At 36.3% G+C, this 60,948-nt stretch overlaps 4 protein-coding genes and 1 non-coding gene across 9 annotated transcripts in view; 4 read left to right on the forward strand and 1 right to left on the reverse strand.

The window, feature by feature from the left end:
• Nucleotides 1-4,118, forward strand: part of LOC113759485 (serine carboxypeptidase-like 2) — a 5,655-nt gene extending 1,537 nt beyond the window's left edge. The window contains exons 4-15 of one of the 2 annotated variants that reach the window (XM_027302069.1): nucleotides 80-156; nucleotides 426-548; nucleotides 1,321-1,423; nucleotides 1,907-1,944; nucleotides 2,066-2,167; nucleotides 2,289-2,375; nucleotides 2,822-2,983; nucleotides 3,086-3,157; nucleotides 3,242-3,360; nucleotides 3,446-3,559; nucleotides 3,673-3,784; nucleotides 3,882-4,118. In XM_027302069.1, coding sequence (XP_027157870.1) covers nucleotides 80-156; nucleotides 426-548; nucleotides 1,321-1,423; nucleotides 1,907-1,944; nucleotides 2,066-2,167; nucleotides 2,289-2,375; nucleotides 2,822-2,983; nucleotides 3,086-3,157; nucleotides 3,242-3,360; nucleotides 3,446-3,559; nucleotides 3,673-3,784; nucleotides 3,882-3,893 — 1,121 coding nt within the window. In that variant the 3' untranslated portion in view covers nucleotides 3,894-4,118. Of the gene's footprint in view, nucleotides 1-79; nucleotides 157-425; nucleotides 549-1,320; nucleotides 1,424-1,906; nucleotides 1,945-2,065; nucleotides 2,168-2,288; nucleotides 2,376-2,821; nucleotides 2,984-3,085; nucleotides 3,158-3,241; nucleotides 3,361-3,445; nucleotides 3,560-3,672; nucleotides 3,785-3,837 lie in introns of both variants that reach the window. The other variant, XM_027302063.1, reaches the window with a different exon arrangement.
• A 1,049-nt stretch (nucleotides 4,119-5,167) lies between these two features.
• On the reverse strand, nucleotides 5,168-9,726 carry LOC113759477 (cytochrome b-c1 complex subunit 9-like). Its single transcript, XM_027302057.1, has 3 exons — nucleotides 9,492-9,726; nucleotides 9,229-9,276; nucleotides 5,168-5,528 (listed from the first exon to the last, which is right to left on the reverse strand). The coding sequence occupies exons 1-3, from the start codon at nucleotides 9,615-9,617 to the stop codon at nucleotides 5,481-5,483; spliced, it is 222 nt and encodes a 73-aa protein (XP_027157858.1). The 5' UTR covers nucleotides 9,618-9,726; the 3' UTR covers nucleotides 5,168-5,480.
• A 12,259-nt stretch (nucleotides 9,727-21,985) lies between these two features.
• LOC113752853 lies at nucleotides 21,986-22,092 on the forward strand. Its single transcript, XR_003464918.1, has one exon. It is a non-coding gene; the product is annotated as a small nucleolar RNA R71 (small nucleolar RNA).
• A 14,228-nt stretch (nucleotides 22,093-36,320) lies between these two features.
• On the forward strand, nucleotides 36,321-41,675 carry LOC113759422 (serine carboxypeptidase-like 13). 2 transcript variants are annotated; one of them, XM_027301999.1, is made up of 14 exons: nucleotides 36,322-36,578; nucleotides 36,709-36,854; nucleotides 37,366-37,442; nucleotides 37,712-37,834; nucleotides 38,842-38,944; nucleotides 39,396-39,433; nucleotides 39,555-39,656; nucleotides 39,778-39,864; nucleotides 40,308-40,469; nucleotides 40,572-40,643; nucleotides 40,725-40,843; nucleotides 40,929-41,042; nucleotides 41,155-41,200; nucleotides 41,328-41,675. In XM_027301999.1, the coding sequence occupies exons 1-14, from the start codon at nucleotides 36,421-36,423 to the stop codon at nucleotides 41,409-41,411; spliced, it is 1,431 nt and encodes a 476-aa protein (XP_027157800.1). In that variant the 5' UTR covers nucleotides 36,322-36,420; the 3' UTR covers nucleotides 41,412-41,675. The 2 variants fall into 2 exon arrangements, with proteins under 2 accessions (XP_027157807.1, XP_027157800.1); XM_027302006.1 differs by lacking the exon at nucleotides 39,778-39,864 and having other exon boundaries at nucleotides 36,321-36,578.
• Nucleotides 41,676-55,550: 13,875 nt separating this feature from the next.
• On the forward strand, nucleotides 55,551-60,576 carry LOC113759385 (serine carboxypeptidase-like 2). Of its 3 annotated transcripts, none has more exons than XM_027301964.1 (14): nucleotides 55,551-55,744; nucleotides 55,841-55,986; nucleotides 56,421-56,497; nucleotides 56,787-56,909; nucleotides 57,757-57,859; nucleotides 58,334-58,380; nucleotides 58,503-58,604; nucleotides 58,726-58,812; nucleotides 59,257-59,418; nucleotides 59,521-59,592; nucleotides 59,674-59,792; nucleotides 59,878-59,991; nucleotides 60,105-60,216; nucleotides 60,322-60,576. In XM_027301964.1, exons 1-14 carry the CDS (start codon nucleotides 55,587-55,589, stop codon nucleotides 60,331-60,333), a joined length of 1,434 nt encoding a protein of 477 aa, XP_027157765.1. In that variant the 5' UTR covers nucleotides 55,551-55,586; the 3' UTR covers nucleotides 60,334-60,576. The 3 variants fall into 3 exon arrangements, with proteins under 3 accessions (XP_027157765.1, XP_027157761.1, XP_027157773.1); XM_027301960.1 differs by having other exon boundaries at nucleotides 60,105-60,150; nucleotides 60,278-60,576; XM_027301972.1 differs by having other exon boundaries at nucleotides 55,552-55,744; nucleotides 58,343-58,380; nucleotides 60,105-60,150; nucleotides 60,278-60,576.
• Nucleotides 60,577-60,948: the final 372 nt, after the last annotated feature.

Here is a 60,948-nt window from a genome sequence, read left to right on the forward strand (position 1 = left end):
TTAATGTTCAAGTGATGATGACTGATAGACTGGAGTGCCAGCATTTGATCAAGTCACTGGCCGTGATTTTCTGTTGCAGGACCAGTAATTTTGGAGCCATTGTCGTTCGACGGCACTCTGCCCAAATTGGTATTAAATCCCTCTACTTGGACCAAGGTAAACTCAAGAATTGAGTTTCTCTTTTCTTTTCTTTTATTTTCTTGCGAGAGAAAAAGAGATTTAAGTTGATGAGTATATCTTAGACTCATAGAAGTGTTACATGAAAAGGTTATTGAGATACATATGTAAATAAGGTTCCAAATTTTTTCTTTTTTCTTTTTTTTTGAAATAACGTTCAAATAATCTTTATCCAAACAAACCTAATTTTCAAGATTAAGAATTCGAGTAGACTGCAAGATTGAGAATCATTTCTTGTTACTTGTTAGGTTGTAAGCATCATCTTTCTGGATTCGCCAGTTGGAACGGGTTTTTCTTATGCTAAGACTGCAAAAGCTTCTCAATCTTCAGATTTTCAAGCCTCTGATCAAGCTTATGAATTTATCAGGAAGGTACACGCCCATCACTCAGCTAATTAATGAATCGTAAGGCTTCATGGAACGTTGGACAATTACTAATTGGGAAAATGCCATATTTGTCTCTAGACCCTTTATTATGCAAAAAGACCAGTGTACTATCATTTAATTGTTTTCCTTCAGAATAGTGGAATCTTGCATGGCTCTGCCCAAAATTGCCTCCATTGGATTCAAGTTCTCTATGAACACAGTTTTGATTGTATAGAACAGTTGACAGTGGAAGATGAATAAAAGTTACATCAATAATAATTGGGTATAGTAGTTTCGACAGTTAGCGTCATGGAAGCTATAGTAGAGGAGGAGGTCTGTTGCATGGGGAAAGATCCCAAAGTCTCATGAAATGTGGCAATCTCTAGAATGGAATATACTGAGATATTCCATCTCTTGTACAAACTTGTCCAATATCAATGAACTTACAGTTTTACCTTGAAAAGATAGTGGAAGATGACTAATTTTGAATTTGATGCTTACAATTCAATTTTGGGTACAAATTTCAATAAGCGAGGCAATTTATTGTCTTTTTGCATGTTGTTGTATTTTAATGTCTACAATTGGTTTGCGAGTGCCTATAGTACACAGTGCAATTGCGACTGCCAATTATAGAGGCTTGGGTGGACGATATTTGTTGCGTTTTTACCCATTTGAACCTCGAGTTAAAAGCTTAATTTCCCTTGAAATGGGAAAGAAATTATAGTTAAAAAGATGTTTACCTTTTACAAGATTGGTTTTGATGTTGATTATATTGCAGTGGCTACATGATCACCCAGAGTACAAGTCGAATCCATTCTATGTTAGTGGAATCTCATATGGGGGCATTCCTGTTCCAATATTAACTCAACTTATATCAAATGGTAAGATTTTTTCAATGTGGCTCTTTACCCTAGGGAAGTTTTTCGGTTGTGTTACAATCTGATTGTTGAAATTGTTATGCAGAGATACATAGGCATTGTAAGAGATCTGAATATACTATAAATGCTTTCTGTAAGCTTGTAGTATATGCGAAGTCTCTTTAGGTAGGAATATAGTTGCCACCTTGAGCTAAATGGGTTTTATTAACATAATGCAGAGCTTTAAGGGGGGGAGGGGGGGAAAGGGTTAAAAGTTCCCTCAGAAATTTGCAGGCTTTTTATTCTTTTCTGTCCATATGTTAAGTTATAAAACGCTCCAGAACAAAGCAAGAAAACGTTTCTTTGACCAGTTCAGATTTCTACATTATCTCCTGCTACAAGATGATCAGTTGAAGTTTGTTAGATACAGAGAGTATAGGATCAATACTTTGTTGCTCTATGACTATTAAGGCCCTAAAACTTACATGTATTTTGGTGTTATTCCAGGAAATGAGGACGGCATTGAACCACGTATTGATCTTAAGGTCTATACCTTTGATGATCTTCTCGTTTCTAGTCTACCTAATCTTGATTGACTACATACTATTTGGAGAAAAATTTACCTTCCTAAGTTTAAAACTGAGACGGCTCCATTTATGGCTTCAGGGATACATACTTGGAAATCCAATAACGAAGGTTTCAGGAATTCTGAACTATAGGGTTCCGTTTGCTTATGGGATGGGGCTGATTTCTGATGAACTCTATGAGGTAACTTATTTCTTTTGTTTGTTACCTATTGATATCTCAGAACACTGTCATTTGTCACATGCATTCTTACGATGTAAAATTATCCGTGATTTTCTAATTGACCTGTATATTTACAATGCAGTCCTTGAAGGTTAGCTGTAAAGGGGAATATGAAATCATAGATCCCAGTAATGCAGCGTGTTCGAAAAATATGCAGGCATACAATGAGGCAAGCAACCATATCTATGCAATTTTTATGTGACTCTATTTTCAAAAATTAGGCAAGGCCTAATGGATTTACTTAAAGCGTCCCCTAAACTCAAGTAAGAGGGACAGAGTTAAGGATTGTCAGTGTAACCGTTTCTGACTAGTGTAATATCATTTGAACAAGCAGTAATTCATTGTAACTTACTCGTACAATTTCGTAACAGAGTTGCAGTTATTGTTAGGGGCTTACACAAGCACTGATCGAACATCATACTTCTGTTGCGAAATTGTAGAAGTTAACAATGAATTACTCTAATTTATTCAAACAATAACACACTTTCCAGAAACGGTTGTATTGACAATTGGTTCCTACCCCTTCCCTTTAATTTGCGGGCTACAAAAGGTGGGAAGAATCAGAATAATGGAACGGGCAACCAGAGTGATGGTGTTAATAATTTGCTTCTGCAGTTGGTTCGTAATATTGACGATCAACAGATCTTGATTCCCGTATGCCCTCCCCTTTCACGAGAGCCAAATAAATTATTTACTGGTGGGAGATCCATTATACAAATGTTGTATAAGAAGTTTGAAGAGCTAGACGTTCGGGAATCTACTCCAGTCAAATGTCGAGTAAGATACTACTAGTATCGTTCTATGTAAACTCGTGGATAAGAGGATCAGTTCTTGGTAGCACAACTGATCGCCGTTTATTCTGTTCACTGGCAATCGTAGATGGAATGGATTACGCTCGTTGATCACTGGGCTAACAACAAGAGCGTCCAAGAGGCCCTCCATGTGCGAAGGGTATGTCTAAATCGAGCACTATGGTATGTAGCATTTGAAGAATGCCGAAGCAAGCCTGAACTGATTTCTGTAATCACATTGCAGGAAACTATCGGACAGTGGGTAAGCTGCAGCGATACCTTGCCATACACAGAAAATGCAGGGAGTGTTGTACCATATCATGCAAACCTTAGCACTAAAGGATATAGATCCCTTATATACAGGTTTGGTACCTAGCTCTGAATCTTAATGCATGTAGGGTAACAGCAGTGATTTTAAGTACTGAAAGTGGAGTACTTTGTGATTCAGTGGTGACCATGACCTGTTGACACCGCACATTGAAACTCAAGCGTGGATAAGATCTCTACATTACCCAATTATTGACGATTGGAGACAGTGGATTCATGAAGGCCAAGTTGCCGGGTTTGGTTCAAAATTGAACAATGTTTCTTTTCTTGATTACACCACCATTAGCACGAGATAAAAAGATGACTTTACCCAACTCATCTAAATTTGTTCTGTTTTCCTGCTTCCAGTTACACAAGGACCTACGCAAATAAGATGACATTTGCAACAGTGAAGGCAAGAAATTCCTGTTTCTATTGCTTCAGTGCAAGATTTGTTTACATGGTAACGACTAACAACAAGGTTAGAACATTCTTGGGACTAACCTTTTTTCTTTTTCTTTTTTTCGGGTGAAGGGAGGAGCCCATGTTGCATATGAGTTCAAGTCTGCCGAATGCAGAACTATGCTTGAGAGATGGATATCGCATCAGCCTCTCTAATCAGTTGGCATATGGATATGAACATTTTTTATGACTTCTGAGCATCAAATGTTCCACTCTTAAATATAAATTATTGTAATTTTGGGTCATGAGACGCTTCTACTCCAAGTCTCCAATGGATTGCCTTCTTATGGAGATATGATTAGTGGAGAAGTGAATAAACTGTAGTAGTTAAAATGGGAACCACGTTGAATTCACAGGAAGGTACAGGTTTGGCAAGGAATTCAAATATTCAAAAAAAAAATTGTTACTCCATTAAACATGAATGGAGGGAATGTACCAAAGCTTTTAAAAGATGATGAGGAGTAGGAAAGGGAATTTCTTATTCATAATTGAAAAGCAGTTTTCTTGAGAACACTTTTAAAACCTAAAGAATATCAAAAGTAGAAATCCCTTGTATCTAGGACTGATCTAATCACTTTTTAAGCAAAACTGTGACTCAAAAGTACCTTAAAAGCTTTTTTGTTAAGATAGCCCTAAATTACATATTTGTGATCACGGATGATCTGATCATCGAAGTTTCACACTTGAGTAGATCCGATCTTTAGATATTCAATAGGTCAAATTGTGCTATCCATCTCACTAAATGATGCGACTTAATCTGGATTACTGAATTTTTTATAGCCGGATCTTCCAAGTTTTGGCTGAATGTGTCAAGTGTATCAAGATCTCTCTATTTATGATGAGCCCAACAACATCGTTCAAATCTTGCTGGTGCTAAGGGGAATGGGCACATATGGGTGCATGGGCTAAAGTTTTTGCCTACTCATATGGGAAGGAGGAATGCAAGGCTCATATGGGAAGATGAGAAACGCCCAATCAACAAAAACCTCGAGGAGAGAAAGAAGGTGACGGAGAGAAACAGAGAATAGAGTTTGAACAGGCTCATATGGGTGGACTCTTTCTGTGTATGAAAGAAAGAAGGCAAGGTATGATGCAGAAAAGCACAGAACGGATGGCGACTGTAAAATGGTTAGACCTCAAGGTCCTCGACTCTTGATCTGTACTTTGATCAAACTTCAAAGGAGGTAGTGCAAATAACCCTTCAATGTTTTAAACAAGTCATTTTCTTTTCCTTTTTTTTGGTTATTTGAAGGAAAACATTTACAACAGAGAGGAAAAAAAACAAAAAACAGTTATGTTAGTGAACTTTACATGCATTACAGTTTGTGAAATTCGTCAATTCTCTGCAGAATTCTGTTCAGTGGACTGAACATAAGCGCAATATTCCACAACATCATCTTTGTAAGAACCATATTCGTTTTACCATTGACTTAGCCTCCAAAGAGTAGCTTCAGTAACACCTAATCAAATAAACTTCTACTTCTCGTGAAAATCAATGTTCAAAAGCATCCATCGGGTTATCAGATGAACTTCCACACAAGGGAAAATATATCTTGACAGATAAAAGGTATTCTAACAGTTCAAAGAAACCTCAAGTCTCCAATCTGCATGCATAGTCCAATTAAGGAACTAATTATTAATGGATCATTGCAAGAAGTCTGATTTTGACCTGAAATGATGATGGACAACCAAAACTATCAAGTACAAAAGCTGATTCATTCACTCTGCCTCTGACCCAAAACTGGAATATCTTCGTAACGCTTCTGTAATGCAATATTTATGAATTTCAGTTAGACATCCATGAAGACCACGACGAAGGTAAAGCAGAAATATCTATTATTACAAAAAGAAGGAAAGTAAAAGACTAGAAGCATCCATTTCTAGAAGCAGAGAAGAATATTGACTATAAAAGGCACAATTTGCAGAACACGAGCCAAATAACACGCAGGTTTAATTTCAAATGCTCACTCAATTATGATACTTACCAACCCCACTCGAATAGGGTACCAAATACAGTTCTAGACACAATTTTCAAAGCTTACTTTAATCTGGCAAGTACCTATGATCACTCAATAGAAACTTCGACGGCAGATTTTGAAAATAATAATTAGCATGATTTCATAAGCATTTAGACCTTTTGTGGATCAGATATAACATCAAAATAAGGAGCTAAGACAAAGTTAAAACAAATCCTCAGACAGTGGAGTTCTTAAAAGTTTTGGGCTGAGAGAATAAACGGTGATTTTTCTTTAGGACCCAAGTGGAAGGAGATTTTGGACATTTCAAGATCAGAAATGTAGGCCACTTGGTGTGCGGAATACTTCAAAAATGGGGAGAAGAAAGCAGCGAGGGGAGCCAAGGTTGGTGGAGGAAGAACAAACCTTACTCCATTTCAAAGGAGGAGGCAACTTACAGAAAAAAAAAAAGAAAAGGAAAAAGGAAGCATGAGAAGAAAGGAACGAGCTAGGGGAGAGAAGGGAAGCATGCAGATACGGAAGAGGGGGAAAATGTTATGGCACGAGGTTCAGAAATGATTGGTCAGTCCAGATAGTGCAACTACCTAATATACATTGCTTTTAAACAAAAATTATTTGACTTTGCTTGCACACAAAAGCTTCTCTAAATGACTCAATGAAACTAATTACTTGATACTCCTTGGTCCAGACAACATTTCAGCTATAGCATCACACATAAAAATCTTAATGCTGTTTTGCATGATCTAATAAATAACTTATCTGAACAATTCTTACTAAGAAGCAACCATAGAAAATTAGAGTTCAATCTAATTCAGCTGATTCACTGCATGTTCTTTAGTAATCAACAGTTTGACTTGGTCTTTTAAGTGTTCATGAATGTTCAATTAATCAAATAGCTAACTAAAATCGGAAAATAAATCTTTGAAAAGATGGATCTAAATTCAAAGGTTCCTATATATCAATCAAGCATGGTACAAGTCTAAGGACAAGGAACACATGGTAAATCATCATTTGGTGCCACACTGGATAACATTGTAGTCATGAGAAGAGTGACAAGCATCTTAAATCATCAAAAGGGTGAATTTAAGCAGATAACTACTAAACAATACGCCAAAACTGTAGACAATACGAGGCACAAGAAAGACTAAATAATAGCATTCCTTTGTTTGTATATGATACATGTTTGAGCCTGTAAGAGCTATGCTGTATAGTATCTCAAATGAATTTCAGCTGCATCGAGTAATAATCCTACACTATCCAACATCTACCATGAGAAGCATGCACAAAACACACTTCAAGGATCAGTTCAGAATTACCACAATGACTATTTTCTTCTCTCTCTGTTTCAACAACAGGAAGTTGAGCCTAGGCATTTCAGCTAGTACTATCTAACTTGTATCAGTTGGCTGGGTTTATTGTCCAGCGTCTTGTTTATATAGCATGCGACAATCTTGCACAAAGAAATTGCAGAAACCTCTAAAATGATAAAAAATTAAGTGACTATTCACATCATATTTAACTCGTCCTTCTCAATTTCCAACAGCCCCTAAAAACTTTCCTTTTCCCCAGGAGAAAATACAAGTTTAATCTCCACTGTATTTCCACCTCATATTCAACTCTCACTTTCCTTTTCTCAAAGAGAAAATGCAATGAACAATTAAAGGAAAACATCCCTTCCCCAATTGACAATGTTTCGATTAGCATTATTTGAAGTAAATAAAGCAAAGGAACATTAGACAGTCAACTAGAAGGGGAAAAAAATACAACTGATCAAAATACTTCCAAGAAACAATCTTTCCTAATTCCTTATGACAATCAAAATCCACTTACATGGCTAAGTACCATACATCACTTAACTATAGGACATCTTCATTTAATGTCTATCTCTGCCAAAGAAATATACCTCTCCCAGCATGCTTCATCCCTTATTTATATACCTTGTACCTCTAGTATCAAAGCCATTCTGCAACCATGATTTTATTTTATTTTTTCCCGAATTTATGAATCTTATAACTGGTCCCAGGAAGATTCTAAAAACTGGTGTGGCCAACATGTTAGATCAAGGGAAGAAGGGCCAAGACCACCAACAGTACTATCTTTAAATTTAGCTGGAAAACAAGTACAGAAAAATGAACTATATACATCCTGTAAGAACCCAAAAATTATATGTACCAAAGATTCAGGGATCCATCCCAATGGCTGCATCACAACAAAAATGCTAAAGACAATCATTCCCTACCAATAGCTCATGACCCCTCAGAAACCAAATATAACTAACAATACATTCTTTATTGCCCTATAAAGGATATCATCAAGCTACAAAGGAGTCAACATAGAAGAATAGAAACAAAAAAGAACTCAAGGTCATTGGAGATTTAAAAAAAAAAAAACTGCCAGGAAAGCATAGCTAGCAACTACCCGTTCAGATTATTCTTATGGTTTCCTAAATCCTTTACCCCAAATCTCCTCTCTTCTGTCTGAAAATGTTACCATCAGTGCCCAGACCGTACAGATGTCATATTCAGTCTATGTATCTAGGCGATTTTGAATTTTTCAAAACTAGGGTATCGGTACACGGCCAAAGATCTAGAATCGGCTAGAGGGGGTCTGTCTTGTATCCTATCTGTAAGTAGCGTATTAAGAAAATATAATGACTTAAATACAACTTAAATTATGAAATGGCTATGCTTAAAAGAAAATTTCTGCATGTATGTGTCTGAAAATTATCTCCACTGTTGCCCAAAAAACAACAAAACTTATAAGAGTAGGAGAAAATAAACATTATACGTGGAATTCTAATCTAACTCTTGCACACACAACCAATGTACAATCTTTGCACCTTGATTTTCTTTTCTATTTTTGTTCTTGTGTTCATTAACTTTATGGTGTCTGAAGTGTTGGACAAATATCGCACACCTTAACCAGGGTCATCTGATTTGCAACACGTATATGGATGGGGACAAGAATAGTCCATGTAAAACAGCAGAAGGTACATTATTGGGGTGAGCTTTTAACTCTCAATGCACAAAAATAAGGTGAACAACACATTCAAAAGAACCAAGACTAAAAAAATTAAACCCCATGTATATGCACCAAAAAATGTATCTCTTACATGAAGGAAATGAAGTTCAGAAACCTGTGCAAAATGCAGCTCTCAAGAGTAATCAGCATCATTCGATCCAAGCATTTTCAGTGCTAAGTCATCTCGTATCATTCGCATATCAAATGGTGAAATAACCATATACATAGAATTTTTCACATTTGTGTTCAACTATAAAGTGAACAACAATGTAGAGCAGCACATTTCAAGGTTCCGCAATGTCTTTTACTAACATCAAATCTTTCAAATCAAATAAACCAATCAAAGTACTTTTAACGCCCAAAAAGAAAATTCAGCAACCCAAGAACCGATTGTGCACCTTAAGAATATGGAAACAACATAAAACTTGCAAACAATACAAGAAATAAAAGAGTAAAATTGTCGTACCCCAATGTTATTATGCTCCCAGAGCTTATGAACCCCATAGTCCACCACCTGCAGCCAATTAAAAAATTTTAAAAAAATTCCCTCAATCCATTAGGTCAAATTGAATCGAACCCATTACTTAAATAGACAAATTTTAACTAATTATCACATAAAGGCGCAAACTTTTTCCTTTCTGTGATTCTATGCAAAAACCCAGAAATTATATTTCTTTCTTTCTTTTTTTCAGATCTAAGGTGAATGATGAAGCAAAAAAAGGCAGAGACCCGTTCACCGACGAAAGCTCCGACGATGACGAAGGTGACGTAAACAGGAGTGCGGCGCATAACAACTTTGTAGAGGCCTTCAAGAACGCCCCCTCCATTTCTTCGAGCTGCAGCTGGGGAAGCCATTCTGGAAATTTTCGACCAAATTCTCCCCTTTTTTACCTTCTGATTTCTGATGGGTTTAGCTTTTCCTTTCTTGGATCCTCAGCAGCCGGCGTCAATAAAGAAAAACAAATGCTGGGGAGTTGAGATTTTATAGTTTTGGGAATTTTTCCAACGGAGCGGGTTAGATGGGTAGCTGAACCGGCTGGAGCTATTTCACTCCGGTTTAAAAGGCAACTCGAATTGGACCGCCAAATAGTGGATTTTTTAGTACAAGGAAAGTCGGGCATATTTCACTTGTATTATAAATATATTTTTCAACTTATTTTTTTATATTTTTAATTACTTTTTTTATTTCATATATATCATATAACAAAATATGTTATAGTAATTATTTTAAATAATATCTCAAATAAGACTATATTCAAACACACTCATTATTTTTTATTGGTGAATTATTCAGGTGGTGAATGTTGATTAAATTTTGGTATTGCAAAGTTTGATATCATAGAATGACACATAAACACAAAGAAAAGAAGACAAGAGAGATGATTAATGTAATATAGAAGCTTAAGAAGGCAAAGGACAAGACATGGACTCTTGGGGTGTAATCATGTGGTCATTTAAAACTTCTACAGGCCAAAATTGAATGACTGGTTTAGGCCCAACCAAACTAGCTTGTTCAATCTGGAACTTGCTGGTTTTCAGAAATGTAATAGTAGATCCATAGATGTTGGAAGTTTAAAATCCAAAAGCTTTGGACATAATAGCATCTTAATTTGGAATTTCAGCTTGGCTTCTTGGCATTTCACAAAGTCTGCAAGGAGGAGTGTGACTGTGTGAGGCCTATTTTGGATGGAGGGATTTGACAAGAAGAGAAGAGAAAGGAAGGAATGACCTCATCTCCCTTTTGTTTCGAAGTTTTTGAGTGGTAGAAAAGTAGATGGTTAAAAGATGAATCAAATTATTCGACACTTAAATCGAGCTCGGTTTTGTAAGAGGTTGCTTGATTCACTAACTAGTCGAACCAAGCTCGAACAGTTTTTTGTGTTTGATAACTTTCAAATTCAATAAAAAAAAAACTCAGTCAAATTCGGTTTAGCAACTAAACAAACCAAACTTGAACAAAATTTCAAACTCATTAAAATAATTAAATAAAATTAAACACTAGGGTGTTCGATTTAATTAGACTCATTTACACCTCTAAGGAAAAGAGAAGAAAGGGGGGAAAATAAAGGATGAATAATTAAAACAACTTTCTCAATAAACAGAAATAGAAGGAAAGTGGACGCAGAGTTTCCAAGCTTATTTAAAATGCCAAATGTGTCCTTGAAATACCATTAAAAAATTATTAATATCCAACATATTGAAAAATCATTCCATTTCTTTCCTAAATTCCCAAACAACGCAGAGTTTTCTTTTCTCTGGTAATTTAAACTTTCTCCTCTATAATTCTCTGCAAAACTCCCAAAGTAGGCCTGTGTTTTGCTGGTTTCATCAAAGGAAGTTAGCCCTTGTAGTTTGCAGAAGCACTTTTGCACACAGCCCATCAAGGAAGAGCAGCGTAAAAACACATTGGTTTGGGCCTCGAGCCCCCGTCCAACGCAAAATTTAATTTTGTTTGTTAAACAATACCAACAATTATACGTAATCAATATTTAGGTAGATTAAGATTTAAGATGACATATTTTTAAGTAGATTAAAGGAAATCCAAACATATATTTTTTTGTCCTATAAATTCAGAAACAAAGGGATTTTGTACAACTTTACAGTAAATTTTTCAAGCAAAAGTACTGAATTTCTGTATGCAGCATTTTTTTTTCTTTCGTTTATGTTGCTTCAAAAAAATGAACAAAGAACTTGTTGAGCTTGTGCACAACTTAAATCACCAAGGCAACGTTAATTCTGATTGAGCTTGATGATAATTAGCTATGGCAAGCTTGATCAACATCGAACCTCCATAGCTTTTGGTCCAAATTTAATGAATCTCGTAACTTTACCATACTCAAACATTTTTTTTTGTGCTTAAATGCATCATAACATTCTTTGTTTGACAAATTTAAGGAGTCCTAAAATTATTTGTTTCTTCTCTCCCTCGTGCAAATTCGGAAGCAAATACGGAATAATAAAACCTTAAATTCATCCAAAATACCAAAAAAGACTGAATTTGATTGATTCATCTGGATAAAGTTGTAAAAGAAAAATTTGTAATGAACATAAGAGAATCTTATAAATATAAGAAATACGTAAATTATATGTTTAATGTATGCCAAATATCAGAAAGGCAAAAGGCTAGATTTGATTTTACAAGTATTTTCATTCCTGACTTTTAGACACTTTTACAACTATTTTAAATATCGAACGATGCAAATAAAAATAAAAATTAAGTGAGTTTTGTATACGTCTGTAACTTCACAAAATTTCTCATGCTACTTGATATCCTTGTGGACCAGGTCGATGGAGCCTTCTTGAAGTCTCCCACTTATGGAGCAAGTCCCTCCTTTTTTGTAGTTTCTTGCTCCAATCCCTGAAATTAAGTCCAAATACCAAATATAAGTAAATGTTACTAATTAAAACAATATTTGGAAAGGACCAAGGGGAAATTAACAATAAAATAACCAACAATTAACACCCTATCAGTGCCCTTATCATTTTAATGCATCAAATTCAAGAATGTGATCTTCATATGCATAACAAAGTAAGTTCTAGAACAATCAAGTCATGTGCGATATCACTCAATGAAAGAACATAGAGCAGTTATCAATACAACGCTCATTGGCTCAACAGCTCACAAAATGGTTACTAATTGCCTAGTCTTGAAAAATTCATCATTTAATTTCATTATCAAGAAGACAAGACATTTAACCCACATAATATAACTGCTCATGTTTATAGAGTAATTGCAATCATCATAGCATCAAGTTCCAACAATTTTCAACTGTAACCAAACGAATTCATCAAATATCTATTTTTTTTTCAATGTAAAGAAGTAGAATTACTCCCCTCCCCCACACCAGAAACCTACATTGTCCTCAATGTAACAAAGAAAAAATAGAAATAAAAAAGAAAGGAATTAGAACTTCCCTGAGGCCGAAAGAATGCGACGAAAGTACCATGGGGGAAGAGGATAAGGCAGTTTAAAGCCATCATGGGCCAAGAAGACTGCCAGATTTTGTGTCTGAATGGAAACATGGACTTGCAAAGCTCTCTTTTTTCTTTCTCACAATGGTTGGAAGGCGTGGGCACGCTTAAGAAGTGTAAGTCATCTGCCCATTCTTTGTAACGGTACCTATAACATTCTCTGTGAAGCGTGGGCACGCCTTGGAACCCGTAATCTTCTGGTTATCAAACTCTAATCCCAGTAAAACGTCACAGAATACACCCAGGACCAAAAATAAAAATTTTCTGTCAATAAAAATCCAAAACAACCTGATCTTAAACACAAAAAATATGAAATAAAAACATAAAAATGACTAAAAATTGAAACTCTTGGGTTGCCTTCCAAGTAGCACGTTTCTTTAACGTCTTTGGCTAGACAATACCACGCGCTCAATCTGGATGTAACTCAAATTTCTTGGCAACTCTTGACATCTCTTGCAATCGATTACAACCTTCAATGCATCTCTACCATTTAATTCAAACTTTGCTGCATAAAAGGGTCAATTACATCTATAACAAAAACAAAATGTGTGTGACGCCCCGAAAGAATGAGTGTGAGAACTCGAAAATTGTATATATTTTCTAGACATTATTTTGTTTCCTTGTCTATAATTTTATGCCTTTCTCCAATATATTAATTTCCTATACACTTTTATAAAGGAATATAGTTTTCAAATCATTTCTTTGATACAAGTTAGTCCACGTTGAATTTGAAGTGTATTATGGACGTGGGACCCGCTAGTGCGGTAAATGCAATATATTTTTGACCACTTGGTGGAGGTTTGTATTAAGTGATATTATTTTACAAGGTGCTAAGAGATAATTAGAAGTTACCTATATGGATTAGTATTAGAGAGACAAATAGATAAGCTTTAAGCTAAAAGGTGACAAGTGTCACCATTCAATTCATCTTTGGACTTTTGACCAAGATATTTTTTACCTTCTTAAAGCTAATTTTGGCCAATTTATGTCTTCATTTTTAGCTCCTTTGGCCGGCCCTCTCAACAAGAAAAGAAAAGAAAGCTCTCAACTTGTTTATTCCATTTCTTGCCTTGATCTCACAAACCAACCGTTAAAACTTTGATTTGTTCCATAAAAACCTTTCTCTTGGTAGGATTAAGGTAAGTGGTGAAGTGGTTTGAGAAGCAAAGGTGCTAAGTTGCTTGTTGCCTTGAGGTTACAAGGTGAGTTGTTAAGAATCTTTCCCTTTAGCTTTGATAATGTTCAATTGGTGGCTTTAGTGGTTTAATAAAATGGTGTTAACTAGCTGCCTGCAAAATTTCAACTCGATCCGAGCACTGTAGCATGTGAAATGACCGAAATACCCTTGACTGCCCATGAACCCTGTTCCGCGCCCAGATTTCTGTTTTTGTGGAGTTTCCCATTTTTGACCATGAAAATGCATGATTTGGCTTTTGAGGTCTTCATAAGAATTGTAGGTTTATGTCTTGGCTTCGAAACGCTATAAGATTTGTTTCAATCTGGTAAGGGTAGCTTCAGTTATGGATATTGTGCCGAAAGGTGTTAAACGGAACTTTTATACGTTAATTGCGATCGTTGCGGAAAATTTACGCTTGAGGGAATGAATTCCGTTTTCTAGGGTTTAATTGGGAGTTTTTCTAATGGTGGCTCTTAAGCTTCTAATTAGCTTTGATTGAAGGGTTTTGTGGCCTAATTGGATGTGTTTTATTGTTTATGAGTTATATGTATGATTGTGGTTAAATTGCTATGAGAATGGGCTTTTATTTATAGGTTGGAAATGAAGCATTTATGGGGAAATGTTGTCCGAACTTTGAGAATGTATGATTGGTTTGAGTTTGTGATTTAGGGCTTGGACTCGGGTAAGGTAATGATACATGATGGATGATTTTTTAGCCGTGGAGGTGAGTGACCCTAAACTATTTCCAAAGTACTTGTGAAAAATTTCTTGCATTATTTACTCGATTGCATATCATGCGTGCTTACATGTGGGTTCATGACATGATTTGGCTTCAAGGAGTTCTTGGGGAGTCTTGTGCTGAACACCAACGTCTTCACCCTGTTTATTGTTCATGACATGATCTGGAGCACCAACGTTGCTCCCTCTTATTGTTTACCGTTAAGTGATCTATTTGAGCGTTGGGTGTTTAAGTGCAATGATTTCACTGGCTCACGAGAGCAAAAATACGTACATTTGATCTTGGAATCATGACATCATCGAAATGCATTATTGTGAAATATATTTGATTACTGATTTTATTGGTTACTCACTGAGTTTTTAGCTCACCCCAAAAATATTTTATTCCCCTCCACAGGGCTCGTGGCGAAGGAAGGTTTGTAGTACTTATTCACGTGACTGGATGGCATATATCTCGTACAGTTTGGATTTGGAATCATTTTATGTATAGTTGAGAATTGTTTCCGCTTCGCTTATGACATGTAATTATTGGAGAATTTGATGTAATATTTGAAATTTATATTGTAATCTATTTGAGGACTGTAGTGAACGACTGAATCCCGACGAGAGCTGAGCAGGCGGCCCGCCGAACCCTTTGGTTCGCCTTAGGGTGAGGTGGGGCCGTCACAGTTGGTATCAGAGTTTAGGCATCAGATCTCTGTAGTGTATCATATGCTTAAAGTTTAGGATGCCGGACTGTGGGTTTTGTTTGAAATACCAGAGATTCTTACGGGTTGTCTTGACTTGATTGGTACAAGATGGAAGTCGAGGACGACATTCTTTTAAGAAGGGGAGTTTGTGACGCCCCGAAAGAATGAGTGTGAGAACCCGAAAATTGTATATATTTTCTAGACATTATTTTGTTTCCTTGTCTATAATTTTATGCCTTTCTCCAATATATTAATTTGCAATACACTTTTATAAAGGAATATAGTTTTCAAATCATCTCTTTGATACAAGTTAGTCCACGTTGAATTTGAAGTGTTTTATGGACGTGGGACCCGTTAGTGCGGTAAATGTAATATATTTTTGACCACTTGTTGGAGGTTTGTATTAAGTGATATTATTTTACAAGGTGCTAAGAAATAATTAGAAGTTACCTATATGGATTAGTATTAGAGAGACAAAGAGATAAGATTTAAGCTAAAAGGTGACAAGTGTCACCGTTCAATTCATCCTTGGACTTTTGACCAAAATATTTTTTACCTTCTTAAAGCTAATTTTGGCCAATTTATGTCTTCATTTTTAGCTCCTTTGGCTGGCCCTCTCAACAAGAAAAGAAAAGAAAGCTCTCAACTTGTTTATTCCATTTCTTGCCTTGATCTCACAAACCAACCGTTAAAACTTTGATTTGCTCCATAAAAACCTTTCTCTTGGTAGGATTAAGGTGAGTGGTGAAGTGGTTTGAGAAGCAAAGGTGCTAAGTTGCTTGTTGTCTTGAGGTTACAAGGTGAGTTGTTAAGAATCTTTCCTTTTAACTTTGATAATGTTCAATTGGTGGCTTTAGTGATTTAATATGATGACATATAGTGTGATTATGGTTTGTTTATGGTTGGAAGTGAAGGTTTGATGAATTTTGATTTATTCTTGTTATTTTTCTATTTTGTATGAGGATTATGGTTTGATCATGGTATGATGGCTGGTAATGGTGTAAAATGATACTTGTATATGTTAGTTGAAGTTGGTTGCGGAAATTTCTGGTTTGATACGAAATTCCAGGTTTAGGGTTTCAAATTGCCCTGTTCTGACCGGATTTATTTGGGCATGTTAGAGGCCGAATTAGGTTTCGGGTAAAACATAAAAGTTGTAGTAAATGGTGTTAACTAGCTGCCTAAAAAATTTTAGCTCTATCCGAGCACTGTAGCATATGAAATTACCGAAATACCCTTGACTGCCCATGAACCCTGTTCCGCGCCCAGATTTCTGTTTTCGTGGAGTTTCCCGTTTTTGACCATGAAAATGCATGATTTGGCTTTTGAGGTCTTCATAAGAATTGTAGGTTTATGTCTTGGCTTCGAAACATCATAATATTTGTTTCAATCCGATAAGGGTAGTTTTAGTTATGGATATTGTGTCGAAAGGTGTTAAACGGAACTTTTAAACGTTAATTGCGATCGTTGCGAAAAATTTACGCTTGAGGGAATGAATTCCGGTTTCTAGGGTTTAATTGGGAATTTTTCTAATGGTGGCTCTTAAGCTTCTAATTAGCTTTGATTGAAGGGTTTTGTGGCCTAATTGGATGTGTTTTATTGTTTATGAGTTATATGTATGATTGTGGTTAAATTGCTATGAGAATGGGCTTTTATTTGTAGGTTGGAAATGAAACATTTATGGGAAAATGCTGTCCGAACTTTGAAAATGTATGATTGTTTTGAGTTTGTGATTTAGGGTTTGGACTCGGGCAAAGTAATGATATATGATGGATGGTTTCTGAGCCGTGGAAGTGAGTGACCCTAAACTATTTTCAAAGTACTTGTGAAAAATTTCTTGCATTATTTACTCGATTGCATATCATGCGTGCTTGCATGTGGGTTCATGACATGATTTGGCTTCAAGGAGTTCTTGGGGAGTCTTGTGCTGAACACCAACGTCTCCACCCTGTTTATTGTTCATGATATGATCTGGAGCACCAACGTTGCTCCCTCTTATTGTTTACCGTTATAGCAATTTAACAACCGCCAAACTACTAATCTCTCATTAATTATATGATAGTCCAGAGACGCTCTTAAACTACCCCCTTGTAAAATAGATAACCCCAGAGACGTTCGAAAGATTTAATCTATTCACAACTTTAGGAATTAGAGAGACCCAATTCTAATTAACAAACACACATGCGGGTTCATTTAAACTAGATTAATTATTCCTACGGCATCGATTAGACTGCTTGCGAGGTAATGAAATTGTCCCGTTCGCCACTAATTTAAGAAAATCAAGTGATATGCACCCTTGTCCTGATTGGCAGTATACTATTCAGACAATTGAACAACTGGCCACATTGATCCAATAAATCCAAACAATAATAGGCCGTTAAAACAAAGAATAATTAGATACCCATGAATAGGAAATTTAAAATAGAGTAAAACAATTAAAACGATCTCACAATTGATTGTGCACCGGATCTTGATTATTCCTCAACTAGATAAAAGCATTTAGCTTTGCTGCATAACGACGAAGCAATTGCAAGCTTTCATGGACTTTAGTCGATTGAAGAAAAGTAAAGAGCGACACAACTGCTAGTCTAGAACTCACTTTGAGAACGAAAAGGAAAACAAAGATAAAAAGGTCCGAGATTTTGAAGATAGAAGTCCTAGTCTATTGTTGTCCTCTTTTATAGCGTTTGCGCTGCCAATCTCTTTATCAACCGAGAGTTTGTTTCTATAAAGGATAGCTTCCTTATTTTCCTCCTTGAGTTGTTACCAAATGTCTCCTCTAAAGATGTTTCCTAATCCCACGCAGCTTCAAGATACGTCTCCCAATGATAGCGACAACTTCCAGGGATAGGTCCCACAGTCCGTTTTTTTAACGTAACTCTGCGGTCTCTGGTGTTGGCATGCTCTGGAATGACTAATCTTCTGAAAATTGACCTCTTTTCACCACTTTTGATACCAACCGCCTACAACTGACACAAATACCAATTATGAGCAGAAACCTATTACTTTGCATAATAAGTGGCCAAAATTGAGACCAAATACCATCAAATAAAATGCACAATTGTCTCACTATCAAATCCCCCCACGCAAAGAGAATGCTTGTCCTCAAGCATCTCAAAACTCAGATGTACAATTACAGCTACACACACGAAGCAGTCCAACATGCGAGTACAAGTGTCCTATCCTCCTAACAATGTCATCAAATTCAGAAATTTCAAGACTTAACCTTCTCTTATAAAATGGTATATGACTGCTCACCACTTCGACATAAAACACAAAGGGGTCACACTCACCACACGATAAAATGATGTTACCATATGCTTGATAATATATCACATCGCCGCCACTAAAACCGAATGTAATGCAAAAATCAAATGATCTTGATGCGGGTTGTAATGGGGTTCAGGTATGGGTTGGATCAAACGGGTAATTTAGTCTTATGTCAAAGGCAATACCATCGACCCACTGCATGAATTCCAATTTTCTTCTTCATTCCAATAATCTTTTCAAAGCATACCCATAAATTTTTCAAAAAATTAGCAAGTGCAAACACAACCAAGGGTTTCACCCCATTATCTCAACATCGTACATATTGATAACAACACTTTGCAACTCTTCTTTTTTTTTTCTTTTTTCTTTGTTTTCTCTTTGTTTTCTTCCTTTTTTCTTTTCTTTTTCTTTTCTTGGTGTGCTGCTTTTCTTTTCTTTTTTTCCTTTCTTTCTTCTTCTCATTGTTTTTTGTTCAAATACGCACAACCACAAGGGGCTATAGGCACATTCGCTAATTTCAATCATCCCCTTTTCACACAATTCTAAATCATCATGCACTAAAATCAAGGCATTCCTTTGACGCGAGATAAAAACAAAAAAGGGTTCAAGCACAATGAAGTTAAGGGTGACAAAATGGGCAATTAAACAAAGAAAAGGTCTAGGCTCAACCATGGTTAACTAGGGGAGATCTGATTAAGGTTGATCTTTAAGAAGCCCAAAATAGTTAACCTAAATGCCGTTATCATTTTAATGCATAAAATTCATGAATGTGGTCTTCATATGTATAACAAAACAAGTTCTAAAACAATCAAGTCATGTGCGATATCACTCAATGAAAGAAAATAGAGCAGTTATCAATGCAACGCTTATTGGCTCAACAGCTCACAAAATGGTTACCAATTGCCAAGTCTTGAAAAATTCATCATTCAATTTCATTATCAAGAAGACAAGACATTTAACCCACATAATATAAATGCTCATGCTTATAGAGTAATTGCAATAATCATCATAGCATCAAATTCCAACAATTTTCTACTGTAACCAAACGAATTCATCAAATATCTATTTTTTTCTTTTTAGTTTTTTTTTTCAATGTAAAGAGCTAGAATTACTCCCTCCCCACACCAGAAATGTACATTGTCTTCAATGTAGCAAAGAAAAAATAGAAAACAAAAAGAAAGGAATTAGAACTTTCCTGAAAATCGAAAGAATGCGACGAAAGCACCATGGGGGAGGAGGATGAGGCAGTTGAAAGCCATCATGGGCTAAGAAGACTGCCAGATTTTGTGTCTGAATGGAAACATGGAATTGCAAAGCTCTCTTTTTTCTTTCTCACAATGGTTGGAAGGCGTAGGCACGCTTAAGAAGCGTAAGTCGTCTGCCCATTCTTTGTAACGGTACCTATAACATTCTCTGTGAAGCGTGGGCACGCCTTGGAACCCGTAATCTTCTGTTTATCAAACTCTAATCCCAGTAAAACGTCACAGAATACACCCAGGATCAACAATAAAAATTTTCTGTCAATAGAAATCCAAAACAACCTGATTTTAAACACAAAAAATATGAAATAAAAACATAAAAATGACTAAAAATTGAAACTCTTGGGTTGCCTCCCAAGTAGCACCTTTCTTTAACGTCTTTGGCTAGACAATACCACGCGCTCAATCTGGATGTAACTCAAATTTCTTGGCAACTCTTGACATCTCTTGCGAATCCAAATTGCAATCGATTACAACCTTCAATGCATCTCTACCATTTAATTCAAACTTTCGCAGCAAAAAATGGCCAATTACATTTATAACAAAAACAGAATGTGCCTCACTAGAATATTTAATGGCATCACATGTATTGAATTTTATTATTTCACCATCAAATTTCATTGTCAAGGTTCCTGAATAAACATCAATTTTTGTTTTAGATGTCAATATAAATGGTCTGCCTAACAAAATTGGGGGTTAAGTAGAAAAATCATCATCCATATCTAATACATAGAAATCTGCAAGAAAAATCAATTTATCAACTTGAACTGGAATATCCTTCAATATCCCATTAGGATATGCATTAGACATATCAACAAGTTGCATTATGACACTCGTTTCTTTTAATGGTTCCAGATTCAGAGAATTATAAATAGAATGAGGCATAATATTTATTGCTGCTCCTATATCTATTAATGCTTTTTTGACCTTAACATTCCCTATTTTGCAAGAAACAATAAACATACCTAGATCTTTATGTTTTGGAGGTAATTTCTATTGTAGGACCGATGAAACATTTTTTCCCATATAAATCTTTTCAAAACCTTTCAACTTTGTTTCAGTGGTGCACAATTCTCTAAAAAATTTTGCATATCGAGAAATTTGTTTAATGGCATCCAGTAGGGGAACATTTACCTTAACTTTGCGAAAAATGTAAAAAACTTCTTGCTCTTGCTCCTCTTTCCTGGATTTTGCATATCGACTGGAAAATGGAGGAGGAGGTCTCACCACTACTGGGGGTTCATCTCTGGGTTCTTTCCTTGGAAGGGATTGAGTTGGAGATTTCATTGTTTCTTCCTCAACTTGCTCTTCAAGATCATGCTTAGATACTCCTTTTTTACACTCTTGCAAGTCCTTGCCACTTCTTAAAGTAATTGCACTCACATTTTGGTTGGGATTGGGAATCACTTGAACTGGTAGCTTCTCTTTACCACTCTCAAGGTTGCTCATTGAAGACGTCAGTTGTGACATTTGTGCCTCCAAAGTCCTAATGCTTGAGCGAGTCTCTTGTTAAATCTCTGCGAGTCCTGCCGCATTTAACAAGTGCTGTCAGCTAATGATTTAACCATGTCTTCCAGGGACATACTTGCATTAGATGTGGACGATTGCTGTACAGATGGTCTCTGTTGGAACGATTGTTGGAAACCCGAAGGTTTCTGAACATAGCTGAAATTGGGGTGGTTCGGCCACCCTGGATTGTATGCGGGTACATACGGGTCATTTATCCATTGGGGTGATCCAGGCAAACCTCCCATGGCGCTGGCTTGCTCGTGGGGGTTTTCTTGAAGGGTCAGGTATGTATCGATCGTGTGTTCAGGGGCGGCACATATCCCACATGCTTTACCTGCTTGTACTTATCCTATAGCCATTTGACAAACCAAGGTAGTAAGCTCAGTTAATCTATTTGCAAGGTCTGAATGATTTACCTCATTGACCCTTCTAGTCACCCCCTCAGATCCGACTCCAAACTGTTGAGAGTTCTCAGCCATGTTAGATATCAGTCGTTTGGCTTCATCTGTTGTCTTATTTACTAAAACACTTCCACTCGCTGCATCGACCATGCTTCTTTCTATGAGTAGCAGTCTCTCGTAAAAATATTGGGTTAATAACTGGTCAGGGATCTGATGGTGCGGACAACTGGCACACAGCTGTTTGAACCGCTCCCAGTATTCGTAGAGAATTTCTCCATTGACCTGCCTAACTCCACATATCTCCTTTCTGATGTTAACGGTCCAAGAGGTTGGAAAGAACTTCTCAAGGAATTGCCGTTTCATTCCTTCCCAAGTAGTAATAGACCCCGATGGCAAGTAAAACAACCAGTCCTTAGTCTTGTCTACTAAAGAGAAAAGAAACGCACGCAGCTTGATTTGTTCTTCCGTAACATCCTGAGGTTTCGTGGTTGAACATACTACATGGAATTCCTTCAAGTGCTTGTGTTGGTCCTCTCCTGCAATACCACAAAAAGTAGGTAATAAATGGATCAACCCAAATTTTAATTGAAAAGCCTCCTCAGTGTCAGGATACGTGATGCACAGAGGCTGTTGGTTAACATTCGGGGTTTCCAGCTCTCTCAAAGTCCTTTGGACTGCCATTGTTTCGTTTGGACAAGTCAAGTCTGTTTCCAATTCAACTGATGAATCACTAAAGTGAAAATTTTGTTCAACTCCGGGAGGTAATGCCACTGAAGCTTGTTGCTTTTGCAATTGAGTCTCCTTCGTCAACCTTCTTGCTGTTTTCTTGATCTCTGGATCAAATTCGAGTCTTCCTGTACTGGAAAATCGAGGCATAGAACATAGACTAAACAAAGCCTGTGCAAAAAATTCCTTCAAACACCAGGTCACTGGCAACGGCACCATTATCAAAAATAAAATTTATATTAGACCAACTATCGAAACTGAATGAATATAGTGGTGAGTAGGGTCGTCTCCTCAGGGAACTGGTAGACTTATCACACACAGATAATTGGAGAATTTTTGGAAAGGAGATAAAAGAAACAAATTAAAGATGTAAGGTTACTAAACAATTGTAAGAAATGCAATAACTAAAAAATGTAATAAACAATTAATTGATACAACCTAGTCAAGGAGATAATCTCGGCATCGGTTCACGCAATTGATCATAGATACCCGAATTATTTCACATGTTCGCAAATAAATTGGTTCTAACAATTTAACAACCGCCAAACTACCAATCTCTTCTGAATTATATGGTAGTCCAAAGATGCTCTTAAACTACCCCCTTGTGAAATAGATAACCCCAGAGACGTTCGAAAGATTTAATCTATTCACAGATTTAGGAATTAGAGAGACCCAATTCTAATTAACAAACACACATACGGGTTCATTTAAACTAGATTAATTATTCCTACGATACCGATTAAATTGCTTGCGAGGCAATGAAATTGTCCCGTTCGCCACTAATTTAAAATAATCAAGTGATACGCGCCCTTGTCCTAATTGGCAGTTACTATTCAGACAATTGAACAACTGGCAACATTGATCCAATAAATCCAAAAAATGATAGGCTGTTAAAATAAAAAATAATTAAATACCCACGAACGCAAAATTTAAAATAGAGCAAAACAATTAAAACGATCTCACAATTGATTGTGCACCGGGTCTTGATTATTCCTCAACTAGATAAAAGCGTTTAGCCTTGCCGCATAATGACAAAGCAATTGCAAGCTTTCATGGACTTTAGTCGATTGAAGAAAAGTAAAGAGCGGCACAACCGTTAGTCTAGAACTCACGTTGAGAATGAAAAGGAAAAAAAAAGATAAAAAGGTCCGAAATTTTGAAGATAGAACTCCTAGTCTATTGTTGTCCTCTTTTATAGCATTTGCACCGCCAATCTCTTTACCAACCGAGAGTTTGTTTCTATAAAGGATAGCTTTCTTATTTTCCTCCTTGAGTTGTCACCAAAGGTCTCCTCTGAAGATGTTTTCTAATCCCACGCAGCTTCAAGATATGTCTCCCAGGGATAGCGGCAGCTTTGAGGGATAGGTCCCGCAGTCCATCTTTTTAACGTAACTCTACGGTCTCTGGTGTGGGCACGCTTTGGAATGACTAGTCTTCTGAAAATTGACCTCTTTTCATCACTTTTGACACCAACCGCCTACAACTGACACAAATACCAATTATGAGCAGAAGTCTATTACTTTGCATAATAAGTGATCAAAATTGAGACCAAATACCATCAAATAAAATGCACAATTGTCTCACTATCAAATCCCCCCACACCAAAACGATGCTTGTCCTCAAGTATCTCAAAGCTCAGATGTACAATTACAGCCACACACACGAAGCAGTCCAACATGCGAGCACAAGAGTTCTATCTTCCTAACAATGTCATCAAATTCAGAAATTTCAAGACTTAACCCTCTCTTATAGAATGATATATGACTGCTCACCACTCCGACATGAAACACAAAGGGGTCACACTCACCACACGATAAAATGATGTTACCATATGCTTGCTAATATATCATATCGCCACCACTGAAACCGAATGTAATACAAAAATCAAAGGATGTTGATGCGGGTTATAATGGGGTTTAGGTACGAGTTGGATCAAACAGGTAGTTTAGGCTTATTATGTCAAAGGTAATACCATCGACCCACTGCATGAATTCCAATTTTCTTCTTTATTCCAATGATCTTTCCAAAGCATACCGATAAATTTTCCAAAAAATTAGCAAGTGCAAGCACAATCAAGGGTTTCACCCTACTATCTCAACATCGCACTTATTGATAACAACACTTTGTAACTCTTCTTTTTTTTTTTTCTTTTTTCTTTGTTTTTTCTTTATTTTTCTCTTGTTTTCTTCCCTTTTTCTTTTCTTGGTGTGCTACTTTTCTTCTCTTTTTCCCCCTTTCATTTTTCTTATCTTTTTTTTTGTTCAAATACGCACAACCACAAGGGGCTATAGGCACACTCGCTAATTCCAATCATCCCTTTTTCACACAATTCTAAATCATCATGCACTGAAATCAAGGCATTCTTTTGACGTGGGATAAAAACACAAAGGGTTCAAACACAATGGAGTTAAGGGTGACAAAATGGGCTATTAAACAAAGAAAATATCTAGACTCAACCATGGTCAGTTAGGGGAGATCTGATTAAGGTTGGTCTTTAGAAAGCCCAATATGATTAATCTAAGTGCCCTTATCATTTTAATGCATCAAATTCAAGAATGTGGTCTTCATATGCATAACAAAGTAAGTTCTAGAACAATCAAGTCATGTGTGATATCACTCAATGAAAGAACATAAAGTAGTTATTAATGCAACGCTTATTGGCTCAACAGCTCACAAAATGGTTACCAATTGCCAAGTCTTGAAAAATTCATCATTCAATTTCATTATCAAGAAGACAAGACATTTAACCCACATAATATAACTGCTAATGCTTGTAGAGTAATTGCAATCATCATCATATCATCAAGTTCCAACAATTTTCAACTGTAACCAAACGAATTCATCAAATATCTATTTTTTTCTTTTTAGTTTTTTTTTTCAATGTAAAGAGCTAGAATTACTCCCCCCCCAACACCAGAAACCTACATTATCCTCAATGTAGCAAAGAAAAAATAGAAATAAAAAAGAAAGGAATTAGAAATTCCCCGAAGGCCGAAAGAATGCGATGAAAGCATGGGGGAGGAGGATGAGGCAGTTGAAAGCCATCATGGGCCAAGAAGACTGCCAGATTTTGTGTCTGAATGAAAAAATGGACTTGCAAGGCTCTCTTTTGTCTTTCTCACAATGGTTGGAAGGCGTGGGCACGCTTAAGAAGCGTAAGTCGTCTACCCATTCTTTGTAACGGTACCTATGAGATTCTCTGTGAAGCGTGGGCACGCCTTAGAACCCGTAGTCTTCTGCTCATCAAACTCTAATCCCAGTAAAATGTCACAGAACACACCCAGGACCTACAATAAAGATTTTTTGCCAATAGGAATTCAAAACAACCTGATCTTGAACATAAAAAATATGAAATAAAAAAGCAAAAATGACTAAAAACTGAAACTCTTGGGTAGCCTCCCAAGTAGCACTTTTCTTTAATGTCTTTGCCTAGACAATACCACGCGCTCAATCTGGATGTAACTCAAATTTCTTGGCAACTCTTGACATCTCTTGCGAATCAAAATTGCAATCGATTACAACCTTCAATGCATCTCTACCATTTAATTCAAACTTTCGCTGCATAAAAGGGTCAATTACATTTATAACAAAAACAGAATGTGCCTCACTATAATATTTAATGGCATCACAAGTATTGAATTTTATTATTTCACCATCAAATTCTATTGTCAAGGTTCCTGAATAAATATCAATTTTTGTTTTAGATGTCATTAAAAATGGCATGTCTAACAAAATTGGGGGTGAAGAAGAAAAATCATCATCTATATCTAACACATAGAAATCTGCAAGAAAAATCAATTTATCAACTTGAATTGGAATATCCTCCAATACCCCTTCAGGATATGCATTAGACATATCAGCAAGTTACATTATGACACTCGCTTCTTTTAATGGTCCCAGATTCAGAGAATTATAAATGGAATGAGACATAATATTTATTGTAGCTCCTAAATCTATCAATGCTTTTTTGACCTTAGCATTCCCTATTTTGCAAGAAACAGTAAACATGCCTAGATCTTTATGTTTTGGAGGTAATTTCTATTGTAGGACCGCTAAAACATTTTCTCCCATATAAATCTTTTCAAAACCCTTCAACTTTGTCTTAGTGGTGCACAATTCTCTATGAAATTTTGCATATCGAAAAATTTGTTTAATGGCATCCAGAAGGGGAACATTTACCTCAACTTTGCGAAAAATGTCAAAACTTCTTGCTCTTGCTCATCTTTCCTGGATTTTGCATATCGACTGGAAAATGAAGGAGGAGGTGTCACCACTACTGGGGTTTCATCTCTGGGTTCTTTCCTTGGAAGGGATTGAGTTGGAGATTTCATTGTTTCTTTCTCAACTTGCTCTTCAAGATCATGCTTAGATACTCCTTTTTTATACTCTTGCAAGTCCTTGCACTTCTTAAAGTAATTGCACTCACATTTTGCTTGGGATTGGGAATCACTTGAGTTGGTAGCTTCTCTTTACCACTCTCAAGGTTGCTCATTGAAGACGCCAGCTATGACATTTGCGCCTCCAAAGTCCTAATGCTTGCACGAGTCTCTTGTTGAAATCTTTGCGAGTCCTGCCGCATTTGACAAGTACTGTCAGCTAATGATTTAACCATGTCTTCTAGGAACATACCTACATTAGATGTGGACGGTTGCTGTATTGATGGTTGATAAGAATATATTTTACGTATTTTTTAGTATGTTTTATTAGTTAATTTTGGTTTGATTATTTAGTTTTATAACTAAAATAACTAAGGTTTTGGTAAAAAACTACATTTTATGTTAAAGTGGCTAAACATTGCATTTTATTGATTTTTATAGTAAAAACTTCATATTTTGTAGGTTTAATGATTCAATCATCAAATGAAGTGCATTGGGAAGATATTTGGATGATTGAAGATGGATTAAAGTGGTGAAAATAAAATATGAAGTCTAAAAGGAGAAATGCAATTTGAGAACAAAAGAATCAAGAAAAAGTCAGCTTTGACAACTCAGACACATTTTCATAGTTTGACTATATCTGGAGTTACACAGATCGGATCAAGGTGATCTTGGTACCATTTTGAAGCTAAGAGATATATCTACATTTGGTATGAGATATCAAAGTCAAATTCAGCTGTTTTCTTGGTCAAAAAGTCGAAACACAGAAACTTATCTGGATGGTCAAAAGCTGAAACCCAGAATTGACCAGTCTATGGTATTTCGATCATATCTTAGGCTACAAAGCTCCGATTTGGATGATTTTTGAAGCATTGGAAAGATAACTCAAAGGGCTACAACTTTTGTGTTTTGTACAAAAGTTATTTGGGCCTTTATCATGGAGAAAATAGCAGTTGAAATAAGGCCAGAGTGAAAACGCGAGTATACAAAACGCGAGTTGAAGCCGCGTTTTTTGTAAGCGCGTTTTGTAGCCGAAATTCTGCAATTTTCTCAGCCATTTCTCTTGTGTTCATACCACTTTCCAGCTATAAGTTGCAAGGGAATTCGGTGCACATGCTTTAGAAGACAAAAGGGCAGACAAGGTGGCTTATTTTCAAGTCAAAAATATTTGTTATTGACTATCCTAACAAAGTTGAGATTTGGGAATCAAAAGGTGGAATTTGACTTGGAAAAAGGGAGCTCTTGAGCAGTTTTTATGCAGAGACATTGGGAGAGGTCAGGACATCCATACGTAGCCAGACTTTCTGATAGCAAATTCTCTCTAGCTAGCAAATAGATGGAGAAGACATACGGGAGAAGCTTGAAGTTGCAGAAATGTAGCTCTTTTCATCTTCTTAGTGTTAGTTTAGCTTAGTATAGAGTAAGATAGTTCATCCATTCTTGTTATTAGCTAGATGAAGAAGAAGATGGAGGATGAAGAAGGCAAGGAAGAAAGCTCATGTGACAAGGGTTGTATTCCTTTCAAATCTTTATCTTTTGTACTTGATTCCAAGTTTAGTTAATTTACAAGTTCTGGATTTTATGTTTAATATGTGTCTTTAAAGTTTATACCTTGGGTTTGGTTGAACTTTCTATAATTGTTAGTGTTCATTATTTGGTTATTTGAAGCTATTATTTGAGTAAGTTATTTAGTACTTTAGCTCTTTAAATCATGATTAATCTGGTACCATTAATTGTGATTATCTAAGGTGTTATTTCTGCAATGAAAATTGAGATTTAACATTAGTTCAAGAAGTGCTAAACATAGGGAGTATACTCACGAAAGTAGAGGTGCACCTATGTGGTTTTTAGTGATTCATTTCATGTAATTTTACTGAAGAAATGAACTTGTAGCTAATTTCATAACCATGAGAATAGGTATGGATTAGTTATAAGTATAATTGATTCACTACGAAAGTAGGATTCAAATACATAAGGAAATTACACCATAACTAGCCTAGATGTAGTACTCAATGATCCAAATATAGCACTTGCATGAGTAGTTAGAGATACCACAACCTAAGGAGCTTTTATTTGTTATTTTGTATAATTTCAGTAGGTTAAATTTGTTATAATTCATTAATAGTCTAAATAATAGAGAAGCTTTAGTAATACCGGTAATTGTTCACTCTTCCTTGTGGGATCGACCCGATATATACCCTAAAGTACTAGTTGACCTGTATACTTGCAGTGAACGGGTGTAATTCGATTTTTTTAAACTTGTACGTATGTAAAATACCCGTCAATGGTCCCTGTTGGAACGGTTGTTGGAAACCAGAAAGTTTCTTAGCATAGTTGAAATTGGGGTGGTTCCGCCACCCTGGATTGTATGTGGGTGCATACCGGTCATTTCTCTATTGGGGTGGTCTAGACAAACCTCCCATGGCGCTAGCTTGCTCGTGGGGTCTTCTTGAAGGGTCGGACACATATTGATCGTGTGTTTAGGGGCAGTTAGGGATGGCAACGGGGGCGGGTGCCCGCGGGGGGTCATTGGGGCGGGGGGAATTTTTTCCCCCCGTTTGCCGTTTGAAAATATATATATGTACATAATTATATATATATAATGATATTATCAATTATACTACTAATTATACATGTCTATTAATAAAAATTATTAATTATTTATACTAAATTTATTAATACATTTATGTTAAATTCCTAACTACGTTTAGTACCATAACACTTTTTTCTAAAAAAAACACAATAATAATTTAGTGATTGTATTTGTATCAAAAGTGAAAATTTGATTATTTTAGTTATATTTGTTTTATCATATTAGATTGTATTCAAATAACCTTTGTTTAATTATTTTTATGAGTTTCAATTGTGAAATTACAATAAATAATAATTTAGTGATGTGTTGATATTTTAGTATTTGATTATTTGCTCAAATTTAATTATAATAAAATTATATAATAAAATTCTTTTAACCCCACGGGTGCCTCCGCGTGGGAAACGGAGCGGGGCAGGGGAAGCCGGGGGCGGGAGAATTAAAATGCAACGGGGCGGGGGTTAGGGGAGGTGTCCCCCGCCCCATTGCCACCCCTAGGAGCAGCACATATCCCACATGCTTTACCTGTCTGTACTTGTCCTATAACCATTTGACGACCCAAGGTTGTAAGTTGAATTAATCTATTTGCAAGGTCTGAATGATTTACCTCATTGACCCTTCTAGTCACCCCCTCATATCTGATTCCAAACTGTTGAGAGTTCTCAGCCATGTTAGAGATCAGCCGTTTGGTTTCATCTGTTGTCTTATTTACTAAAGCACCTCCACTCGCTGCATCGACAATGCTTCTATCCATGGGTAGCAGTCCCTCGTAAAAATATTGGATCAACAACTGGTCAAGGATCTGTTGGTGCGGGCAACTGGCACACAGCTGTTTGAACCGCTCCCAATATTCGTATAGAATTTCTCCATTGACCTGCCTAACTCCACATATCTCCTCTCTGATGTTGACGGCCCTAGATGTTGGAAAGAACTTCTCAAGGAATTGCCGTTTCATTCCTTTCCAAGTAGTAATGGACCCCGATGGCAGGTAAAACAACCAGTCCTTAACCTTGTCTACTAAGGAGAAAGGAAACGCATGCACCTTGATTTGTTCTTCCGTAACACCCTGAGGTTTCATGGTTGAACATACTACATGAAATTCCTTCAAGTACTTGTGTGGGTCCTCTCCTGCAATACCATAAAAAGTAGGTAATAAGTGGATCAACCCAGATTTTAATTGAAAAGCCTCCTCAGTGTCAAGATACGTGATGCACAAAGGCTGTTGGTTAACATTCGGGGTTGCCAGCTCCCTCAAAGTCCTTTGGGCTGTCATTGTTTCGTTGGGACCAGTCAAGTCTGTTTCCAATTCAACTGATGAATCACCAAAGTGAAAATTTTGTTCAACTCCAGGAGGTAACGCCACTGAACCTTGTTGCTTTTGCAACTTAGTCTCCTCCTCCTTGCTGTTTTTTTTATCTCTGGATCAAATTCGAATCTTCTTGTACGGGAAGATCGAGGCATAAAACATAGGCTAAACAAAGCCTGTGCAATAAATCACTTCAAACACCAGGTCCTTGGCAACGGCGCCAAAATTTGGTGGCTGTCAAGCTATCAAAAATAAAATTTATATTAGACGTATTACCGAAATTGAATGAGTATAGTGGTGAGTAAGGTCGTCTCCTCAGGGAACTGATAGACTTATTACACATAGATAATTGGAGAATTTTTGGAAGGGAAATAAAAGAAACAAATTAAAGATGTAAGGTTACTAAACAATTGCAAGAAGTGCAATAACTAAAGAATGTAATAAACAATTAATTGACACAATCTAGTCAAGGAGATAATTTCGGCACCGGCTCACGGAATTGATCATAGATACCAGAATTATTTCACACGTTCGCAAATAAATTGGTTCCAGTAATTTAACAACCGCCAAACTACCAACCTCTCTTTAATTATATGGTAGTCCAGAGACGCTCTTAAACTATCCCCTTGTAAAATAGATAATTCCGGAGACGCTCGAAAGATTTAATATATTCACAGCTTTAGGAATTAGAGAGACCCAATTTTAGTTAACAAACACACATGCGGGTTCATTTAAATTAGATTAATTATTCCTACGGCACCGATTAGACTGCTTGCGAGGCAATGAAATTGTACCGTTCACCACTAATTTAAGACAATCAAGTGATACGCACCCTTGTCCTAATTGGCAGTATACTATTCAAACAATTGAACAACTGGCAACATTGATCCAATAAATCCAAACAATAATAGGCTGTTAAAATAAAGAATAATTAAATACCCACGAACGTAAAATTTAAAATAGAGCAAAACAATTAAAACGATCTCACAATTGATTGTGCACCGGGTCTTGATTATTCCTCAACTAGATAAAAGCGTTTAGCCTTGCAGCATAACGACGAAGCAATTGCAAGCTTTCATGGACTTTAGTTGATTGAAGAAAAGTAAAGAGCGGCACAACCGTTAGTCTAGAACTCACGTTCAAAACGAAAAGGAAAACAAAGATAAAAAGATCCGAGATTTTGAAGATAGAACTCCTAGTCTATTGCTGTCCTCTTTTATAGAGTTTGCGCTGCCAATCTCTTTACCAACCGAGAGTTTGTTTCTACAAAGGATAGCTTCCTTATTTTCCTCCTTGAGTTGTTACCAAAGGTCTCCTCTAAAGATGTTTCCTAATCCCACGCAGCTTCAAGATACGTCTCCCAAGGATAGCGACAGCTTCCAGGGATAGGTCCCGCAGTCCGTCTTTTTAATGCAACTCTGCGGTCTCTGGCGTGGGCACGCTCTGGAATGACTAGTTTTCTGGAAATTGGCCTCTTTTCACCACTTTTGACACCAACTGCCTACAACTGACATAAATACCAATTATGAGCAGAAGCCTATTACTTTGCATAATAAGTGGCCAAAATTGAGACTAAATACCATCAAATAAAATGCACAATTGTCTAACTATCAACTCTTAAATCTCAATACATGCTAGTTCAATCATAGATATAGTTAAAATCTATTAGGTGATGTTTCCCCTCACACATTAACCATGCATTTCACAACTATCTCCCCCTCACACATTGGGTTTTAAGTTGGAACAATATCAACCTTTTATTTGATGGACAACATTGCATTTAATTGTCTAGTAGGAGGAGTTGCCATTACTACGCTCCGATAACAATGCTGGATAGGGATGGCAATGGGACTGGGGGATCCCTCTCTCGTCTCCTGCCCTGTTACCAAACATCTCCCCCTACACCCACCCCATCCTTTGCCCCTGCTCCTACTTCTGCTAGTTCCTCCGGGGATGTTTGTTGAAGAATGATAAAAAATTGATCCTGTCGCTATTTGCTTCCACAATAACTAACAAAAATTCAACATATCAACCCATGGGAGACGGGTGTCCCTCGTTGCCTACCCGAGTGTTGGGTGTTATTGGGCCTTCTCATCACAAAAGCTATCCCAAAAGTTAAGGTTTCCCTCACACTTATAATCAAATATCCTGTCGCTTCCACAATCGATACAAAATAAACTCAAAATTTACCATTCACATCGAGCTGATGTTGGAATAACTTCAACTTTTCATCGGACAAGCAATATTTCATTCAAGTGTTTAAATTGATTAATTTTTCATTTGAAGATGAAATTGGTCAATAATTGATAGTTTAAATACTAATGTGTTATGTTAAAAAGTTTGAGAACGAAATATATCTATGACATCAATTTTAGGGATGAAAACTGTCATTTTCCCGTTTTTTACTCTTTTCTGTCAATATGTTAAGTTGTAAGACGCTCTGGGATAAAAAAGGAAAACGTTTCTTTGAAAACTTTCATTTAAGAGATACTTAGGATGTGAGTTTATGGGATCCTTTATACATTCATTGCGTTAGTACTCTTTCGTGTTGGACCTCAATAGTTTAGAGTTCTATGTTATCTCCTGCCATGAGATGATGAATTGAAGTTTGCTAAATACAAAGAGTAGGATCAACAATTTGTCGCTCTATGACTATAAGATTAATTATTAAGGCCCTAAAACTTACGTTTGATGATCTTCTCTTTTCTAGTCTACATAAGCTAGATTGATTACATACTATTTGGAGAACAATTTACCATCCTGAGGTTAAAACTGAGACATTTCCATTTATGTCTTCAGGGATACATACTTGGACACCCAGCGACTAAAGTTCATGGAATTCTTTACTATGTAGTCCCATTTGCTTATAGTATGGGCCTGATTTCTAATGAACTCTATCAGGAATTCTGACATGGGGGGAGGGAGAGAATAGGGAAGAGGGGCAGAAGAGGAGGTTACAAGCTGGTGACGTCGGCATCGGCTGGCCAGCAGTGGCGGGTTAAAGTAGGGGAGAAGGAAGAAAATGATGGAAAAAAGTGAAAAATTTGCGTGTTTTTAGATATTACGGGACGTGTACATTAAAAATTTTGAGATGTTTATAGAGGATTACCGTAAACAAAATAGTTAAAAGACTTGTCTATTAAAAATTAGACTAAAAACTTGCATGCGAGACAGGTTCTGGAACTGACCGAGAATTGTATTATAGTTGTAAGGCCACAATTATGGTATTGGATTTGGACCTCACATAGAACTGTACTATAATTGCATGGAGTTTTCGCGTTCCTCATACATGAACAGAAATTGGCCCACGATAATTTGAAGGAAAACAAAAACAAAGGACAAAAAATTAAAACCAGTTTTGCCAATTAACGTCAAAGAAATATTTTGACAAAAACTAGGAAAGTCTTCATTGTTGGTCCCCAAATCTGCAATCTGCAATGAGCAATGATTAAACTTTTATCTTACCAAAAAAGAAAATTGAAATCAACTAACCTATTATTGGGATTCAAGCACGAAATAAGCAACTAATAAGACATCAAGTTAACAACAATTCAAGGAAAATGAGTCAAAAACAAGAAAATACAATTGACAGGAAAGATTTAACATGTTCATATTAATCACCCATTCTTTATTATGAAAAAAGTTCATATAAAAATACAATTTGAATTCTAAACCCAACCCTTGTGTAATATTTCTCATATACCAAAGTCCTTTTTCTCACTCTCATCTATAACACATGACTCCTTTTTGTGTACTTTAATTTATGATATGACAATCCCCTTCAATTTATAGGATATATTACTTGACAAATACTTCAATAATAATAAAAAAATAACTTACTTGATTTCCAAACATATATAAATACAAAATTTCTTGGCAACTACTCCAAATACGTATAAATTACTAGAAACTATTTACTTGTCACAGAAAATAAAAATTGCCTAAACAATATAAGTAATTTCCTAATAATCTCCACCAAAAAGCTTGATGTGTAGTTATACATACCGAATTATTACGTTGTTGTAACGTCCATACATAGTTAATCCGAGTCCAACCTTTGGCTGACTTAAGTTTGTAGGATTTTCCTTTTCACCAGTACTTACAACTTGAAAGTAATCTTGGATCCCTTTTTTAATTCTGCTCCCAACTATTGAGGTAATCAAGTAACAATTTTTTTTTTTAAATCACCATACTTCTCACCTTCACAATATTGTCTGGCCCGTGTGTGCTTTTTAAAATTCCACCATTAATGAAAACCTCGTAACTTTGAGAATCTCGGGATGCATGAGAGTTAGATTTGTTTTTTTGGATTTTTTTGATACACGTGTCATACCGCTCAAACAACAAAACTGAAATACATCCAACATCAAGTACATACCATTCGAAATTGTTAAGAACATTTCCACTAAATTGCATCCTAATTTAACATTGGACTCTATGTTTTTCCATGTCCTCTGAATCACTTGCCCGAATTTACTGTGAAATATCCTCTATGTTTGTTGTCTTTTGATCCTTTCCCTTCAATGCCAAGACTTTTTGACATGAATATTCTTTTTCTATTAAATTATTGAATTGAAAATTACCGCAACTCACTTAATATCAATAATTAACCAAAACCTAGCTATGATATTATACCAGATGCTGAGATCCAAGAGCAAATGAAGAATCATTGAAAAATTAAGTGCATGACAATTTAAAGAAAACAAATAAAAAACATGAAACTTCGAGTAGATACAAGATTAATGTGGTTCGACTCAATTATTAAATCTATATCTATAAAGACAAAACTCGATATGTGAGAAAAATAGAAAAATCTAATTTGAATCCCGAGCAACCGTACTATGACATTTCTCACGTAGCAGGAAGCCCTTCCCTCACTCTCATTACATGTTACTATTTAAAACAAAAATAAGGCAATTTTCATAACAAGGTAAATTTTATTTCGTCCTTACGCCACCTTTTTAAGAAGAAAAGTTTAAGTATAACACTTGGTAAAGAAAAGTGCACGTAACTTGAAAGTTAGGTGGCAACTTCAAAAATTCTTTAATAAACCAAACTCGTATATTAATTTTTTAACACGTGCCAAACTCCACCGTCTAAAATACCCATAACGAAGTTATCTTGCGTGGGGATTTTAGCATTGCATGATTTATAATTTGCTTGAAACATATTTTAAGCCATTAAAATGAGAGAGCTAAAAGGATAGTGAGATCTTTTTCTTTTTAATTTTCTGATAAATTCTTCTGATGAGTTGCTTTGTTTTGATCGATCATTCATTGGTAATTGGCAGATTTTATCCTATCATCTTTTCGCAAACATTTGGATAGTTATTTATATAGGGTTAAAATTTAAGTTTTCAAAAATTCAATAGTTGAAATTCTATTGCACACCATTTGGCCAAGTAATGTAACGTAATTTGGACCATCTTTTGCATGCCGCTTTACAGTAAAGCTGCATAGCATGAGTTGGCAAACAATGACATTTGTGTTGGTAGGGTCAGTTAAATTTGTGGTTCCGATAAGGCGATTCTCTGTAGACATAGCAGCTTGTGGGTTAGAGTTCGAATGTTCCAAGAACTCTATCCAAGTGTCTGGAGTCTAAAGTTGCTCTGGCTGGTGCCCTAAACGAGAGATAGGCCAAGCTCAATGGAGAAGTTGCAGGTGCTCCCAAGGCATCCTATCTTCTGCGACCTGTTCTTGCTGCTAGTTTATGTTCAAGCATGTTCAAACCTTGCTATGGCTGGTTCCATAGTTAAGTTTCTTCCAGGATTTGAAGGACCCCTCCCCTTTGAACTCGAAACCGGGTGAGCCACTAAGTATAACATGTATATATATATATATATATATATATATATATATATATATATATACACTAGAAATTAACATTGATCAAAACTTAGAAGAAATAGTTGATCCATTTTCTGATATTATCAGGTACATTGGAGTTGGTGAATCAGAGGATGTGCAGCTCTTCTACGCTTTTATCAAGTCAGAGTCAAATCCTCAATCGGATCCTCTTATCATTTGGTTAGATGGAGGCCCTGGCTGCAGTTCATTTATTCCACTTTTCTTTGGGATAGGTGAATTCTAATGCCTTACACTTTGCAGTAGGTGTCACAAAAAAAAAAAAAAAGAACAATTGCGGCACTATTTTGATCTTGATTTTGTATAATCTTGAAACTCTGCAAACAGCCTTTCTGGTTGAAACTCTGCAAAAAAGATAAAAGACGTTGTCTGGTTGACGAAGCTTTATGTAAGGTCTTTTGTTTTGTTTTGTTTTTTTGGGTAAAAGTATTAATTTTATTGAATAGCATCCATTTGTCGCCAGTAGCAACTGCTACAAACATCTGTACAATAACTAACTACACATTCACATCAAATTACAAAGCCCAAAATATAAACTAAGCTCCAAAAACACGCACCTAAATATTTTTTCATATGCATTGCTACAATAAAGTTTTTGAAAAACGTTCCTAAAAACGGCTAATTCAAATGGAGCCATAATCTTTATTTGTCTTTAATGTTCAAGTGACTGATAAACTGGAGTGCCAGCATTTGATCAAGTCACTGGCCCGTGATTTTCTATTGCAGGACCAGTAATTTTGGAGCCATTGTCGTTCGACGGCACTCTACCCAAATTGGTATTAAATCCCTCTACTTGGACCAAGGTAAACTCAAGAATTGAGTTTCTCTTTTCTTTTATTTTATTTTCTTGCGAGAGAAAAAGTGATTTAAGTTGATGAGTATATCTCAGACTCATAGAAGTGTTACATGAAAAGGTTATTGAGACACATATATAAATAAGGTTCCAAATTTTTTCTTTTTTCTTTTTTTTTGAAATAATGTTCAAATAATCTTTATCCAAACAAACCTAATTTTCAAGATTAAGAATTCGAGTTGACTGCAAGATTGAGAATCACTTCTTGTTGCTTGTTAGGTTGTAAGCATCATCTTTCTGGATTCGCCAGTAGGAAGTGGTTTTTCTTATGCTAAGACTGCACAAGCTTCTCAATCTTCAGATTTTCAAGCCTCTGATCAAGCTTATGAATTTATCAGGAAGGTACACGCCCATCACTCAGCTAATTAATGAATCATAAGGCTTCATGGAACGTTGGACAATTACTAACAAGGAAAATGCCATATTTGTCTCTAGACCCTTTATTATGCAAAAAGACCAGTGTACTATCATTTAATTATTTTCCTTCTGAATAGCGGAATCCTGCGTAGCCCTCCCAAAATTGCCTCCATTGGATTCAAGTTCTCTATGAACACGGTTTTGATTGTATAGAACAGTTGACAGTGGAAGATGAATAAAAGTTACATCAATAATAACTGGCTATGGTAGTTGATAGGGTGAAACACTTTGAAAGACTCTATCAAAGAGCCCAATATATAAATTAAGAACCCAACTCTGATTCAAAAGTTTAAGCCATTAGATCTCAGGCCTTTACTTACATATTAATCGCTCTTTCTCCATTTCTCGGATCAATATGGGACGTAATCTTTTATTCACGAACCTAACAGTAGTTTCGGCAGTTAGCGTCATGGGAGCTATAGTAGAGGAGGAGGTCAGGCATGTGGCTCTTGCATGGGGAAAGATCCCAAAGTCTCATGAACAATCTCTAGAATGGAATATCCCATTCATAGTGTTTAGTTAGTGAAATGTTCTGATACAGGCTCCTATGATAATTAGTTTAACATGTATAATGAGATATTCCCATATCAATGAACTTACAGTTTTACTTTGAAAAGATAGTGGAAGATGACTAATTTTGAATTTGATGCTTACAATTCAATTTTGGGTACAAATTTCAAAAAGCGAGGCAATTTATTGTCTTTTTGCATGTTGTTGTATCTTAATGTCTACAATTGGTTTGCTAGTGCCTATAGTACACAGTGCAATTACAATTGCCAATTATAGAGGCTTGGGTGGGTGATATTTGTTGCATTTTTACCCATTTGAACCTCGAGTTAAAAGCTTAATTTCCCTTGAAATGGGAAAGAAATTATAGTTGAAAAGATGTTTACCTTTTACAAGATTGCTTTTGATAGTTGATTATACTGCAGTGGCTACATGATCACCCAGAGTACAAGTCGAATCCATTCTATGTTAGTGGAATCTCGTATGGGGGCATTCCTGTTCCAATATTAACTCAACTTATATCAAATGGTAAGATTTTTTCAATGTGGCTGTTTACCCTGGGGAAGTTTTTCGGTTGTGTTACAATCTGATTATTGAAATTGTTATGCAGATACATAGGCATTGTAAGAGATCTAAATATACTATAAGTGCTTTCTGTAAGCTTGTAGTATATGCGAAGTCTCTTTAGGTAGGAATATAGTTGCCACCTTAAGCTAAATGGGTTTTATTAACATAATGCAGAGCTTTAAGAGGGGGAAAAAAGGTTAAAAGTTTCCTCAGAAATTTGCAGGTTTTTTATTCTTTTCTGTCCATATGTTAAGTTATAAGACGTTTCTTTGACCTGTTCAGATTTCTACATTATCTCCTGCCACAAGATGATCAGTTGAAGTTTGCTAATTACAAAAGTATAGGATCAATGCTTTGTTGCTCTATGACTATTAAGGCACTAAAACTTACATGTATTTTGGTGTTATTCTAGGAAACGAGGACGGCATTGAACCACGTATTGATCTTAAGGTCTATACCTTTGATGATCTTCTCTTTTCTAGTCTATATAATCTTGATTGATTACATACTATTTGGAGAAAAATTTACCATCCTGAGTTTAAAACTGAGACGTTTCCATTTATGGCTTCAGGGATACATACTTGGAAATCCAGTGACGAAAGCTTCAGGAATTCCGAACAATAGGGTTCTGTTTGCTTATAGGATGGGGCTGATTTCTGATGAACTCTATGAGGTAACTTATTTCTTTTGTTTGTTACCTATTGATATCTCAGAGCACTGTCATTTGTCTCGTGCATTCTTACAATGTAAAATTACCCGTGATTTTCTAATTGACCTGTATATTTACAATGCAGTCCTTGAAGGTTAGCTGTAAAGGGGAATATGAAATCATAGATCCCAGTAATCTAGTGTGTTCAAAAAATATGCGGGCATACAATGAGGCAAGCAATCATATCTATGCAATTTTTATGTGACTCTATTTTCAAAAATTAGGCAAGGCCTAATGGATTTACTTAAAGCGCCCCCTAAACTCAAGAAAGAGGGACAGAGTTAAGGATTGTCAGTATAGCCGTTTCTGAATATTTGAACAAGAAGTAATTTATTGTAACTTACTCGTACAATTTCATAACAGAGTTGCAGTTAATGTTAGGGGCTTACACAAGCAGTAATCGAACACCATAACCATACTTCTGTTACGAAATTGTAGAAGTTAACAATGAATTATAATTTATTCAAACAATAATACACTTTCCAGAAACGGTTGTACTAACAATTGGTTCCTACCCCTTCCCTTTAATTTGCGGGCCACAAAGGTGAAAAGGTAGGAAGAATCAGAATAAAGGAACCGGCAACCAGAATGATGGTTAATAATTTGCTTCTGCAGTTGGTTCGTAATATTGACGAACAAAATATCTTGATTCCCGTATGTCATCCCCCTTCACGAGTGCCAAATAAATTATTTACTGGTGGGAGATCCATTATACAAATGTTGCATGAGAAGTTTGAAGAGCTAGACGTTCGGGAATCTACTCCAGTCAAATGCATAGTAAGATAGCACTTGTATCGTTCTATGTAAACTCGTGGATAAGAGCATTAGTTCTTGGTATCACAACTGATCGCCGTTTCCTCTGTTCACTGGCAATCGTAGGCGGAATGGATTACGCTCGTTGATCACTGGGCTAACAACAAGAGCGTCCAAGAGGCCCTCCATGTGCGAAGGGTATGTCTAAATCAAGCACTATGGTATGTAGCATTTGAATGCCGAAGCGAGCCTGAACTGATTTCTGTAATCACATTGCAGGAAACTATCGGACAGTGGATAGCCTGCAACGTTACCTTGCCATACACAAAAAATGCAGGGATTGCTGTACCATATCATGCAAACCTTAGCACTAAAGGTTACAGATCCCTTATATACAGGTTTGGTACCTAACTCTGAATCTTGATGCATGTAGGTTAACAGCAGTGATTTCAAGTACTGAAAGTGGAGTACTTTGTGATTCAGTGGTGACCATGATCTGACGGTACCGCACATTGAAACTCAAGCGTGGATAAGATCTCTACGTTACCCAATTATTGACGATTGGAGACAGTGGATTCATCAAGGCCAAGTTGCTGGGTTGGTTCAAAATTGAACAATGTTTCTTTTCTTGATTACACCACCATTAGCACGAGATAAAAAGATAACTTTACCCGACTCATCTAAATTTGTTCTGTTTTCCTGCCTCCAGTTACACAAGGACTTACGCAAATAAGATGACATTTGCAACAGTGAAGGCAAGAAATTCCTGTTTCTATTGCTTCAGTGCAAAATTTGTTCACATGGTAACGACTAACAAGAAGGTTAGAACATTCTTGGGACTAACTAGCACCCCTTTTTTCTTTTTCTTTTTTTTGGGTAAAGGGAGGAGGCCATGTTGCTTATGAGTTGAAGCCTGCCGAATGCAGAACTATGCTTGAGAGATGGATATCGCATCAGCCTCTCTAATCAGTTGGCATATGGATATGAACATCTTTGATGACTTCTGAGCACCAAATGTTCCACTCTTAAATATATATTATTGTAACTTTGGGTCATGAGACGCTTCTACTCCAAGTCTCCAATGGATTGCCTTCTTATGGAGATATGATTAGTGGAGAAGTGAATAAACTGTAGTAGTTAAAATGGGAACCACGTTACGCCTCCAAACTTTTCTATATGACTGTTGAAGCTTTTACTTTGAAGATATGTCATTGAAATAAATTTCCTCTATTTTGCAATAAATCAAATTTTGAATTCACAGGAAAGTACAGGTTTGGCAAGGAATTCAAATATTAAAAAAAAAAATTGTGTTACTCCACGAAACATGAATGGAGGGAATCTACCAAAGCTTTTAAAAGATGAAGAGTAGGAAAAGGGATTTCTTATTCATGATTGAAAAACAATTTTCTTGAGAACACTTTTAAAACCTAAAGAATATCGAAAGAAGAAATCTCTCGTTTCTAGGATTGATCTAATCATTTTTTAAGCAAAACTATGACTCAAAAATACCTTAAAAGGTTTTTTTTTTTAGATAGTCCTAAATTACATGTTTGTGATCACGGATGATCTGGTCATCGAAAGCTCACACTTGAGTAGAGTCGAACTTTAGAAATTTAATAGGTCAAATTGTGCTATCCATCTCACCAAGCAATGTGACTTAATATGGACTATTGAATTTTTGAAAACCGCATCTTCAAAGTTTTGGCTGAACGTGTTAAGGGTATCAAGATCTCTCTATTTATGATGAGCCCGGCAACATCGTTCAAATCCTGCTGGTGCTAACTGGGATTGGGGCACATATGGGTGCATGGGCTCAAGTTTTTGCCTACTCATATGGGAAGGAGGAATGCAAGGCTCAATCAATATGGGAAGATGAGACGTGCCCAATCAACAAAACCTCGAGGAGAGATAGAAGGTGAAGCGTGACGGAGAAAAACAGAGAATAGAGTTTGACCATTCTCATCAAGTATTGGGTGCACTCTTTCAGCGTATGAAAGAAAGAAGGCAAGGTATGATGCAGGAAAACACAGAACGGATGGCAACCGTAACATGGCAAGGTCCTCAACTCTTGATCTCTACTTTGATCAAACTTCAGAGGTGACGGGTGTCGAGACGGTGCAATAATAATAATAAAACCTAGCTACCACTAAAAGCAGTCAATAATTAATTTTAAATATTGGAGCAGAGACTCTAGGTATGCAATGGGTTACTTGATTCACCCTATTCCCGAAAAATTTGCTTAATCCGATATATCAGAATTAATTAGTTGACAAAATTGATTAACTAGTAGACAGTGGCAAGCAGGGTCGCCTCCTCAAAGACAGGAGATATTTGTCTCTTTGAGGTTCCAATTGGAAAAAGGGGGGTTTTGTCAGAATAAAGCTAAAAATAATTAAGCAACTCAACTAAAACGAATAATTAACGAGCACGAATGTAGACAGGAATTAAATCAAGAATAGATAAATTCTAGCCAAGGACACAACTACTCAGACACAGTCCATTCATCCGACCATTGATACAAGGGAGGTTCACTTAATTTATTAATAGGTTAGTTATAGTCGTCAACGAGCTCTGACGACTAATTTTTCCTTAATTTATTGATAACCAAGGTACGATCATTGATTAATCAACAAAAGGAAATGCAATTCGTCTGCAGCACCTTGTGGGCCAGGGTTTGTGAAGCTTTTTGAAGTCTCCCACAAGTGAAGCAATTTTCTCCAACAGGTCCCTCTTTTTAGCACTTTTTAGTTCCATTTCCTGTAGATAGATCCAAATACCAAACATAAATATATATTAATAATTTAAAACAATATTTGGTAAGGATAAAGAGAAAAATTAACAATAAAATTACTAACAATTAACATCCTATCAAGAGGTAGTGCAAATACCCCTTCAATGTTTTAAACAAGTCATTTTCTTTTCTTTTCTTTTCTTTTTTCGTTACTTGAAGGAAAACATTTGCAACAAAAAGGAAAACAAAAAACAAAAAACAGTTATGTAAGTGAACTACATGCATTACAGTTTTGTGAAATTCGTCAATTCTCTGTAGAATTCTGTTCAGTGTACTGAACATAAGCGCAATATTCCACAACATCATCTTTGTAAGAACCATATTAGTTTTACCATTGACTTAGCCTCCAAAGAGTAGCTTCAGTAACACCTAATGAAATAAACTTCTACTTCTCGTGAAAATCAATGTTCAAAAGCACATCGGGTTATCAGATGAACTTCCACACAAGGGTAAAGTATATCTTGACAGATAAAAGGTATTCCAACAGTTCAAAGAAACCTCAAGTCTCCAATCTGCAGAGTCCAATTAAGGAACTAATTATTAATGGATCATTGCAAGAAGTCTGATTTTGACCTGAAATGAAGATGGACGACCAAAACTATCAAGTACAAAAGCTGATTCATTCACTCTGCCTCTGACCCAAAACTGGAATATCTTCGTAACGCTTCTGTAATGCAATATTTATGAATTTCAGTTAGACATCCATGAAGACCACGACGAAGGTAAAGCAGACATATCTATTATTACATAAAGCAGGAAAGTAAAAGACTAGAAGCAGAGAAGAATATTGACTATAAAAGACACAATTTGCAGAACACGAGCCAAATAACACGCAGGTTTAATTTCAAATGCTCACTCAATAGAAATTTCATAAGCATTTAGACCTTTTGTGGGTCAGATATAACATCAAAATAAAGAGCTAAGACAAAGTTAAAACAAATCCTCAGACAGTGACAAGCATTTTAAATCATCAAAAGGGTGAATTTAAGCAGATAACTACTAAACAATACGCCAAAACTGTAGACAATACGAGGCGCAAGAAAGACTAAATAATAGCATTCCTTTGTTTGTATATGATACATGTTTGAGCCTGTAAGAGCTATGCTGTATAGTATCTCAAATGAATTTCAGCTGCATCGAGTAATAATCCTACACTATCCAACATCTACCATGAGAAGCATGCACAAAACACACTTCAAGCATCAATTCAGAATTACCACAATGACTATTTTCTTCTCCCTCTATTTCCTAAAACAACAGGAAGATGAGCCTAGGCATTTCAGCTAGTACTATCAACTTGTAGCAGTTGGCTGGGTTTATTGTCCAGCGTCTTGTTTATATAGCATGCTACAATCTTGCACAAAGAAATTGCAGAAACCTCTAAAATGATCAAAAATTAAGTGACTATTCACATCATATTTAACTCGTCCTTCTCAATATCCAACAGCCCCTAAAAGCTATCCTTTTCCCCAGGAGAAAATACAAGTTTAATCTCCACTGTATTTCCACCTCATATTCAACTCTCACTTTCCTTTTCTCAAAGAGAAAATGCAATGAATAATTAAAGGAAAACATCCCTTCCCCAATTTACAATGTATCGATTAGCATTATTTGAAGTAAATAAAGCAAAGGAACATTAGACAGTTAACTAGAAGGGGAAAAAAATACAACTGATCAAAATACTTCCAAGCAACAATCTTTCCTAATTTCTTATAACTAGAGGTGTGAAAATGGATGACTTGAGCGGGAATGGGTTGGTTAAAATGGGTAATGGGTATAAGTGAGTCAACTCATTTATACCAATTTAATTAGATGGATATAAATGGGTAAGTCAAAAAATGAATTGGGTAACTCAATTATCCATTTATAACCCATTTATTTTAACTTTTCATAAACTCATTTAAATTCATTTTTGTAAACTATGTTATCAATTTGTACCACCATTTGCACCCATCATTAGTTTTAAATATTTATTTATAATATTCAATAAACCTAGTTACCAATTTTTTTTTTATCCGTACTCTATGTCGCAAAATTATATACTATTTAATAATTGAACAATAAGAATATAAAAATTTGACATAAGTACTATAAAAGTTAACATAAAAACTTGATTCAAAAATTTTGAATTCCTAATATTTTTTTGTGTAAATTTAAAATTTTATTTTGAAAAGGTAGAAAAAGAGGCTAAAACTTGTCATAAATTGGGAATGCTAAAAAAATGAGTAAGTTAACAAACTAAGAGAAAATAAAATGATAATATAAAACCCATAAATAATAATAATAATGAAACAAAAGTAATTAACATCATAACAAAATAAAGAATTTGAAAAAAAAATGGGTGGGGGAAGAGAGGAGGTTTGGGGGAGACAGACAATTTTAAATGGGTTAATTGGATTTGATGTGTTATCCATTAATACCCATTTATTAAATGGGTATTATTGGGTAACTCATTTGTACCTATATAGAAAAACTTAAAATACTGATATCTTTCTATTCATGGTCGAATATGGGTAAATTTAGTTAAATAAGGGTAAATTTAGTTAAATAAGTTTGTTTGACACGTATACTTATAACAATAAAAATCCACTTTTATGGCTACTAGTTGGCCTGGGCCTCCCGCGAGGCGCGAGGGTGCCCATATTTTCACGGATTGAGTTTTCAGGAATTTTCAGGCATGTTCTTATAATTATTTCTATTTTTACATTCATACATGAGATATATTTATATATGGCCTTTAGTAAGTATTCTCAGTAGGCCATCAAAAGTTAGCAAGAGCTAATTAGCCTCGACAAAAGGATTCTTCTAGCTGTTAGAAATACAGTGGATGGAGATGAGGCTTTAAGTTTGACAAAAGCATCATAAAGTGCATACTATACACATTAGCTAGGCAAAACCGCAAAAGTTGATCTCTACAATGTGACCGTGATGGTGGAAAGTTGATTTAGTTTGTCTTCGGTCACTTGGCTGGGGTGTTGATTTGCTGGAACTGGCAGTAGTGCTCCTTCAGTTGGTAAGCATGCTGTTATGCTGTACATTGTTACTATATTATTTCGGAGAGGATGAGTAAATTTCCTCACTTGGAGGCGGTAGATTTCTTTTCCAAGTCTTTTGCTGACATTAAGCACATCTGGTTGTTGATTCTGTGACAGATTTTATTTCGACAATTGATTGAAGTTATAAAATTGACTGGGAAAATTTTTTACTGTGACAATCTTACCTATTGTGCGATCGGTAGTATATCATCTGCACTAATCTGTAGTATTTGATAGGTAAAATTGGTACCTAATATATGAATGTTCTTGATGGTCCTAATGAAAAGGAAAAGTTGATGAAATGTAGCAGACAAAACCACGCAATAGGAGGAAGCCACTGCATGGGAAAAAGCGCAGCACACCGTTTGCTCTGTGAAGACAATTCAAGAAGCTGGGCGATCAGACAAAAAAGCCAACCTTGGCTTTGATAACCAATTAGTCATTCGGGGGCAAAATTGGTAGGTAAGGATATAATGGTCAGTATACACTCCACAAACAAATTCTAGCCACAAATGTCTCCAATGGCACCGCTTCACTCTTTGGAAATCACTGCAAAATGACCAAAAAGCCCACACACTCAAGGTGCAAATGAGGGACCAAAATCATTGTTCCTAAGACCATTCGCTCTTTTCAACATAAGTAGAATAAGAGCCGAAGGGCTCTTCTGACGTGGATGGTTTTTCTTCGTTTTGGTCGTCCTCTCACGTGCGTTGTGCGTGGATCCTGGCAAGTAAAGCGATGTCGTTTTCGTAGTTTAGTTTCGTCATCTTGTTCCATGACGTTCTCCACTGCTGTGTATCAGAATCCAGCTAGCCCTTGGCCGCTCCCATTTCACTGATCCAGCTAGCCTTCGTGTACCTGTTGTACTTTTACTTTTACTCCTCAGCCTTTTCAGCCTTTCAGCCCGAGCATTAATGGGTTTGAACCTTGCTTCTTGCTCTCCAAGCATTATTCACTTTGGTGCTTTTCTTCCAGCTATTTTATTTTCCCTCTGCTCAGTATTAGCTCCGTTCATGGTTGGTTCTGCTTACCTGGGTTTTTTTTTTATTTTTTTTCCCTTGGGCTTAGTCAAGCTAATGTTTAGCCTTATTTTATTTCTAATTACTTGAATGCAGTTCGAGGATACAGGCCGTTGGTGTTTTGCTTCTGAGATCTGCTCAGCATTAGCTTCGTTCGTGGTTGGTTCTGCTTACCTGTGTTCTTTTTTTATATCTTTTTTTTTTCACTGGGCTTAGTCAAGCTACTGTTTAGCCTTATTATTTCTAATTTCTTGCATGCAGTTCGAGGATAAAGGGCGATGGTGTTTTGCGTTTGACAGATTCGTTCCCCCGGCTCTGAAGCTTTTTTCGTCTCCCTGCTCTGTTTTTCTCCATTTCTTCGACGGTATCCTCTTTTCCCCCTCGAAAGCTTGCCTGTGTTGTTTTTTGATATCTTTTTCCCTCGGGGTTTAGTCAAGCAAATGTGCGGTCTTGTTTTTTCATTTTTCTAATTACCTGGCTGCAGCTGGCTCTGCTTCTGAAAGATTCGTCCCTCGGCTCCGAAGCTTTTCATTTAGCTGCTCTGTTTGTTTTCCCATATTTTGCTTGTTACTCTTTTTCCCCTCGGACGTCTTGCTAGCGCCGGAACTGGCTTCTTCATTTGCTCTGTGTTTTCTACATTTTTTGGCCAGATGCTTTTTGCTTTTTCGCTTTTTTTGTGTGTTGCTTGGATATTTTTTTCATGGCGTATCTTACATTTTTTCCGCACAAAATATCCAAGGTGATTTTTTTCGCTTACATTTTTTCCTTTTTCCCGTTCTTTTTTCCTCTTTAATGTTTGCTGTAGTGCCTGGCTGTTGTGCTTTTGCCTTCGTTTTCCCCAGTACTGTCTTCATTGTTTTTTAAATTTTTTTCACCGGTAAATTGTTCTTTTGTTGCATTTATCCTCTTCCGGGCTTATGTTTTTCCCTTTGTTTCTATCAGATTTCCCTCTTGCTTGCTGTGTTGTATACCTTTTTCCTTTGCTTTTAGCGTTGTTGATTGTGTAATGGAGTGCTTTTCCTTATTCCTTTTCCTTTTTTTTAAAGCGTAGGTTAGAGATGGAAAAAAAAAACGCAATAGTCTTGATGCAAAAGAAACCAAACAAAATGGCTGATTGAAATCTTGGTGATTTTGTTGCCTATTTGCCTTTTTCCCGGTAAGGTTCCTCCAGATTGAAGTTGTAAAGTCTTGGAAATTGATGACCATTCAAAATCTTCCTGTGATATGGCTGTTAGTGTTACTATGTGACAGTGATAAAAAAAATGTTATAGAAGTTCTGGATTAATGAATCATTATTGCACTCTATCCATGAAAAAATTCAATGCAATAGCCATGGGAGATGAGGCCGAGAAGTTGATAGGTATCAATTCTCACCATTTATATCAGGCTGATAAAGAGGTACTGCTAATTTTTCTGGTATTTATGCATTTGTAAAATGTAATGTTGTTTGCTGGTTTTTTCCCCTATGAGAATGAGTCATTGCTTTCACTTTGTCACCAAAATTTGCATGTTATGATCCCATGGCTTTCTGCACTTTCCAATCACATATTCTCATGCCGTGGACACTTCCGTTGTCTATGCTTTCAAACGTTACATCCAATGTTGAAGCATCTGGTTTTGTGTTCGGACACCAGCCCTTTTCATGTACTATCACGTCCTTGATAAATCAGTTTTTTCAGCACGATTGGACATCATTCGTTTCTTTCTACCAGTTTTATACAAGTCGCTCTAAGTACCAATTGGTAAGTGCTTTCCTTTATACAACTTGTTTACAACTGCATTCTTCGCTAATCTAACATATGTATTTTTTAAAAATAGGCCCTTCCACAATATGCTGACCTTCGACTACATGAAAACACAACACCAACAATAATTCTTACAAGTGGCTATAAAACGTATTGCATCGGCATGGAACAGAGATCCCTTGACAAAAATTGGGCCACTTTTGCAGTCGAACATGCTCTTTGCCCTGGAGACATATTGCTTTTTATTCCACAGTCGGCCACCTCCTTTGCCGTTATCATATTCAACAAAAAAGGCATTGAAAAGCTATATCCATGGCATTTTAATTTTACTGTTCAGCTAGCTTAGTCCATATTAGATTACTAAGTGCTTCGATTGTATTTGCGAATACATTGTAGTTCTGTCTCTTCCTCTATTTTAAAGAACTTTCTGTTTATGAAATTGTTTCCATTGTGTATATTGTTCTGTTGGCCTCCAGCCTTCCTAAAAGTGCTGTATATTACTGCTTATTTTGTGCTCTTGTGTAACCCATATACCAAAAAAAGTAAAAAAATAAACCCCCATTGGCCTAAGCAAGTATATCCTCCTCCGTTACTTTCCTTCCACATTGTATGCTTGCCTGGGCATCTTCTCTTTCTATACCACCGCGCACCGCGCGGTTTATGCCTCCTAGTATAGTATCATTAGGATAGGAAGTATCATACATCACTTGACTATAGGACATCTTCGTTTAATGTCTATCTCTGCCATCTGCCAAACGAATATACCTCTCCCAGCATGCTTCATCCCTTATTTATATACCCTGTACCTCTAGTATCAAAGCCATCCTGCAACCATGATTTTGTTTTTTTTTTTTTTTCCAGAATTTATCAACCTTATAACTGATCCCAGGAAGATTCTAGAAACTGGCGTGGCCAACGTGTTAGATTAAGGGAAGAAGGGCTAAGGCCATCAACAGTACTATCTTTAAATTTATCTGGAAAACAATTACAGAAAAAGGAACTATCTACATCTTGTAAAGTACCAAAAATTTTATGTACCAAAGATTCAGGGATCCATCCCAATGGCTGCATCACAAAAAAATGCTAAAGAAAATCATTTCCTTCCAATAGCTCATGACCCCTCAGAAACCAAATATAACTAACAATACATTCTTTATTGCCCTATAAAGGATATCAAGCTATAAAAGAGTCAACATAAAAAAATAGAAACAAAAAAGAACTCAAGGTCATCGAAGATTTAAAAAAAAAAAAAAAAACTGCTAGGAAAGCATATTTAGCCACTACCTGTTCAGATTATTGTTATAGTTTCCCTAAATCCTTTACCCCAAATCTTCTCTCTTCTGTCTGAAAATGTTACCTTTAGTGCCCAGACCGTACAATGTCATATTGAGTCTATGTATCTGGGCGATTTTGAATTTTTCAAAACTAGGGTACTGGTACATGGCCAAAGATCTAGAATTGGCTAGAGGGCGTCTATCTTGTATCCCATCTGTAAGTAGCATATTAAATACAACTTAAATTATGAAATGGCTCATACTTAAAAGAAAATTTCTAAATGATCCAAACAAAAAAAAAAAAAAGGAGACAAGAAAATTAGCTTAAAATAAAGAAGAAGAAAATCTGGGGCAAAAATGATTGCGCAACCAGTTTCTAAATGGTATAAAGCTTTAGTGACAAATTATAATTCGCATCGTATACAAGACACAAGTTATATAATTTCGTAACAATGACATGAAATAATAAGATTGTTCACAATTAAAAGTATGTGTTATGTTATTGTTATGTAACATTATCTGAATCTGACTTCTCGAAAATTTATTTTGTTGGCAAAATTTAAACTGTTATGATCGATCCAAAAAGGAAAAAAAGAGAAATTAAAGTACATGGTTGAGATCTGCAAGTTTCACAGTTAAAATGTTGCAAGATGGGCGGCACAACTGCAAGTTTCACAGTTAAAGGACTCCATTTAAAATTTAGTTCCATCCAGTTAAAATGTTGTTCTCGATTTTGGCAAGTTTCACAGTTAAGTTTCAAACTGAGAGTAGCAATTATGCAGATATATAGCCTTCTAAAGAGATCCAAATTCACTATTAATGCTCTTTTATAAGCTTGTGAATCCGAAAAGCTTCTTAGCTAGGGATATTTCATGCTTGCACCTGATAGCAGAGTTTTAAGAGGAAAATCAATTAAAAACTTTACTAAGGAGTTTTTAAGCTTTTTATTCTTTTCTCTTGGTATCTTTCCCTTTTTCCTTCTCCTCCTCACCTTTGATGAAGTACTCATGAAGTGTAAAGAAGAAAACTTAGGGATGCAATTTTCTGGGATTTTTTTAATATCTTGATGGCATTACTCCTTCAAGTTGGATCTCATAATTCAGAAAATTTAATCTCCTGTCACAGCATGATCCATTCAAGTTGCTGAAAACAAAAATAGGAGCAACAAATTATTGCTCCATGAACACATGAAAAATTATCTCATAAAACTTGATTCATTTTGGTGTCATTGCAGGTAACGATGCTAGGATTGAGCCACATATTGATCTTAACGTCTATATATGTCATAACCTTCTTTCCCCTTAATCTATGTAGCAAGATAAAAACACTTAGGCACAAAGTTACATCTTCTATTCCGGCTCCAAAACTCACTATCTAGATTTTACATAATTATACTTCTTGGTAACATGTCGTGGCGTTGTTAAATTGATTGCTTTAGGGATACTTCCTTGGAAAACCTACCATTAATCATCACCTTCTTCTTCCTTGCCAGCGGCCAAAGCCGCCGGCTCTCTTTCTCTCTCTGAAATTGTTGCCGCTGCCATTGCTACCATGTGCGGCAGTAGCAGCGGTTGCCGCTGCTACTGTCTTGATCTGCCGTGGCTTCCTTATCAAATGGCTGGCCTTTGTTTAGCCAAGAGGTCGCCGATGTTGTACCGGCGACCTAGCAGCAAGGAAGGCTCAAACGACCCTTTCTTCTTCTCTCCCCGAACCGCATCTTTTTTTTTTTAACCCCATCAACTTTCCATATTTTCCTTTCTATACAAAAATTAACCCTAAAGTTAAGGAAGATTCCTGCCTTGACTCGAACTCTTTAGAGTTTTCTTCAAATTTTGCCCTTAATTGATTTAATTAACTTTTTAAAGTTAATTAGGCTTTACACGCCTTTATGTTGGAATGAATATAAATGTTGTACTCTTTAGTAGGCAAGTTAATTATTATTATTATTGTTTTTGGACAAGAGAGGGGTGGAATGCAAGAAACGAGTAGGGGGAAGGGGAAAGAAGGATTTAAATCCAAGTCCTCCAATTCTTAGAGTCTTAATCTTAGTTAATTAAACTTTTCATGCTTTTATGTAGTATTGTTTCATATGTCGTATTCTTCATAAGGGTTTATTGAGTACTTATGCGTTGATTCATAACTTTTGGAAAATCTTCGGAGTATCTAATTTTTACTTTTCCAATATCCTTTTAATAAATTTCACTATGATCTAACAGATATTGATATAGTTCTAGACTATTAACATGAAGAACTGAAACCATATGCTTTTGAGAATTATGAGAGTTAAAGAGAGTGTTGGTAATAAATAAGCACATACTTAGTTCACACAAAATTTAAAGTATTGTGGAGGCAAAGTTATTAGATCTAATGGATTGAGACACAGGGTCAGTCACAAATACTACAAGATCTAAGTCCAACACGGAAGACATGGAAAGTTGGCGGGTTGTGGTTGGCGTAAAATATGATATTAACCATGCAATGAAAATGTTGACGAATAATAATAGAGAGCCAATCTTACGGTGAAAACAAGGACGAACTGTAACTAGAAGTCAACCATACAATGAAACCGTGGACAATTTTTCAGCAAGATAAAGAAGATTATGTACGTTAGTCTAATTTATATTTCAATCTCTAGCAAGCTTAGGTTCCACCATGGGATTGATCCGATTTTAACCTATTTTATATCCTTTCAACTAGATTCATCCCATATTTGCTTCTGTTTCAATCGGTTGAACCGACCTGTGTGGTTCAATTTGTCAAAAAAATGAGTTTGGTTGAGATGATTGAACAATTACACAAGAAACTTACTATTTGTGGGTCCAATTACACAAGAAACTTAAAATTGTGGGTCCAATTTGTCAAAAAAATGAGTTTGGTTGAGATGATTGAACAATTACACAAGAAACTTAAAATTTGTGGGTCCAATTGCACGAGAAACTTAAAATTGTGGGTCCAATTTGTCAAAAAAAAATGAGTCTGGTTGAGATGATTGAACAATTACACAAGAAACTTAAAATTTGTGGGTCCAACGTACCAATGGAGCAGAAGGAATTGTACTCTTAAATCTTAGTACATGCTAGTTCAATCATAGATATAGTTAAAATCTCTTAGGTGCTATTTTCCCCTCACACTTTATTACCGGGCATCCTGCACCTTTCACTACTGTCTCCTCTCACACATCATGTCTTTAAGTTGGAATAGTATCAACCTTTCATTCGACGGACAACATTGCATTCAAGGTTCTAGTGGGAGGAGTTGCCATTGCTACGCTCCGATAACAATACTGGGTAGGGATGGCAACGGGACAGGGGATCCCTCTCCCGTAAAAATAAAATAAAATCTGTTAGGTGTTATTTCCCCCTCACACATTAGAACTAGGCATCCTGCACCTTTCACAATTGTCTCCTCTCCTCACATATCGGGTCTTTAAGTTAGAATAGTATCAACCTTTCATTCGACGGACAACATTGCATTTAATTGTCTAGTGGGAAGAGTTGTCATTACTATGCTCCGATAACAATGCTGGGTAGGGAAAGCAATGGGATGGGAGATCCCTCTCCCGTCTCCCGTCCTGGTGCCAAATATCTCCCCATACACCCACTCCATCCTTTGCCCCTGCCCTTACCCCGCCTAGCTCCCGTCAGGGAGTTTGCAGGGGAATGATAAAAATTTGATCCTGTAGCTATTTGCTTCCATAATAACTAACAAAAATTCAACATATCAACCCATGGGGGGACGGGTGTCCCTTATTGCCATCACTAGTGTTACATATTATTGGGCCCTTTTATCACAAAAGCTATCTCAAAAGTTAAAGTTTTCCCTCACACGTATAACCAAATATCTTTTCCCTTCCACAGTTGATGTAGAATAAACTGAAAATTCCCCATTCACATCAGGCCCGAGGTTGGAATAGCATCAACCTTTCATTCAATGGGTGCAGGTTGGGAAAACACCAACCTTTCATTGACAAGCAACATTTCATTCAAGTGTTTAAATTGATTAATTTTTCATTTGAAGATGAAATTGGTCAGCAATTGACAATTTAAATACTAAATGTGTCATGTTAAAAAGTTTGAGAACGAAATGTATCTATGACCTAAAGTTTAGGGACATTTTCCTGCGTTTTACTCTTTTCTGTCAATATGTTAAGTTATAAGACGCTCTGGATGAAGACAGAAAACGTTTCTTTGAAAACTTCCATTTAGGAGATACTTAGGATGCGAGTTTATGGGATCCTTTATACCTTCATTAATTGCATTAGTACTCTTTCATGTTGGACTCAATAGCTCAGAAATCTATATTATCTCCTGCCACAAGATGATTAGTTGAAGTTTGCTAAATACAAAGTGTATAGGATCAACAATTTGTTGCTCTATGAGTATAAGATTAATTATTAAGGCCCTAAAACTTACTTGTATTTTGGTGTTATTCCAGGAAAAGAGGTCAGCATTGAACCATGTATTGATCTTTAAGGTCTATACCTTTGATAATCTTCTCTTTTCTAGTCTACATAAGCTAGATTGATTACATACTATTTGGAGAAAAATTTACCATCCCGAGGTTAAAACTGAGACATTTCCCTTTATGGCTTCAGGGATACATACTTGGACATCCAGCTACTAAAGTTCAAGGAATTCTTAACTATCTAGTCCTGTTTGCTTTTGAGCGCTATGTGGAATTTTGATGTACTATGGGAGGGATGTAGGGGGAGGGAGAGGAGAGGAGAGGGAGGAGGGGCGGAAGAGGAGGTTGCAGGCTGGTGATGTCGGCAAGCTAGTGGCGGGTTGAGGTGGGGGAGGAGGAAGAAAATGATGGAAAAAGGTGAAGAATTTGTTTGTTTTTAAATATTAAGAGACGTGTACATTAAATATTTTGAGATGTTTATAGAGGATTACTGTAAACAAAATAGTAAAAAAAAAATTGTCTATTAAAAATTAGACTAAAAACCCATATGAAAATACGCTAATAATCCATACTTAATTAATAATTTTTTATTTAATTAATTGAACTCCGTTGCTCCGGTCATTGTCATGCCAAACCAAATTGATCCGTGCTCCAGTCGAGCCCACCATTTTTCAACATTACACGCATCATTAGAATAATGATGCGTGTAATGACTCATGACACGGCCCGTGTAATGACTCATGAGATATTATACCTCCCATGATACTCCACCGGAGATGCTCGTATATAGAGTTCGCCGAAGAACTCTATCCAAGTGCCTGGAGTCTAAAGTTGCTCTGCCTAGTTCCCAAAACGAGAGATCGGCCAAGCTCAATGGAGAAGTTGCAGGTGCTCCTAAGGCATCCTATCTTCTGCAACCTGTTCTTGCTGCTAGTTTATGTTCAAGCATGTTCAAACCTTGCTATGGCTGGTTCCATAGTTAAGTTTCTTCCAGGATTTGAAGGACCCCTCCCCTTTGAACTCGAAACCGGGTGAGCCACTAAGTATAACATATATATAATAACACTAGAAATTAACATTGATCAAAACTTAGAAGAAATAGTTGATCCATTTTTTGATATTATCAGGTATATTGGAGCTGGTGAATCAGAGGATGTGCAGCTCTTCTACGCTTTTATCAAGTCAGAGTCAAATCCTCAATCGGATCCTCTTATCATTTGGTTAGATGGAGGCCCTGGCTGCAGTTCATTTATTCCACTTTTCTTTGGGATAGGTGAATTCTAATGCCTTACACTTTGCAGTAGGTGTCACAAAAAAAAAAAAGAACAATTGCGGCACTATTTTGATCTTGATTGCGTATAATCTTGAAACTCTGCAAACAGCCTTTCTGGTTGAAACTCTGCAAAAAAGACAAAAGACGTTGTTGTCTGGTTGACGAAGCTTTCTGGTCTTTTGTTTTGTTTTTTTGGGTAAAAGTATTAATTTTATTGAATAGCATCCATTTGTCGCCAGTAGCAACTGCTACAAACATCTGTACAATAACTAACTACACGTTCACATCAAATTAAAAAGTCCAAAATATATAATAAAGCTTTTGAAAAATGTTCCTAAAAACAGGTAATTCAAATGGAGCCATAATCTTTATTTGTCTTTAATGTTCAAGTGCCAGCATTTGATCAAGTCACTGGCCGTGATTTTCTGTTGCAGGACCAGTAATTTTGGAGCCATTGTCGTTCGACGGCACTCTGCCCAAATTGGTATTAAATCCCTCTACTTGGACCAAGGTAAACTCAAGAATTGAGTTTCTCTTTTCTTTTATTTTATTTTCCTGCGAGAGAAAAAGAGATTTAAGTTGATGAGTATATCTTAGACTCATAGAAGTGTTATTTAGCATTTATTATGATGTGATGTATCCTAGATGAAAAGGTTGTTGAGATACATGTATAAATAAGGTTCCAAAATTTTTTTTTTTCAAATAATGTTCAAATAATCTTTATCCAAACAAACGTAACTTTCAAGATTAAGAATTCGAGTTGACTGCAAGATTGAGAATCATTTCTTGTTACTTGTTAGGTTGTAAGCATCATCTTTCTGGATTCGCCAGTTGGAACTGGTTTTTCTTATGCTAAGACTGCAGAAGCTTCTCAATCTTCAGATTTTCAAGCCTCTGATCAAGCTTATGAATTTATCAGGAAGGTACACGCCCATCACTCAGCTAATTAATGAATCATAAGGCTTCATGGAACGTTGGACAATTACTAACAAGGAAAATGCCATACTTGTCTCTAGACCCTTTATTATGCAAAAAGACCAGTGTACTATCATTTAATTATTTTCCTTCTGAATAGCGGAATCCTGCGTAGCCCTCCCAAAATTGCCTCCATTGGATTCAAGTTCTCGATGAACACGGTTTTGATTGTATAGAACAGTTGACAGTGGAAGATGAATAAAAGTTACATCAATAATAACTGGCTATGGTAGTTTCGACAGTTAGCATCATGGAAGCCATAGTAGAGGAGGAGCTCTTGCATGGGGAAAGATCCCAAAGTCTCATGAAATGTGGCAATCTCTAGAATGGAATATCCCACTCACAGTGTTTAGTTAGTGAAATGTTCTGATACGGACTCCTATGATAATTAGTTTAACATGTATACGGACTCCTATGAAATATTCTATCTCTTGTACAAACTTGTCCAATATCAATGAACTTACAGTTTTACCTTGAAAAGATAGTGGAAGATGACTAATTTTGAATTTGATGCTTACAATTCAATTTTGGGTACAAATTTCAATAAGCGAGGCAATTTATTGTCTTTTTGCATGTTGTTGTATTTTAATGTCTACAATTGGTTTGCGAGTGCCTATAGTACACAGTGCAATTGCGACTGCCAATTATAGAGGCTTGGGTGGACGATATTTGTTGCGTTTTTACCCATTTGAACCTCGAGTTAAAAGCTTAATTTCCCTTGAAATGGGAAAGAAATTATAGTTAAAAAGATGTTTACCTTTTACAAGATTGGTTTTGATGTTGATTATATTGCAGTGGCTACATGATCACCCAGAGTACAAGTCGAATCCATTCTATGTTAGTGGAATCTCATATGGGGGCATTCCTGTTCCAATATTAACTCAACTTATATCAAATGGTAAGATTTTTTCAATGTGGCTCTTTACCCTAGGGAAGTTTTTCGGTTGTGTTACAATCTGATTGTTGAAATTGTTATGCAGAGATACATAGGCATTGTAAGAGATCTGAATATACTATAAATGCTTTCTGTAAGCTTGTAGTATATGCGAAGTCTCTTTAGGTAGGAATATAGTTGCCACCTTGAGCTAAATGGGTTTTATTAACATAATGCAGAGCTTTAAGGGGGGGAGGGGGGGAAAGGGTTAAAAGTTCCCTCAGAAATTTGCAGGCTTTTTATTCTTTTCTGTCCATATGTTAAGTTATAAAACGCTCCAGAACAAAGCAAGAAAACGTTTCTTTGACCAGTTCAGATTTCTACATTATCTCCTGCTACAAGATGATCAGTTGAAGTTTGTTAGATACAGAGAGTATAGGATCAATACTTTGTTGCTCTATGACTATTAAGGCCCTAAAACTTACATGTATTTTGGTGTTATTCCAGGAAATGAGGACGGCATTGAACCACGTATTGATCTTAAGGTCTATACCTTTGATGATCTTCTCTTTTCTAGTCTACCTAATCTTGATTGATTACATACTATTTGGAGAAAAATTTAACATCCTGAAGTTTAAAACTGAGACGTTTCCATTTATGGCTTCAGGGATACATACTCGGAAATCCAGTAACGAAGGTTTCAGGAATTCTGAACTATAGGGTTCCGTTTGCTTATGGGATGGGGCTGATTTCTGATGAACTCTATGAGGTAACTTATTTCCTTTGTTTGTTACCTATTGATATCTCAGAACACTGTCATTTGTCACATGCATTCTTACAATGTAAAATTACCCGTGATTTTCTAATTGACCTGTATATTTACAATGCAGTCCTTGAAGGTTAACTGTAAAGGGGAATATGAAATCATAGATCCCAGTAATGCAGCGTGTTCGAAAAATATGCAGGCATACAATGAGGCAAGCAACCATATCTATGCAATTTTTATGTGACTATTTTCAAAAATTAGGCAAGGCCTAATGGATTTACTTAAAGCGTCCCCTAAACTCAAGTAAGAGGGACAGAGTTAAGGATTGTCAGTGTAACCGTTTCTGACTAGTGTAATATCATTTGAACAAGCAGTAATTCATTGTAACTTACTCGTACAATTTCGTAACAGAGTTGCAGTTATTGTTAGGGGCTTACACCAGCACTGATCGAACATCATACTTCTGTTGCGAAATTGTAGAAGTTAACAATGAATTACTCTAATTTATTCAAACAATAACACACTTTCCAGAAACGGTTGTATTGACAATTGGTTCCTACCCCTTCCCTTTAATTTGCGGGCTACAAAAGGTGGGAAGAATCAGAATAATGGAACGGGCAACCAGAGTGATGGTGTTAATAATTTGCTTCTGCAGTTGGTTCGTAATATTGACGATCAACAGATCTTGATTCCCGTATGCCCTCCCCTTTCACGAGAGCCAAATAAATTATTTACTGGTGGGAGATCCATTATACAAATGTTGTATAAGAAGTTTGAAGAGCTAGACGTTCGGGAATCTACTCCAGTCAAATGTCGAGTAAGATGCTACTAGTATCGTTCTATGTAAACTCGTGGATAAGAGCATCAGTTCTTGGTAGCACAACTGATCGCCGTTTATTCTGTTCACTGGCAATCGTAGATGGAATGGATTACGCTCGTTGATCACTGGGCTAACAACAAGAGCGTCCAAGAGGCCCTCCATGTGCGAAGGGTATGTCTAAATCGAGCACTATGGTATGTAGCATTTGAATGCCGAAGCAAGCCTGAACTGATTTCTGTAATCACATTGCAGGAAACTATCGGACAGTGGGTAAGCTGCAGCTATCCCTTGCCATACACAGAAAATGCAGGGAGTGTTGTACCATATCATGCAAACCTTAGCACTAAAGGATATAGATCCCTTATATACAGGTTTGGTACCTAGCTCTGAATCTTGATGCATGTAGGTTAACAGCAGTGATTTTAAGTACTGAAAGTGGAGTTCTTTGTGATTCAGTGGTGACCATGATCTGTCGGGCCCGCACATTGAAACTCAAGCGTGGATAAGATCTCTACATTACCCAATTATTGACGATTGGAGACAGTGGATTCATGAAGGCCAAGTTGCCGGGTTTGGTTCAAAATTGAACAATGTTTCTTTTCTTGATTACACCACCATTAGCACGAGATAAAAAGATGACTTTACCCAACTCATCTAAATTTGTTCTGTTTTCCTGCTTCCAGTTACACAAGGACCTACGCAAATAAGATGACATTTGCAACAGTGAAGGCAAGAAATTCCTGTTTCTATTGCTTCAGTGCAAGATTTGTTTACATGGTAACGACTAACAACAAGGTTAGAACATTCTTGGGACTAACTAGCTCCCCTTTTTTCTTTTTCTTTTTTTCGGGTGAAGGGAGGAGGCCATGTTGCTTATGAGTTCAAGCCTGCCGAATGCAGAACTATGCTTGAGAGATGGATATCGCATCAGCCTCTCTAATCAGTTGGCATATGGATTATGAACATCTTTGATCACTTCTGAGCATCAAATGTTCCAATCTTAAATATATATATATATATATATATATTATTTGTAATTTTGGGTCATGAGACGCTTCTACTCCAAGTCTCCAATGGATTGCCTTCTTATGGAGATATGATTAGTGGAGAAGTGAATAAACTGTAGTAGTTAAAATGGGAACCACGTTGAATTCACAGGAAGGTACAGGTTTGGCAAGGAATTCAAATATTCAAAAAAAAAATTGTTACTCCATTAAACATGAATGGAGGGAATGTACCAAAGCTTTTAAAAGATGATGAGGAGTAGGAAAGGGAATTTCTTATTCATAATTGAAAAGCAGTTTTCTTGAGAACACTTTTAAAACCTAAAGAATATCAAAAGTAGAAATCCCTTGTATCTAGGACCGATCTAATCACTTTTTAAGCAAAACTGTGACTCAAAAGTACCTTAAAAGCTTTTTTTTTTAAGATAGCCCTAAATTACATATTTGTGATCACGGATGATCTGATCATTGAAGTTTCACACTTGAGTAGATCCGATCTTTAGATATTCAATAGGTCAAATTG

Source organism: Coffea eugenioides, chromosome 1 (genome assembly GCF_003713205.1).
Source record: "Coffea eugenioides isolate CCC68of chromosome 1, Ceug_1.0, whole genome shotgun sequence".
NCBI lineage: Eukaryota > Viridiplantae > Streptophyta > Magnoliopsida > Gentianales > Rubiaceae > Coffea > Coffea eugenioides.

Bases quoted from the DNA above. Each gene is read 5' to 3' on its own strand.
- LOC113759477 (XM_027302057.1), bottom strand. From the start codon at position 9,617: ATGGCTTCCCCAGCTGCAGCTCGAAGAAATGGAGGGGGCGTTCTTGAA. The intron at 9,277-9,491 runs GTCTCTGCCTTT...AATTGGCTGCAG, and splicing joins GAGCTTTCGTCGGTGAACGG to GTGGTGGACTATGGGGTTCA. The intron at 5,529-9,228 runs GTACGACAATTT...ATTGCATTACAG, and splicing joins GGGAGCATAATAACATTGGG to AAGCGTTACGAAGATATTCC.
- LOC113759422 (XM_027301999.1), top strand. From the start codon at position 36,421: ATGGAGAAGTTGCAGGTGCTCCCAAGGCATCCTATCTTCTGCGACCTG. The intron at 39,657-39,777 runs GTAACTTATTTC...TTTACAATGCAG, and splicing joins TTTCTGATGAACTCTATGAG to TCCTTGAAGGTTAGCTGTAA. The intron at 41,201-41,327 runs GCAAGAAATTCC...TTTTGGGTAAAG, and splicing joins TGACATTTGCAACAGTGAAG to GGAGGAGGCCATGTTGCTTA.
- LOC113759385 (XM_027301960.1), top strand. From the start codon at position 55,587: ATGGAGAAGTTGCAGGTGCTCCTAAGGCATCCTATCTTCTGCAACCTG. The intron at 56,498-56,786 runs GTAAACTCAAGA...GTTACTTGTTAG, and splicing joins ATCCCTCTACTTGGACCAAG to GTTGTAAGCATCATCTTTCT. The intron at 59,419-59,520 runs GTAAGATGCTAC...TGGCAATCGTAG, and splicing joins CTACTCCAGTCAAATGTCGA to ATGGAATGGATTACGCTCGT.